General features: G+C 43.7%; 3 protein-coding genes across 5 annotated transcripts; 2 read left to right on the forward strand and 1 right to left on the reverse strand.

The window, feature by feature from the left end:
• The first annotated feature begins 17,888 nt into the window (after positions 1-17,888).
• Positions 17,889-34,438, forward strand: UBE2L3 (ubiquitin conjugating enzyme E2 L3). The gene is made up of 4 exons (XM_082774078.1): positions 17,889-17,955; positions 26,213-26,308; positions 30,043-30,229; positions 33,619-34,438. Exons 1-4 carry the CDS (start codon positions 17,929-17,931, stop codon positions 33,771-33,773), a joined length of 465 nt encoding a protein of 154 aa, XP_082630204.1. The 5' UTR covers positions 17,889-17,928; the 3' UTR covers positions 33,774-34,438.
• Positions 21,078-52,789, reverse strand: YDJC (YdjC chitooligosaccharide deacetylase homolog). Of its 3 annotated transcripts, none has more exons than XM_082774077.1 (6): positions 52,635-52,789; positions 52,100-52,272; positions 42,817-42,976; positions 42,160-42,259; positions 41,201-41,378; positions 21,078-21,634 (listed from the first exon to the last, which is right to left on the reverse strand). In XM_082774077.1, exons 2-6 carry the CDS (start codon positions 52,255-52,257, stop codon positions 21,445-21,447), a joined length of 786 nt encoding a protein of 261 aa, XP_082630203.1. In that variant the 5' UTR covers positions 52,258-52,272; positions 52,635-52,789; the 3' UTR covers positions 21,078-21,444. The 3 variants fall into 3 exon arrangements, with proteins under 3 accessions (XP_082630203.1, XP_082630201.1, XP_082630202.1); XM_082774075.1 differs by lacking the exon at positions 21,078-21,634 and adding an exon at positions 34,338-39,051; XM_082774076.1 differs by lacking the exons at positions 21,078-21,634; positions 52,635-52,789 and adding exons at positions 34,338-39,051; positions 52,404-52,479.
• A 6,164-nt stretch (positions 52,790-58,953) lies between these two features.
• Positions 58,954-62,777, forward strand: SDF2L1 (stromal cell derived factor 2 like 1). Its single transcript, XM_082774107.1, has 3 exons — positions 58,954-59,150; positions 59,972-60,168; positions 62,100-62,777. Exons 1-3 carry the CDS (start codon positions 58,982-58,984, stop codon positions 62,376-62,378), a joined length of 645 nt encoding a protein of 214 aa, XP_082630233.1. The 5' UTR covers positions 58,954-58,981; the 3' UTR covers positions 62,379-62,777.
• The last annotated feature ends 7,524 nt before the right edge of the window (positions 62,778-70,301 follow it).

Raw genomic sequence — 70,301 nt, forward strand, 5'->3', positions numbered from 1 at the left:
TAATAAACTTCTAAGCAGTTTAAGCACAAAACTCCAGATCATGGCTTTAGAGGCTTAAATGAATTAAGGGTCTTGGATTCCTGTCGGCATCATGAGGGGCCTTGATACCTTTGTATATCAGGCCTAAGGTGGCAGCCCACAAATAAGCCCCAAGTGAGATTCTAAGCCTCGTACCCTGACGCATTCCCTGTTGGAAATGAAGACCCAGGCGGCAGGATCCTGTCTGTCACATGAAGCCCCAAGTAAGAGATCTCTGCTCGGAGACAAATCGACTGTTAGAAGTGACTGCTGTAGCAGAAAAAAGCAATTTTTGTTCTTCTCTATTTCTGTTTAATTACAGCGAAGACAATTGGGTTGAGACGTTGGAAGCAGTACTGACAGCTCTGCTTTCTCCTCTAGGTCCTGCAGAGGCGGTGTGAGCCGCTCCCTCGCTGCGGCTCAGCAGGAGCTGGGCAGCTGAGCAGGCTGAAATCTGTCAGCCTCTGCACCGCGAGGCCTCGCTGATCTGCCAGGCTCTCTTCCCCTGACAGAGTGAGCAGGTTTTAATAAGGGGACATCTCCTTTCTGTCGAGAGGAATACTTCTTCCTCTTTAGCACCACTGAACTGAAACAAAAACACACATTAGCAGCAACACTGAAATCACTGAGCGTTGGAGGTGAACTCAGAACTCACTCTGCGACTGATCCCTCTAAAAGGTTAACATCCTCTTTCTCAGTTTGTTAAAATCTTGTGCCTCCTTCCCCAAAGGAAAGAAATGTCAATACATGAAAGGGGAAGATAAGTTAATGCAACATTCAGGTTGCAGAGCTGGAGATTTTGGAAATGCTGAGGTAAGATGCCTCTCAGCGCCAGCTCAGCCACATTCCACACAGACAGCACAGCAGCCTTGTTTCACTGGTCACATGCAGAGATTAATGTAATTACCTTTATTAATTGATATCCCAAAGTATTGCTTGTTGCTAATCTGTCAAATTCTAGATGTGGTCAGTGATTGTACCATGGTGGCATCTATAAGCAGTGTGTAGCACAGTGCCTGGGACTGTTCTCTGCAGTCATGGGACCGATAGATTCACTCTCATGCATCTAAACTAGCTGCAGCCCAGTGGCACTTGCTAGATGGCAGAGGAGATTTCAGCTGAGAAAGTGCTTTTATTACTGCAAAAAAATAATGCAAAATGTCATATATTTCACACCCAAGCCGATACTGGCAAAAAGCCAGAAATATTCTGGTTTCGCTTGGGGTGTGAATATATTTGATCATCTGTAATTCAAAAGCTTTTATTTCAAAGGAAAGAGACAGTGTGTTGCAATAGACTTTGTAGTGATAAATATCAACTGTGCCACTTCTCTCCCAAAAGGGGTTTCCCACAGTTCTATAGTAATATACAGTTCAAAAGGCCATCCTGAGATTTATAGAGCTATATATTCAAAAAATGGCATACGAGTCACTTCGCTCAGCTAAAGCGGATTTGACTTGCAGCCTTCACCGTTCTGCAGGACTGAAAAAGCAGCCACAGGTCCAGGCTGCCAGCAGGCCTGAGTGATTAGTGAACATGTGGCAGTTGGGTCACTCAAATTTGTACGTGCAGTTAATCTAGCAAGTCTAGCTGTGTCACTAGATAGTCTGGAAGCTTTCAAAAGTATTTGGCCAGGAGATGTACTCAGTTTGGAGTAAAGGGAGAGAAATTCATTTAAATCAAGACAGTCAGAGCAGTGATGACAGCGGTGAATTTGGCCATCTCCATGCATTTATTATGAAAAACTGCTCTTACGTTGTCCAAAGAGCATCCCAGTTTCCTCTCATTGCAAAGTCTCACCCAAATTCTAACCCACTTGTGTGGCAATAACTTTTGCTTGTGAATTTCAGCTGAATGCCCCAAAATGCTTTCTTTCAAGACAGAAGGCCAATTTCCACTAATTTTATTAGGGACACTCTTAGACTCTTAATGAAGGAAATTCGTACCAAACAACTCATTCTGTGATAGCCTTAACAAGTGTGTTTGTGTTCGAAGACTCTGGATGAAGCCCTCTCTGTAGGCCATGCCCTGAAGTCATTGTCCAGTGTACATTTGTTCAGGATCAGTGGATCTTGCTTGACCGAGCCAGAACTGAGTAAGGACTGCTGGAGCTGGCCTTACGTTGCATTGCTCTAACCTCGTATAGATGCTGCCATGTATTTGAAAATGCAAAACTAATTTTCTCCTCCCCCCCAAAAAAAAATAATTAAAAAAAAAAAGCATAACTTTAATAGCATATGGACGTTAAAAAATATTTCATTAAAATACACTGCTGACCTGAAAGTTATTCTTGCTCCTGTACAGTTTAAAACTTTCGTTTTCTCCTACCAGCCACTACTACTTACAGTGTTGCTTTTTACAGGGCTTTACAAAAACGGAGAAAGTTTAAAAGAAAATTAATTTGAAGACTTACCTTCATTCTCAGCTTCATATAAAGAATCATATACATGTAAAGAATACACATTGATCCATTAGGGTTCTGCCTATCTTCTATCATTTAAAGGTACCCTTACAGGTACACGCCATATGTGTCCATAATTTACAGACTTTCCATCTAATTTTTACTGTGTGCCATGAAGGACCTTGAGGTACAGGAATTTGGGAGCCATGTGGAAATGTTCTATTTTGTTAAATGATATGGAATTACTGGCCGTAATTTTCAATAGCAAATGCGTGAATTTTCAAGCATCTGTAAACAAAAGCATGCATCTTAGATTTTCAGTCTGTAGGTCTTCAGAGATTGGAACAACGTGTAGAAGAGCAGCAGAAATTTTATTATTGAAGAACTTCCCAAGAACTTCCTACAGAAAAGGCAAGACATAAACCAGGCCTGTATAATACCTGACCCGTGAGCTTATGTAGCCTGCCAAGAACTTTCTTTGACCCGTCATAATGCTCCAGTAAACAGACTTCTCTGGACGGCCTTCTTACACTTACAGTAGTGTTCAGCTGGCATGATGCTGAGCTTGCTCAAGGTCAGAACACATGGCGATGTGCTAGCTCTCAGACATTTGCTTAACTTTAAAATCTAGAATGATTTTTCTTCTTGGTTACTTGTGGCAATACTTTAGTTCTCCATGAGATAAATGCACAGGAGTCTAGTGCATAGGGAGCTGGATGGCATGGAGGGTTGTCATCTATCACAGACTGTGTCTACAAAAAGCACATATGGAAAACTTGCTGTGATCGGTTTAGTGCTTGTTAGAGTTCAGCCCAGTTGCTGTTTCTAGTTCTGGACTCTGCAGTTTGAAAAGAGCAAAACTGGGGAGAGAGGAGAGAGGGAGAGATAAAGTGATAAGAGGTTTAAAAAACATGACCCAGGAGGAAAGGTTAAAAGAAATGTCTTTTCTGAGTTTAGAAGAGTGATGGGGGAAACTACAATTCTCCAACAATGTAAATGGTGTTTTAATTTGATGTCTTAAAGTGTCAATCAGTCACTCTTTAGGTTTACTAACATAAAACAAAAAATACTTGGCTAATTTTCAGCAGGTACATTAGGTTAAATGGTAGGGCTTCCTTTCTGAGTTTATGGGCAGCAAAGCAGTGGACCAGGTTATCTAGGGAGGATGTGGAATCCCAGAGGGGGAAAATTTTTAAACTAAACTAGTCACTTGCCAGGTCTGAGCTAATTGTTGTTTTTATTCCCCTGTTTTCCCAACTCTGTTCTGCTGTCTGCTTGTACAGGTAGGTGGGATATGGAAAACCCTTTCTTATGTCTCAAGAATCACCACTGATCATAGCTTAAAGAGAGTTTTCATCTTTGTTTATTTTTAGGTGTTGCCGTCTTTCCACTTCACTTAAGATGGCACCCAACAGAATTCCTGTTGGTTTGGATGTTTTGAAAGGCTTCCTGGTGCTCCAGCGTCCTGTTTTCTAACATTATAAATGGAGCCTGTCATGAAAACTCCAAAGCAATGAGACAGCTGATGTTCAAAATTGTGCTTAGAAAAAGACATTTTAGAGACAACGTGTCACCCTCAAAACCACACTGAGCAGTGCTTTGTCTGCAGTTGGAAGAAAAATGAGATTGTTTAATATGAGTGTCAGTGTTATGCCATTCCATCTCTAGATGCAGTCCCATTTCTATTTCCTTGGCTGACCTGTTTGGATTATGCGCTATCGGAATCATAAAGACACCTTATTTACAACATGTGCATGCCACTACTTGAAAGCATACACACTGATGTGAGGAGTAATGTATAAAATGGTTATTCCCATAAAACTGAGCTTATTCCTACTCCTCAAGAACAAGTGTTATAATAAAACGTGCTTTCAAAAAGTAATCTATCAATCACCTCTACTTTCACAGTAACTCTGAACATTTGAAGTCTGAAATAAGAAATGAAATTTCTTATAAAATCTACTTTACAAAAGAGTTTTGGCATTTTTATCTAGAGTATCTTTGATTTCCAGAGCTATCTATGTTAAAAGCTATTCAGACAAATACCAAAAATCTAACCTTGCAGGATAGGTCATACTGGGCACAGATGAGTGATGTGCAGAGATTAAAACAAATTTGCCACTGTTTCAAGCAACGAGGATGAATCCTAGTCTGACTGAACTCACAAAGTAACAGGCCCCTGGATTTCAATGAGATAATAATTTGATCCATGCGATTGCTTCTGTCTCTTTATTTGATATTCCTGTAATTGCCTCTTCTTCTTTAATCCAAAACAACTGAGACAGAAAGGAAAAACCCATATGTCTTTATAAGAAAAGGGCAATACATAATGTTAAAAAAATGTTTGATTAAAGGTGCAACTATTTAAAGTGTAAAACAGATACTACAGCAGTGACAAATTCAAGTTGTTATTCGGGGTTTTTACATAAGATCTTTCAAGTATTCATTTGCCAGGAATACTTGTTTAAATTTTTTAATGTATTCAGTTAGTCATATTCAGTTCTCTTTTATGTCCACTTCTCATGAATCACTTGACAGATGTACTTCTACAAGCACATCCCTTTGGGGAAAGTAAATTTTAAGTCATAATAAGAACATAAGACCTGCCATAGTGGATCAGAGCAAAGGTCTATCTAGTCCATACCCTGATTTTGGCAGTAGCCAAGAGCAGTATATTAGATTTTAACGGTAATGGCTTTGATCTTTCAGTGAGTATTAAGTTGGTGACTAAGCAGAAAATTAAAAGAAATCCCAAGAGCAAAGTATTCCACAACTCAGAAGAAACAGCAAGTGAATCTCTTTCTCCCTGTGCCTCAGACCTAGCTCAAGGTCTCACAGGAAGTACGAACCATGAGGTGTTACACATGCTTACAGAGAGCACTGGGGTTGCTGAAATATAAATATTGAGTACCAGTGGCACTGATTTGTTGTGTTCTTTTGCCTCAGTAGATACAACTGCTTTGGGGTCCTCCAGCCAGTTTTTCTGCTGCAAAATGGAAGCGCACGATTAAACTCCAGCAACACAGAAGGGAAAGAATTGGCTGGAGAGGAATGCAGCAGCAGCACAGACAACAGCAGGTCAGCCCGAGCATAGTTTGAATGCTCACTGTGGTAAGTAGTTCTACTGACAGGGCTAGTTTCTGTTTAGAAATCTGGATTTGCACAATGTGCAGTAGCAATACCTGAAACCCTTCCTGCTCTCATTTACAGAGCAAGAGCTTCTTTTTTTCCAGTGAAACTGTACTTAAAAGAGGTTTGGATTTATCTTATCTTCTTAATTGCTGCTGTCTCAATTAAATTTCACCTGTGATATCAACAGCCCTCCTGGAGACTGAAAGGAAATTGAACAGGTTGTGAGTAAATTAAATAGCTCTGTAAATTATGAAGTTTGAATCTGCTGGTCACTGCAGAGAAAGCTACATACATAGTACATGCTTTTTGTAACCTTGGTGATTTAGGAAATCTTAGGGGAAAAAAAGAGTTTAGCCTGCCAAAAATCTGCAAGGATCACTGATAATTTGTTGATCAGCATTAGGTTCCTTAAATCCATGCACTTCATTATCTGATTAATTCAGAGGCAGGTTTGTAATCAGTGATGAAATGTTTAAGATTCTTCTGCTCTGGCCTCCGCAACCTCCTGCAGCTCATTAGAAAAGCTAATCAGATTGAATTTTCCACCATGCTGTTTATTGTAGCTCTAATGGAAGACAATCACTTTAAAATTACACACTTGGCAGGTAATTTCTAAAAGCTATAAGCCATGGAAGCAGTGTTTTCTCTAGACTCTATTTTTCTTTACTAGGGTAAAGTAAGTCATGGTGATTTCTATTAGAATTTGGAGGGCTATTTTGCAATACAATATGTAAAGAAATGTTGCTAAAAATACGGATTTCTGCATTTGTCATACTTCTTATCATCTGCCTGCCTTTTTAGAGATGATAAGTAATGTATAAGTTTAATTTAAAATTCAGTCTTCCTACTTTATGATTTGATTTTTCAAACCTTTAAGAATGTTCTTCTTATGGGATGGATAACATTAGTTTTAAAAAAAAAAAAAAAAAAAGCTTTTTGGTCCCCATATTTCATAGATGAGTTGTTATAAACCATATTGTGCTGGAGCTTTCTGAACACTAACAGCATGCTTTTGGTCATGTGGAGGGGAACCAGACAACTAATGTGCTCTGAAGGATGCAGTCCTTGAGGCTGCCACATACTTCATGGATTTGTCTTTACTCACATTCACTCTGTGAGTAAGTGGCGAGTTGCATAATGCCAGCTCTGCTTCCTCCTTTTACATGGATGTGACAGCTTGAGTCACTAGCACCAGTTGTGCTCGGGCCATGAGGATGAAACATGCTGTGCAGGAAAAGGTCAGGGGTAAAAGTCATAGCAAAATATATCCCCTTAAAGTGGATGCCACTCCTACTTTTCATTGCTTAAAATAATATTAGGGTGTTGTTTTGGTTGTTTTGTTAGTTTTTTGTGTTTTGTTTTTGTTTTTTGTTTCTTAAATACTGGAATCTAATAAAACTAGACTTGGCCTTGTGGCATTGTTCCACAGGATCTGTTCCATCAAATGTGTGCAGAAGTAACTGAGCTGAGAAACTAAGAATGTTTAAGCATTTCTTGTGAAGGGTGACTGTTTGTGCACAGCCTGTGTCAGCTTTGCTGTAAAAAAAAAAAAAAAAAAAAAAAAAAAAAAAAGTATTTCTTAGAGGAAATACTTCTGGAGTGATGCATTATGTTTTTGGCTGCATTTTACAGGACTGACATGTGAACCACCCTATGGGCTTGTGTGTGTGTCTGCCAGTGCCACTCATCCACCAGTCATGTTGCATACCTGTGTGCCTGAAGGGCTGAATTTCACCCATGCCTGAGCCCGGGCTCAGAAGCTCACAGCCTGGGCAGCAAAGCAATCTAGTTTTGAGGGCAGAGGTGTAGGCAAAGGCTTGACTTAGGAGTCTGGACCATTACCTCTGATTTTTATTATTTTTGTTGGAGAACATGGTTGCTGAGAGATGACGCCTTCTTTCAAAGCTGATTTATTAAAATATGTGTTCAGCTTCTGGAGGGTGGTTCATTTAAATGTTACCCCTCAATAGCTCTTCAAATTAAACCCTGGATGTGAATGAATATATCTTTAATATTAAATTAGGCATTCATGGCCCTACTTAAACATAGAAATTGGACATTAAAATAATAATCAGTCATATAATGCCATCTCTCTGTGAATGTGCAGTTGTTTTTATAGTATCTTGAGTCCTTTTGAGTAGTCTGTCTTTGTGCATCTCATGGAAATTTCAGTTATTTTAATTAAAACAACACCTCCTAGGGCATAAGACCTGCCAGTCATCCTTTCAGCACCTTCAAGGTCCACAGCCAAATGATACACACACACCACCTTTGTCCTTCAGCTGCCTAATATTTCAGTGAACTTGCAGCTCACATGCAGGTGGTGATATCTCAGACAGCTGTACCTAGTGGTATTCAGGACGCCCCAGGAAAACCCAGTGCTCCACCTATTGCTGCGTTGCTTTCTGCTTCAGCCTGGCTCAGCACCGCTCAGTGTGAGCTCCATCTGAGGACCCAGGCTGTGCCCCCCACGATGGCAGGCAGCCCAGTTCGTAGCTGCTACTCAGCAGCAGTGCCCGGCTGACTTTCCTGCTGGCTGTTGCAAGCTGAGAGCTAACCTGACCTGTGGCTGGGGATCCGTAAGGATATGGCTGATCCAGGCTTTCAGCAGCCGTACAACGTCCTCCCTCCTTCCCAGCAGGAGCCGTCAGACACGCTGCCTCCTGCTACCCCCATGGCTTCCCCACAAATGAGACAGAATCCATCCCCAAACTGTCCTGATCTTGTCCTGCACCCCTGACTTCATCAGGCCCAATCTTCAGGACCCGTGCTTGTTCTAGACCACTGGATTATTCATTTTTCTGTTTTTTTCCCAAACTTGTAGCTATACAACTAGAGAGACAGACTTCTGACAGCACTCTCAATCCTTTCTATGTTGCTTGAGTTCATATCTATCTTTACTAACAGTTACTGTGGTAAAAGATTGTCTCTTTGTCCCTTTTTTCTCCCCATATGACAGTGATATTTAAACATTTTTTGGTCACTATGAAAGTGACGTAATTTAGAGTGACAGGATATGGGAAGAAGTATTAAAGTATTTTAAGGGTTGGAGACAATCTCTCTGCAATTTATTTGATGTAAAAGTGCTTCTTAACTTTTCCTTTAAGTGCCTTGAGTCTTGCAATCTTCTCCATTCCATTATATTCAATTTAGACCTTTCTTTGTAATATTTCATATCTTTTAAAAAAATACATGCTTTTAAGTACAATTACATTTCTGTAATGGAGTATTCCTAAACTTACTTGTGTCAAAGCAATGAATACTAGAAATTCAGATTTGGTTTAAAAATTCATCCTTGTTTTTGAAACGGGCTTTTCCAAAGTGGAGGCAGATATAAGAATGTGCATAAACTTGGGGGATAGGGGAGAAGTCACTTATTTGAAATAGAGATCTGATTACTGATCAAATTATCGCAGCTGTGAGAAATACAAAAAGAAATGTAACTCACAAATGAAGAACAGGCGCTTTGATTAGCATTCTCTGGACTTCTTATTGCAAGTAACAGCAGAGGCACTTAGGAAAGTCATTTAGGACAGAGGTGATAACGCAGACATCCCTGCTGTGTCGCTGTCCATAAGGTACTCGTTTCTTGGGCTCTGCTGCCATCTCATGGCTTTAATCGCTATTTCTGAAGTCAATCATTTTAAATTGCTTTCTGCGTGGCTAATTCTGCTTTAGAAGCAAGTGTTTCTTTCGTTATCAATTGTTTTTCAGTTATAGAATTCTAGGAAATGACTGAATGTTGGAAAGGAATACTGTGGGTTTTTCTTCCCCCCTCCCAGTCACAGGATCCCCTGCTCGTCAAAGAGATTGATTTATCAGTTAGTCATGGAATGAAATACATCAGAAGGGCTAAATAACTTTATTAAAGTTATACTTTTGAAAACACCATTCGGTGAAGGACAAGAGCAAATGCTGAAAAGAGTGTTTTATTGCTATAAAGGCTTACTTAAAAACAAGCCATCTCCAACATCCAAAAACTAAACAAATTTGTATCTTAAAAAGTGAAATATGGGAAGAGACAAACAATACTATTAAAAAAAAATAAAGTAAGCCTTCCACTGGTCTAAATAAATTATCTTTAATATAAAGAATTTTCTTTAAATATATTAACACTTACATATTTAAAATACCCTAAATGTAACATAGCCAGATCCGATCATACTTTTTTCATATAGAAATACTTGCCTTATTTCTAGTGTATTTTTAAACATTAATGAGTAGAATAGTGTAACATTGCAAGCAAACAAGTATCTACAGAGAAAATGCTTTAATCAGTTATGGGGGGAGGGGGGAAACACCTTATATTAAGTGCACAAAAGGTGATTCTGGATGTAACTTGGTGGAGTTGTCAACATGGATGGAGTCATTGTAAAACTGGATACCTGAGTGCTAACTGAGCAGAACCCTGCATTTTGAAATCTGAGCTAAGAATAACTTTTTTCTGAGTATAGGAGAACTTACGATGTTCATAGGTATTTCATTCATGTCCTAGCAGAAGACTGTTTTTGGCAGTCACTCCTCTGTGATGTATCAATTAAGACATATTTCTGGTATAAAAGTCTGTGTTTCTATCTAGAAGTGGACAAGAATTTTAGCATTAACTGTATACTTTGAAAGTCAGTGGAAAAAAACACTCAGTTCAATTGGGACAAGATACGTTCATTTTTTTTGGCTTCTACATACAAAAATAGAGACACTATATACACACCTAGCTGGTGAAGAGACATTTGTGGGTTAACAAACAGGGTAAAGTTGCAGTATTTAAAAATAATAATGGTAAAAAAATATACGTTTCCTAAGTTCACTCCAGATAAAATGAAGTTTAGTGAGAACAGCTGTGTGGGGTTTTCTTCTGCTGGTTGAAGAAAGCAGTGTCTTTCTTCACATTAAGATCTCAGATGAACAGGATTTGTATGAGAATGTCATGAGTCTAAGTCACATGGATTCTGCTATGAAAGGGCTCTGTACTAACTGAAGTGCCTCTGCGGCTTGTCTCCTGCTGCAATATTCTGCTTACTGCTGGTAAGGAGCTGCTCCTTCCATTTTAACAGAACTTGAAATCAGAGGGAGAAGGAACAGGCAACTGAGTGAGTGTTATCTTGCAGAAGACCTGAAAAGCAGTAGAAGTTCATGTCTGTTGCTACAACTTCTACCTGGTGTGGAGGCAACAGCCATTTAGATAGTATGCATATGGCTAATAAGAGATGAAAGAGCTCCTTTTTCCTTTTTTTAAGGACTAGCATTTCTGTCTTTTTCATTAAAAAAAAAAAAAAAAGAGCAAGATTACCTTAATGGTTAAAACTTGAAGTGGAACTGATTTTCATTGTGGTCTCTTCTGCCACATGTAACGGTAGATGTACAGATTGGCTGGAGGCTTTTTATGGATACCAATCATACTAGTTTTTTGTAACAATCACATTTTTAATCTCTGTCTTGTTTTTGCTTTGCTTTTAAGCTGTGTCCCTCTTTGATAGAATTATATTTTTAAAATTACTGTCTTCCTACTTTGAGAAAGCTTTTAGGAAGTCAGAAGGGCCAAGGCCCCTCTGTCCACCTGTGGTGGGCCGGCCACGGCCAGCAGCCAGGCCGCCCCCAGCTGCTTGCTCACCTTCCCCTGGCCCTCAGGCAGCTCTTCCTCAAACCACATTGGGATGTGTTTGAGGACACTTCCAGCTGCAACTGTTTTGGCCTGGTGAGTATGGGTGGCCTGGCTACCACTGGCATCCCAGCAGAGCTTGCTGTGGACATCCTGGAGCTCACCGTGGCGCTCCACAGGTTGCAGTCCCTTCAGGGGTGTGCCTGCTCCACTACGGGGCACCTCATAGTGCTCTGACCGTGTTGTTCTGTCATTCCCACGTTCCCTTCTCCTCAGAATTTTCTGCCTTCTTTTGAATGTGTTTTCACAGAGGTACCACAAGCTCATCCAGCTGTGGTGTGCTGCAGAGCTGGCTGGAACCATGACTGGCACAGGTCACCTCAGACCACCTCGCACAGAGGGCACCCAAGCAGATCCCCACTTCCAAAACCTTGCCATTTATACCCAATATGCCACATAATTCTGCCCCTGTCCTTGCACATGCAGGAGAAATCCATCATCATTCACAGACTCAAATACTTTGAGCTTTACATGGAGGTTTACTTTCCACATGTATTTAATGAGTTCTCTTACATGACACCTTACCTTCAGCTGCCTCAAGATTAGGTGACATAGATATGGGATCACAGTCAAAAAGTGCCACAGATGTACTTAGAGAATTGTTGTTACCTATCTCCCCTGAGAATGGGCTGGAAAGCAAAGATGTCAGGAATTGGCCTATGCTCTCAATGTTGTTCTGATGTAAACATGTTGTGAAGGGAAAGAGAGATTCCTGCAAGGTAGGATTATTGTTATCTCCTGTTTCTATGCTGTTTATTCCCCCAAACACCTGAAGCTAGACCCTCTTCTTCCAAAAAGAAAGACCATAACTATGACTATGATAGTTAGGATGATTGAATTTGCAGTCTCCTGTTCCTGACGTTCAGTGTAGGATGTTCTGTGTAGAAACAACAGATCCTTCCTCTGGAGACAAAGTAATTATGAAAACTCTGAGGTATGTGGAGCACCTGTTAATGGGGCAGAACCACCAGGGTGCTCCCAGTGCTGGAGATGCAACTTCTGTCACTTTATCCATTGATATAAACAGCAGTCTTCATTGGAAGAGCCTCCAGAATTAACTGACGCTGGTACAGCTGAGAAGCCAGGCTACCACCTGAACACCCAGTGGAGCATGCGGTGGTTGTGCAGGTGGAGTAACAAGTCTCAGTGCTGCTGATTCTTCCTCCTGCTTCTTCTGGTTAATGTGCTATTTCATGTCTTTAGGCCACACTCTCACTTTTGCTTCATGCTGTGTGTTGCTTTGCAAGCTTTGGAAAGCAGAGCAGTAGAACCCTGGCTTTGCTGCATCACAGTGCCTTTCATTAAGGTACACAGCATGCAAATAATTGCTGCTGCTTGGCTTCTGAGTGACCTCTGAAGTAGGAATGATACTCCTAAACTTCAAACCTTTTGGAGCTGTCTGGAAGTCTTTCCCTACCAGGATAGTATGCTGCCTCTTATCTGAATTTCATTTCCATTTTATGCTTTGAGCTGAAATTCAGTAGGTCTTATTTCTTTAAATCCGAGCCTTCAGTCGCTGTTTGAGTCTCTGAGCTAAATCTCACATTCTGGCTATATAAACTACATTTGGTATCTACATAAATGTTATAGTTCTGCACCTCCTCCCACGCAGCTAGCACAAGTGGAGGCTCCCAGCCAATAATAATACTTCTTGCAAATTGTTTGATTAGGATGAGATTTCTTGGATAAGGTACTGCTGCATGATGAAGAGGAATCTCTGTCTCCTCGTCTATCAGCCAACACTGACACAGATTCCTTTGTCAAGACTACCCCCTTTTCCTCTAATACTAACACTTTGCTGCAAAAACTCACTTCATGATCTGTGTTCTGCAAGAAATCAGTTGGCTGTGGAGGCAAAATTGTCATCAGATCATCTGAAACTATCAAATTAGAGGGAGCCAGTCCTCTTCTGCCGCCTGTCAGCTTTTCCTCAGAGAAACCAGCCTCATCCATACCTCAAAAGGAATAAACCTTATTCTTTAGCCATTAGAGGAAGCTCTGCTTCAGGCTGCTTTTTAGGATCATCAGAAAGATCACAGCTGTATTCAGCTAAGTTTTCGGTTAAGTTTTGCTGGAGATTGTCTTGGCAACTCTACTATTAAGGAACACTTTTGTTAATGGTTCTCTGTATCCTTTATTGTCCTTCTTTGAAAGAAGGAAAAACCTAGGGCTCTTTTTGTTTTGTACAGAATCTGATTCTGAGGTACTGACGTGGGATGCCAGGGCTCTTCTCAGAAGTGTCAGAGTTATCTTTAATGCTATAAAGAGGTCTGTGCCATGGAAGAACATGCAATGTGGCAGCTCTTAAATTACACATTTGTGTTTTCCCTCTTTTTCAGCTGTTCAAGTTCCTGAAATGGTGACTGATATCATTCTGTTTGATTCTGATGCTGATTCTCCAGTTCTTTCACCTGAGCTTCATCACGTTCCCTTTTTGCTGGCCGGGGTCAGCCCATAGCAGTGGTTATTTCCAGGCCCCATGTGCACCAGGGACAAAAAGGGCACAGAGGAGGAGCAGAGGTGGGATGTGACGGTTGGCTGACAAGTCCAGGTCGTGCTGCCGTGACTCACCAACAAGAGAGGTCAGTCTGATCCGGGAACGGGGAATTCCCAAAGCCTGGTGGCTAGTCTGAGTCACTTGCCTGAAGAAGTCTTGCTTCCTGTCAGTCTTTGTGCACCTGGATGTGAAGTTTAGCCCGCAGTAACTCTAATACTAGAGAATTACTGGATCTGCTGTTGTTCCAATACAGTTCATTGTACTAATGAAACAACATGGATAATTGTACGACTGATTAGTGTTTGTTACTGTACTGTTACTTAGAGAGAAACAATTTATCCCTAAAGCTGTTGGCCATGTGTCTGTTACCCAAACTGTAATGCTGCTGGGCCATCTAAAACCCTTACACTGGGACAGCCCCATTCTCATCCCCCACCCCAAACTGGGACAGGAGAACAACTCCTCGGGAACTAGGACCTGCCCAGCTTTGGAATTCAGAAGAGACATCAAGATATCTGCTGTAATGTACATTTCAATAATCTTCCAAGCAATGGCACACGCATTTACCAGCCATCCTGTCTCCTGAGTTATTCGGAGAGGGATGCACCGCTCACTTCTCAGTTTTTTCAGTGAGAGATCTGTCTTTATCACTGTGATAATGAAGAGTCTCTAGACCTGTGGGACCTCGTCTCTGGTTGAAGGTTATAGATGCTAATGCAACTTGAACAGAAGGCGTGCGTTGCTAGCAGTCTTTCAAGTACTGGGATATTTGCAGTTCATGGTGTAGCTGCTTTGGTAGTTCATACGCTTCCCTCACCATCTGTGTGTCGGTTTCCAGCAGCACACTTAAACAGTTGCTATTGAAACATGGTGTAATTTGGCAATGATTTTATTAAAGCTGTTTTGAAATGTCTTTCTACCACCACCTTGTCAGAACAGTTATGCAGTTATAAGGGAAACCTTCCTCAAACTGTCTCACAGCACTGAAGAACTGAGCTGAGACGCTAGGTGTGAGTGAGGTTTGAGCTGAGCTCCTGCCTGCTGCAAGAGCAGCAACTCGCAGTGCTTTTCTCTACTTCGTGCTCATTTGTGCAGTGCTGACCAGGTCATGGATACAGGCTCTCCCTTTTTTTTTTTTCTGCTGCTATGCTTCATTAGAAAGCAACTTAAAAACATAGTGATATATGTGACTCATTTAAATAAGCCAGTTGAGTTATTTAAATAAGTCAGCTGGGTGTTACGTGATCATGGATGGAAGTGGAAGTAATTCAGAGTTAGAAATTGGTCACAAACTGGTAAATGGTATGTGCAATGCAGTGTTAACTTGATCCAGATTCTGTTAAGTTTACTCTTAGTACACAAGAAATCAACAGAGCTCTTTTTTCCTTTTACCTTGGAGCAAAGGGGACTTAATGTATTCCTTTTTCTGTAAATAGTCAAGGAATCTTGTGTTTAAGAGGAAAGGGTTCCATAAAGGGCAGAATCAATTTAATAATGTACATAAAATACAAAACACAGGAGGAGGAAAATGAGTTTATAATTCTTTACTAGATGCACGATAGTTACCATATATTTGTTCTATCACAATATGTAGTTGATTGCTCTAAAATGCTTATCATTGGAGATCTAAGAGACTGATGGGACAAGAAAACCTGTGTAAAAACTTAAATTTGTTGGCAACTGTACAGGAATATAGGGTAGAGGATTCTCAAAAAAAAAAAAAAGAAAAAAGTCTTTTTAATCCATTTTAACTGTTCCAATTTAGAGCCATATAATGATTTAAGACATTAATTATTTTATGTTTTTATCTTAGTTGCTTCTGAAGGTGAACTTCACCCTTGCAGACCACAGGTAGATCCCTTTATTGTGTTCTGAATTAATTAATTAACTTTTGCATCTGAATTTTGTCTCTGTTCTGCAAATGAGCATATTTCTCATATATTCAAGTTGTGCAGACAGAATTAATACAGCAACAGATTTGTGAAAACTAAAGGGGAATAGCAAAGGGAACAAAGTTCTGTTTGTTTCTTTTGCTTTCTTTCAGACGGTCATTTCCTAATGGAAAATATTCACAGAAATTTTCTTTTCTCTAAAATTTTCAAGGACTGGGCTATGTTGTGGTTCACCTGTTCAAGCTGTTTACACAATTTCTTTTTTTTTATTTCTTCTTTTTGAAGTTGAACGGTTATGTCCCTTATCTAAATAGAAATAGATCATAGAAAATGATCTTAGAAGTGGGCAGGCATAGATGTAACATCTGCCGGTCCCTTGAAGACATCACAAGACAAGTGCTAAAACCTGTCTTTTGGGTACTCTTGTCAATTAAAATGATACAACCTGGAAACAACAACAACAAGTTCAAAAATGCAGAACTGTCTGCAAAAGTCAGTATAAGTAATGACCTGTTCTTGTCACTAGCAGGGAAGTAAGAGGTGTGATTGATGAAATTCTGTCTGAAGGGAAATTCCTGTTATTTCAGTATTGAACAACAGCATTGCATGACTGCCAGTAATTGACATGCCGGAGAGATCCAGCAATATGAACATGGTTGCTCAGCCCTTGCTAATAAACAAGGCATCATTCAACAGTGTTGGCATCACAGCATCTGCTCTGTATACAGTCCAAAACTGGACACTGAAAGGACCCAGGATGCTGGTGGCAGGTATGTGAAATGTGCACAGTTCTGCCTAAACTTCTCAAACACCTTGCTATAATAAAGGATTTCAACATCAAGTGGCAGTTTGTGAGGACAGCTACACTCAGCAATGATTTCTTAAGAACTGGCTGGGCTATTGTTAGTTATACTGTGGGTGGTATTTTTTCTTGTCAAAGGAAATGCGGATTATCATAGTAATTATCCCAGATACTTCTGACACTCTCTTACAAGCTGTAAAAATCATGGATTAAAATTATAGATAGTAAACGCAGATTTCCCTGTGCTGCTTTTAGTATTATCTTTTGTGCATGGAGGCTACGTGTCTCTGTGCAGGTATAGGCAAGGGCCTGAGTAACTCTTCTGAACAAAAAAAATTAAAGAATATTTCAGACGTATGCTGGTCATGGAAAATTAAAGAGTTGAATTAAGATATGAATAGAGTTCAGTCACATAAAGATAATAACTAAAGCAGCTTTTTTGTATTTTTTATTTTATTATTTTTAGAGATCTGTAAAATAATTTGTAAGAACTGTTCTTCCAAGTTACCATGGTATCAGACTTAGGTATTTCTGAACTTCAATAGCATATAATCTGAGGTAGCCCTTTTATCAGACCAGAATTCTTTAATCGATAGCACCAGCACCCCACTTCAGCAGCACATCACTACTCCTTCGAGTCTCTGCATTTCTGTTTCCACGTTGTGTGCACCTGCCTGACACACCTGGAATTTCTCCAGCTGGCCAGCACACTTGCTTGCTTTACATCTGTCCGCTACTTCAGCCAGATCGTCTGCCCCTTTCATTTAGCTTCCTCTGACTCCATTTTCCTTGAGTAAAATGGATGTGGTAATCTTTGAATGTATCACATTCATTAGAGTTATGATCTCATTTTACATTATGATCTTCAAAGATGTTTACAAACTATTTTACAACACCCATATGAAGTGGGGAATACTAAGTTGGTTCCTGTATAGCTTATTTCATTAACAAACATTAAGTGGGTTTTGGAGCAACAAGCACTATATAAATGCAAAATATTTGTTACCAAATAGTTGTTCAGGGAATAATGAGCTTGTTGTTCATTACGATCAACTTTTGTTGCATTTTTGAGTTCTGGAAGCCTCCTCTAATAACTACACCTAATTTTTTGTCTGAGTCTGTAAAGCTGATTTTAAAACTTGGGAGATTTTTTGGGTGATAAAAGTGGCGTTATTGTAGAACAAGTGTCAGATCAGCTGAGGCCACTGGCTGCCGTGAGGGAGAGTGAAGGGGAAACAAGCTCCCAGCCAGGGGCAGGACAGATCCTGGAGCATCTCCTGAGCGCACTGGGGCGAGGGAGAACCCCTCGGGGAGCAACTGAGGTGCCCGGACCCGGAGCTGACAGCGCTAAGGCTGCCCCTCAGGGGCTGCCCCCCGCGGCCTGGCGCTGCCGCTCCTGCCCCGCGCCCAGCCCCGCCCCGCCCCGCCCCGCCCCGCCCCTCCCCGCCCGCCGCCCCAGGAAGCTCCGTCCCGCAGCGCCCTGCCCGCCGCCGCCATGCATTGTGGGGCGGCAGCAGCAGAGCCAAGATGGCGGCCAGCAGGAGGCTGATGAAGGTAACAGCAGCGCCGCGCCGCCGCGGGCCGGGGGGCGCCCGCCCGCCGCCGCCCCCTGCCCCTCAGCGCCCCTCCGGCGGCCGGGGGGCCCCTTCCCAGCCCGGCGGGGCTCCCACCCTGCTCGTCGCCGCTCGCCGGGCCGGGGCGGCCGGGCGGGGAGCAGCCGGCACCTAGGCCGCGGCCGTCAGGGGCCGCCCCGGCTCCCCCGCCCCCCCTCCGCCGCCCGCCGGGCTCTGAGGCGCCGCCGAGGGCCCCGCCGAGAGCCCGGGGCTGGGCGGGGGCGCTGGGCGGGGGCCGGCCGGGTCCCCTCCCGCGGGGGGCTCCCGCGGTGACTAAGCAAAGAGGAAGGGCCGGGGGGGGAGGAAGCGCCGCTGCCGGGACGCCGCGGGGAGAGGCCGAGCCCCGGGGCGCTGCCAGGGGTCGGGGCAGCGCCGGGAGGGAAGGGGAAGGACGGGAGGGGAAGGGAAGGGAAGGGGGCGAGGGGAGGAGAGGAGAGGAGAGGAGAGGCGCCCCGGCCTCCCTGCCCTGCCCCAGCCCTGCCCCGGGCAGCGAGCGGGGCTCCGGGGCCGGGAGGGCTCTGCCCGGGGGGTGCCGTGCTCGGGGGCTGCCGGGGAGGGCTCCGGGCGCCGGCGGCCGGGTGAGGCCGGGGCTTATCGGTGAAGTCTGGACCCGGGTTCAGCACTTTGCTCAGCCCCGCCGGGCGCGGTGATGTTTGCGTCCCCAGCCGGCGGCTCGCGCCCGAGTGCGGTGCTGTTTGCAGCTCGGCTTCGACAAAGGCAGGTTTTAAACGTCGGTTTTAAACCGACGTTTCGTCTGAGGGGCTTGTTTTATCATCGTCTTGTATGAGGGCTGAGATACTTCTTAAAAACAAAAAGATACTCATTGTCCCCAAAAGGTGCAAGCTTCTTCTGTGTGTTGTATGTAATTGCCAATTCATGTCACAAGCTGTTTGCAGTGGAATTTGCCTAGGACACGCGTACTTAGTGGCATAAAATCTGGTCATCTGTAAAATGCCGTGGCAGTACCCTACAGTATCTGCATGCCTGGAACATAAATCAATGAACTTTACAGGTTAGTGCTGTGAAACGTAGGGGAAGGACCCTCAGACCGTCAGGCAGTGCTTTAACCTGATTAGAAACCACCTCCCTGTGGAGTGCAACGTAACCGTGCACTAGGATTTGGCATATATATGGGTGATTCTTTTAAACTTAGCCTTTTAATACAGGACTTAGAAGCATCTGCAAGGATGCAGACCCCCGGTAGGGCTGGGATATGTAGATATTTGAAATTGTATTTCCTTAAGTGTGCAAATGCTTAATTAACCGTTGAAGTTCGGTCACTTTTGAAGAAAACAATAGCTTAGTATTGCTTCCATAAGAGTAGTTTTAACATTTTAATTGTGCTATGTAGACATCACAAATTAAATAGTAAATACATTATGTGCAGAGTCATTCATATATATTGAATCAATAGGAGTAAGCCTTTAATTGTCCTTAAGGATCCCGGTGAGATGACATTCATTTATTTCATTTTTGATAGCACTTGTTCTTGCCACAGCTTTAGAATCATCAATATGCCTGTTCCTTTGTACTCAGATAAGGTTCTTTGTTTCAGATAAACTGAACTGTTGTTAACTATCTTTTTGCAAAGCAGTTTCTATGCTAGTTCTGAAAAATCTGTTAATTGTTCAAAAGAGCATTGCTACTTTCTTGTTAGAGGGGAAAAAGTGTAATTATTTAAAAATAAAAAATAGCACAGGACATAAAAATCCAGGAGGTGAGTAAATTGTCCTTAATATTTACAGTGCCTCTTGCTTTTCAGCCCCCGTTCAGTTTCACTATGCTTCTTAACCATCAGGTAATACTTCAGTTTTCCACTGAAAGCATACCGTAAAAATGACTTTTGATAATGTGATGTTCTTTTCTAGAAAAACAGTGTGGCAATTGCTCTTCAGAGGGAGTGGTTTAGGAAGGAAGGAGGCATTGGTAACTTCCCTCTTACATTTTTACTTTCATTTTTATTGCCTTATATTTATGGACTGTGCGTTGTGTGCTTTTCTATGCGAGTTCAACAGCTGTGAGATGCTTTATTGTGTCAGTGCTGTTAAATAGGCAGCTACCTTTCTGCTTTTTGCAGGGTCCAACATGCTTTGAGTCTTCATTCATCTCGGTAGGAACAAACCAGAGCTCTTGTGCAGATGATGTAATGCGGATCTCTGCAGCATGGTGTTTTGCAGGTCCGATCTCATCTGTATCAACCTGATACCATTGTTTAAGTTCTAAAGTGGAAATTCATAGATCAGCAAATGACTTTTTAAAGTCTTTCACTGTTAAAGTTTTGCAATATTGAAGGGTATGTGGTGTTTATTTCTCAGGGCCATAGAATGATGAGAGATGGTAACTAAAGGAAATAGTTTTTCAGCACATCACTCCATTTCCTAAAATAATTTAGGATAAGCATTAACTGTCTTTCTTTGGGCTAAATATCAAGTTTGTCTTTGGTAGCTGAGAATAAACTTTGAACCTTTTATAGGTCACATAAAATAAAGTAATTCCCATTTCCATAAGTTCTTGCCAGCATTTTGAAGTACTGTAATTTTTTCTGGATGCGTGTCATGCAGCATAGTTACTCACATTAATCACAGTGGCACAAAGACTGGATGTAGTAAGTTTGTAATAACATGCTACCTGCACACAGAAAACTGGCAACAGGAGCCTTGTTGCCACCTTGCAGGTGGAAGTGGATGTCCTTTTCTGATGGTGGAATCTTCAACTCACAAGCCTCCTTGTGAAAGAAGTACTAAAAAAAAATCAAGTCCTAAAAAAGTCAAGTTATAACATGCATAAGATTGTCTTGTTATATCAGGCTTTGTGTGCACAAGTTACATTTCATGGGCCAGAGACCTTATTTATGGCTTCCTGTAGCTTTATGCCATTGACTTTATACCATTGACTAGTCTAACTCAAGTGTTCTCTACTGTTTTTTCAAGTCTTTCCAGGAGCACACCTAGGTTAGTAAAAATGTGAAATATTCATAGCTAATGAATCACGTTCCACCAACATTTGAGGTGGAGTTTTGATCTATGAGCCACCATTACACCTCTTCAAAGAGCCACAGCTGTCAGATATCAGCTCCTCATGAAATGTGAGAGGTGGGAATAAGGCAGTCTTCAACAAGGGTTTGTTGTTTTGGATCATCTCTCGAGGGGGGGGAAAAAAAAAAACGGCAAATACAGAGTAATTAGATTTAGTAAAGCAGCATAGCTTTCTCTTTCAAGGGAGCTGCTTTGCTTCAAGACCCTTTCTCGTAAAAATCAAATTGTCTCCAAACACTTCTGATGGGGAACACAGATCTCCAGGAGACGTGCCAGAGATTTCACTCGAGTGCTTTTCACAGTTGCCACCCACTGATGTAAAACAAGCCGCTTTCCATTGGAGATCTGGAGCTAAATGATATGTGGAGAGGTAGTGGGTAGTTGCAAAGGGAAGGCTATTTCAGGGCTGGATAGTCATAGTACTTGGGGTTTGAGTAGCGTGTGGTACCGACATGGGCCTTCAACTGGTATTTTTCAGCAACATCTGAGGAGGCTGGCTGGTCCCGGGCTTGGAGCTGCTTCTTTGTGTTCATCTGCAATATGAGCAAGCCAAGGTTTCTGTAGGATCCATGCTTTTGTTCCTGGCTTTTAGATATCAAAAGTATTTTTAGCGTTAAGAACTGAAAATAGATTTAAATAATAAGTAACAGGTATTTTCTTCTTGCTGTTCTCACTCTGCTGCCATGATTGCATAGGCAAACATTTATGCAACTATTGAACTTCATGATAAAACAGAAAAACAAAGCCACACCCATGTACCTGCTGTAGATGGCCTGCAATCTGCAGTATGCTGTGGTCTTGTAAACAGTATAACCATTCCAAATAAAGGTGTTTTGACCAACTTCGCTATTGAAAAACTACTCTACGTGGATCCAGACATTGGTCCTCAGTAACAAGGGAAGTCTGGCTTTGAGCAGCTATGGTTGTCCCTATGGAAAAGTGAGAATACTGATTTACTTTCCTATTTGGAAACTGAAGAGTGGCAAAAGGATTTATAATCAACATCTTAAGAAAACATTTCTGAATAAAGATCAGATGGAAAATATTCTGCTAAAAAGTAGAATTAATAAATAAAAAGCATGGTGTGTATACAGGCTGTAATGTCACAGTGGAAACTTAATAATAGCTCCTATAAGAGCTAGAATCTGTTTTGTTTTGTTTTCTGTTATACTTGGTTTTAATGTGTGTTTTTGTTTTTTGACCTTTCTCAGCAGTATACAAGATTCAGAGAGTAAAATTGGCCAGCGCCTTATCGGTGCTTTGGAGCCTTGTTTAACTTTGTCACACTTCTCTTAGAGATTCTATTTATGACCAGGTAAACAGAAATTGTAAACACAAGACAAATGAGGTTTGGAGTTGTTTCAGTAAACTCATTTTTCTCTGTGAATTTAATAGCATTTTGGGCTTGATGCAGAACTTGGTGAAGTCAGGATAAGCCCTTACCCCCTACCCCCATATCTTGGATTAAACTCTTACTGGTGTTAAGTCTTCGCTGTGTTTTCATACTAGGTTTGTTTCTTTTTAGACAAGACCCCAAACTTCAGAGATGCACAGGCAAAGCAGTTGCAGGCCTGTGTTCAGAACCATTTTTTCCTAGTCCTGGATGGAATTTAGAGGAACTGGGAATTCTAAAAATTATTAGAACGAGAATATATGGATTTAGGTGTATACTTAATATTTGAACCTTCTTTTTAAGAGTTGAGTATGTTTTAAGCAGATGCCACTTAATTTTCTTCTTCATTTCAAACATTTTATTTTCAATAGCACGTAATCATTTGTGCTGTTCAAAGCTAAAATTAAAATTTTAACAATTTATTGATTGATTATATACGAGAAGGGTAGTGCATACTTGTAGGACTGCCTTCAGACCAGTTATTGCCTCTAAAACAACATTTTCCCCTTTTCACGCACTGTGTGTAACACTTTCTCTGAACATCTCCAAACTACAAACATCCTGTCCCAAGGGAGCCCCCTGAAATAAGAAGACGTTTCTGTTTTATAAACGGGCAAACCAGTGCAGGCAGGCCACGTGCAAGGTTGATAACAGAGTAATGAAAGATGACTTAAATTCTTACTGCAGTGTTCTAACCTCTAGTTACACTCCTTCTGTGCGCCTTTAATTATGTTACTTGACAAAATTAAGGGGTAGAGAATGGGAATAGGAATTAATCCATTCACTGTCTGCCTAAACTCCTAAGGGTTATTTTAAAGTAAATATTTGAACTATATCCTTTAACATCATCAAGTAATTTTTGTCTCTTTGGACTTACTCAAGCTCATGCTAAATACAGTATGAACTTTTAATCTGTGCTGTTTGATGGTATTTAGTAGCTCATTCACTCCTAACTGTATGTGTATGCTTTAGTTGTGTCTGCCTCTGTAATTCGGAGGTAATTTAGATCTTTATTAGGGGTTTTGTCAGTTGCCAGGAAAAAAAAAAAAAAACACAAACACCCCCTGTGCCCTTTTAATCCCAAGTACTGAATCTCTATCACTCCTGATGAATTACACACAAAAAAGAACCTAAAAATATGAATTGCAAATATAGTATTACACTGTAAATACACTTCTAGGATAAATTAGAACTCGTCTTAAGCAAATAATTCATGCAAGTCATATCTGTGTGAGGAGAGGAATTGCTGAGTTTATACTCCTCTGCTTCCTTTTTCAGTTATTAGTTACTACCTCAAGACCCAAGGCAGCAGCAGAAGCACAGAATGTAGTCCCAATGCACTGCAGTAATTTACCACTTCTTTGATTATGAAAGGGAACTCCTGCATAGGCTTAGCAAGTCATTTTAAAAGAGGAAGGTGCCCTGAACACAGTTTCTGCTTGCTCTTTGCCCTTGTGTCTTCCAGGCTATTTAATTCCCTCTCCCGTGTGGTGGACTTGAGGGAAAACAGGGAATAATTTTTGCATATTTGATTTTTTCTTCCTTTCATGCGACTTTTCCAAACCTGTGATGATAATTTGCACATGGAAGCTGCACCCTCACTGGGATGTTTTGGGGATTTCTGTAGGTTTCCATATACGTGTAACATTTTAAATATATTGACTAGAAAATATCCAAACCCGTTTTTCTTCCCGTGATTTAGAGGCAAACTACTTGTGTTGCCTGTTTATTCATGCTTGAATGCCTTATGGTTAATCTGGCTTGTTTTGGTCCTGGTGTTTGGTGCGTTACATCTGGTGTAGAAGGGGGTTTATCCCTATTACACCCTGTGGAGGGGTTGTTTGCAGGCCTTCACAGTTCTGTAAGTGTAGACAGCAAGCGGCTTAGAGCAGTGTTGTGAGTTAGTTCCTTTCCTGAACCAGCCAGGATGAGCAGTGTTGGTCAGGTCATTCCTGAGCTGATGCTTTGTGCAGTGAGCATTCAAAGCCAGCTGTAAAGCAGCGTGCAGATTTGCAGTTTCAGAGGTCAAAAATGATCTCTCATACCTGTGATAATAAAGGTTATTTTCATCTGGGTACTTTGGCTTGCTCTGGATCCCTCTAAATGTGCTTCATGGAATTATTTTTTTTCCGTATGTTTTCCTGCATTAAGGAAATAAGATAATCCTCTTATCCTTTAAAAAAAAGCAAAATAACAACAACAAAAATGTCTGTGATATTGCACAAATCTAACAGCAGTGGAATTTGGGGATTAATCCAGAGATCCAGACTAAGCAGCTGGTTTTAGTGTCATGAAGATTGTGTTGGGCATCAGTTCAATATCCGAGACACCAAGGTTAAACTGTTGTGTTCTGAGTGTGCTCCTGCTTTCAGTGGGTGGAAGTGGAAATGTTCATCTTCTAGTGTGTAGCTGTCATGATTTTTTTTATTTTCTTTGTGCATTTGGAAATCTTGTTCCCCCTTTGTGTTTGTGTTTTATCATGTTGCTAAGTTTATGGAAGAGATCACTGCAAGTATTAAATCTCCGCCAGGCAGATGCAGAAAAGGTTGTTCTATGATGAAATACTAATATTTTAGCCAAAAAAAAAAAAAGAAACCCATTTACTGTGAAACCTGACTTTTTTTTTTTTTCCGGCATATAGTGTTTTTGGAGTTTATAGTTGGAGTTCCTATCATAACATACAGCTTAGTTTCACGAATGTGGTTGCACTCAGCAAAGAATTGTGTGCTGGCAGAGTGCACAGAAGCAACATTTTTCCTAATGTGTGTGGCCATACAGGCATGTGCTTCAGTCTTGAAATCATCGGGAAGATTTTACGTTTCACTGGGGATGACTTGAATTTGAATTCACTTAAATTCTCATTAAAGGTCAAGCTCTTTAATTCAACAGCAAAGGCCTATCACTACCGGGTTTAAAAATAATAATTAAAAAAAAAAAAAAAAAAGTGGAGCCTTGAGGTGTTTTTTTCTGGTCTTAAAGCTTCAAGATGAAATACTCTGGAAAACAGTTGCTACAGTAGGGCTTATAGGTGACTTTAAATATGAAAATAGCTAAAAATATTTGTTTTGGTGATAGATCACTAACCAATCGAAAATAATTTGACAGGTGATTGATGGGTGCAGAAAGATGCTTTGTTCAAGAGTGATGTAGTTATAAAGAGTGGCATCTTAATAAATGCTGCTAACTCAGAGGTATGAACCAAAGATGAAGAAGCATCTTCTTGAGTTATTGATCTAAATAAGTCTACCTTGGGTTGGATACTGGATTTGCATCAGTTTAAGTTGATCTAGCAGGAATCTGTTAGTTTTTGGTTGAAATAATGGGTCTGTCTAGCGACTTAAGTGTTTAAAGCTGTTATGAAGTAATTCTTCCGAATCAATAGTTCTCATTCAGAAAAGAACTCAGTTGCACTTGATTTTTGTTCTTTGCTGTTATCAAAGGCACTGATTTGCATTTGAGATGTAAAAACAGTTAAAAATATACTTTTTCTTATACTGCTACTTCATTGTATGTATAGTGGTGTTATTAACAAAGCATTTTTTGTATCTGTGACCTACCAAAAAACAACTATTTTTAAATACCCTGTCTCAGAAAATTTTACTTCCCACAGGGGCAAAATTTTCTGTTTTATGTGGGTTGCCACCACTGAAATCTCAATATTCTTTAGTATTAAAGAACCCACATTGACCTGCAAGCATTCTGAAATGTTGATATGAGCATCTTGTCTGATGTTACTATTAACTTTCGCTTACACTCTGCTTGTTTTCCAGGAGCTTGAAGAAATCCGCAAATGTGGAATGAAAAACTTCCGTAATATCCAGGTTGATGAAGCTAATTTATTGACCTGGCAAGGGCTTATTGTTCCTGTGAGTATAGATGGTTCCTTATTCTAATGAGCTTTAAAATAAAGCAACGATCATTTGTATCACAAATGCACAGGTTAGCACTGCTGTTAGTGACTGTTAGTGCTGTTAGTTTTGCACCCTCACAAGACTATTTCTTACTGCTGTAAGAACTGGCTTTTGGAGTTCTGGTTTTCTGGGCATTTAATGTAGCCCTAGACTTAATTCTTGGTTCTCTTTAGACTTCTCTGATCTTAGGCAAATACTGTGACCTTCCTGTCTCATTTTACTTGAATGTCTTGTGTGGTTTTATTCTATCCATGTCTGATTACGTTAGTCGGTGTTTCTCATAACTCCTGTGAAGAAAAATCCATACGTAATTGAAAGAGATTCTAGACCTCTCTGATCGATACCTGGCTGGATGCTGCGCAGCTGTAGGCCTGGTCCAACAGACAGCTGCAACTGGCAAGGGCTGGGGCTCAGTGATGGCACTGGGTTACTACGGAAAGGTTTTGTAAAAGAGAGGCAGGTTCATTTTGTGGTTTGTTACGTTAATCTGAAAGTACAAAATCTACATCATAGGATAAAGTCTGAATTGTGAATACTTCGTTTACTTCTCAATAGCTTTTGGTGTGTGTTTCGGTTTTCAGTTGTTTTTCGTTTTTTTTTGGTTGGTTGGATTGTTTTGTTTGTAACTGACTGTATTTCTAGAACAAAATTTAGTATTGGAAAAAGTTTGATGCAAGGAAAAGGTTTGGATTCCCAGAACTGAACTCTTTAAATTGAAGTCATGTGGATTTTCACCTCCTTTATTTTCCACAGCCATGGCTCACGCTTACTTAGTTACATGAGCTACTCGAATGTCTGCAGCAATAGAAGCTGTGCCAGTAGAGCATCAGTTCTGCTTTTCCTTTAGTACTACCTAAAAGGTCTCCTGACCAGCGTAAATCTTTTTAAAACACTTTGAAACAGTCTGGCAGTGCCTGTGCTGTGTTAGCTGAAGGGCATTCCCGAACTTGGATCATGCAGTCTCTGCTGAGATAATTGCGAGGCTTTTGAACTTGAGGTACTGTAAAACAGATTTAGTTTACTCTTTACATGCATTTCTGCAAATAATTCTAGTGGTTGAGGTTATTCTCGCAAATAAAGAATGCAGGATTTGACACTAGGATTTGGCATAACTGAGGAATGGTGTGCTTTGTAAGCCACTCTGCTATTTGTGGTTCATGTATAACAGGATAGTGTTCTGATAATACGCTAATGTGGCTAATAAGGCAAAACACCAGAAAGTTTATTCCTGTTAATATTTGCAGTACATGGTGTACTATTTCTATTTCTAATACTTTCTGCTCACCAGGGTATGAGCATGAACTTTGTTTTCTTTGCAGAGATTCACATTGCAAGTGTTCGAGCATCATTGCAATGAGCCACACTTTATGCTTGCCTTTTGCTTTATACTGTGCCCTGTTGCAAGGGCACATAAATAAATTCATTACTGGTATAGTTAAGAGGGAATTTTGTCACGAAATCTACGTTTATTATAGTAATTAATAATTATGTGTTGTAAGTGTTGAAAGAGTAGTATGGATGACTATTCAGAGGAAATACTAAAAACAATGCTTTCTATGAAGCATAATTTTTTAGCTATTGCATTCTTGGGGTTGGTGGCTTAAAAATGTCAAATACAAACTGGTTGCAAGTATAGGTGGTTTGTTTTGTTTCTTTTCCTGAGTTGTTGCTTTTGAAGTTTTACTTGCTGTTTCCATTTTTGTGCATGGTAAGGGTTTAATGACATACTACTCATATTTTAGTAGGACTAACTGGTTACTGATTATTAAACTCTAACTAGGCATTATTTTGGTCAATTTCTTAATGAAAGTGTTAAAAGATATGAAGGTTAGTATGTTAGTTCTGCATGTTCATGCAGAATTACTGTGAAAAATACTGCTCTAAAAACCTTTATATATCATATTTTGCTCTTTGGAACAACTGTTAGTTTTCCAGAGTGTTCAACTGAGACAGCTTGTCAATGTGTTTTCCTGTTCTAAATCCTAGAATAGGGCACCTTATGTACCCTATGTTGGGAAGGTACACTGTTGGTTTCAAACATCAGTACAAAACTTCAGGCTCCTTGCCCTTTTAAGAGGGACTGTTGGTGTACCATGAATTTCATTTTACTCTGTCCATAGCAAGCAGTTTTGATAAACTTTTGCAGAGCAAAATACTCCAGGTGAATGTAAGTCAACTGCTTGATCTGTGTTTCACTATAATTCTGATTCTCTCCCTTGTCAGTATCAGAATAAATGTAACAAACTATTGGAAATCAGTTGCTGGAATAGTTTGTGTTTTGTCCATTGAAAAGATGAGCAACCCTTTTACATACATTTTTAGTTAAATTTATTGGTGAGTTATAGTGAAGAACTGTTCTGACTGAAAGAGATCCAAGCAGAAAATGGATGTTTCTAAGCCAGGTCAGTTCCTGTATCAGTTCATTGAACATCTTCACAAATTCTAGCATGTGGTGGAGGTAAGAACAAGTGAACAGGGTGGGGGGAAAGGGCATTAAATACTGAAATGGTCGCTATGACCAGAAAGTTACCTGTTAAATTTACCAGGTTTTTATGATTGCTTTGATAAAGTGATTTTAAGGCACTTTACTTACCTCTGGCCTTGACTCAAAAGGTTGTGCTTTATTTCTTAGAAATGCACAGCCAGCCTTCCCCACGTGGATGAAACTAAAATAAAACTTCAAAATGCTCCTTACCCCCAAATATTGGTAAAGCTTTTTTTAACTCGTGGGTGAGTTTGATTGAAAGAAATTATCTGATGGGTCTTGAAGGATCTGCGTGATTATACTTAACACAACCTGGAAACATTCAGTCTTCAACTGTTTTTCTTCAAGTATCTGGAAAGGCTTCATGACAGTTCTAGTTTTCATTGCAGAATGGCATTTTTATCAGCTTGAAATGTAGCAATAACTTATTTTTCTTCTGCCTTTCTTCTTCAGTTAGTATTTGAAACAATATCAATAGTCTAACAGGTTTTCTAAATGAGGTTCTAGGCATTGTTTTTTTCTGTTACAGCAGGAAGATCTGCTTTGCCTCCTTCACAGTTCTTTCATCGTACTCCTTCAAACATGATCTGATAACAGTGGGTGCTAAAACTGCATACGAATTCAGAATGTTCTCATCAGCAGACGCAGTGAATATCTATCTTTAGTACAAATGAATGCTCAGCAGATTTTTATGTAGTCAGCACAAAAAGGTTCTCAGAATGTATAGGGAAATCTGACAAATCAAACTGCCTTGCTGTTCGAACCACCATGTTGTGAGACACACAAAATAACTAGGTTTAGAGAAACCAATTTCCTTGCCAGATTTCCTGTTAGTGTCTCAGAAAGGGTTTACAATGCTTTTTTTTTTTGAAATACAAAGGTGTGGGAATAAAAGTACTTACTAGATAGATCTCTGATCATGGAGTTAATGGTATTGGGTGCTTTCCTACCAGTAGAAATGTCAGCCTGCTTCAGAACAGTGATAATTCTCCTTTTCCAGGGTGAATACAAAGATAGAGGTTGTATTGCTTCTTTCTTACCAAATTGGTTCTGATGTTCTGACACATGGACGTGTCAGTGTGTTTGGGGAAAAAAAGTGCTTTAAAACGAGGTCATTTGATAGATTGAAGCCTGGAGCTTGCTTTTTCTTAAATTTTGTTTGTTAGAATATGCTACATTCTTGATTTTTGTTACCTTGTTGCAGGACAATCCTCCATATGACAAAGGAGCCTTCAGAATCGAAATCAACTTTCCAGCAGAATATCCATTCAAACCTCCTAAGATTACATTTAAAACGAAGATCTATCACCCTAACATCGATGAAAAGGGTCAGGTTTGTCTGCCAGTAATTAGTGCTGAAAACTGGAAGCCAGCAACCAAAACTGACCAAGGTAGGAGTCCATGGGGGAAAAAAACAGATATTAAGAGACTTTGCACTGTGTGTTTGAAGCTAGTAGCGTTTCACCTTGTCAGGCAGTGACTGCTTTCCTGATGTATCTGTTTCCATAAGCTCTGCATCATGAATCACATGATGTGAGCACAGTGTGCAACTCTTTTGGAATCTCATTTTGTTATTAGAACATAAGGTAATGACACTGACTTGTGGCATTTCCACCTCCAGGAAACCACGAAACTTAATGACTGATGAGTTTATTAAGGTGGTAGCTCATGGTATTTTTTTTTTTTTTAAAGTCATTTCTCTTGGTAGTCAGGAGAGAATGGTGAGGGTATTACTTCGTGTTTCATTTTAAACAGTGACTTTATAATCCAGATGTGTCGTTTGCCTTGTTTGGTTAAGCAAAAACTAAATTATAACACAACTCTTAGCTCTTAAAAGATCACTGCTATGAGGTTTAGTGTGTAGAATGTCTTTGGATAAGAATTTAAATATTTTAAGGTAAAAGTTTCATTGGGTCCTTGGCCAGACTGAGAGTATGATATGAATAGGCTTTGTCTGTTGTTGTTCCTGTTGGGGTGAGAATTTCACTTTTTTTTCTGGCAGGGAACGAGAAATTTGATATTAAGTGATTACTACTGTACACTTTAAAAAAAAAAAAAAAAAAAAAAGGCAAGCATTCTTGCAATAACTGCTTGTTTTTAACAAGTTGAATGCAAATCTGTAGCAGTTTAATCCAGTGCAAGAACTTCAATGGCACTGATATGTCTTGGTCTGTAGGAAAAGGTATTTCCATCTTCCAGACTCTTTAGGATTATTTTCATGTGAACCTTGTTCCTGATAGTAAACAATGCTCTAGTTAAGATTTTTTCTGTATATTTTTCTATGCTAATAAAACTACTTAGTTTGCACCATCTTACCCCAATGACAAAATAAATATATATCTGTGTGTGTGTGTGTATACACACACACACACACACACACACATATATATATACACACATATAAATGTATTTTGGAAAAGAATGAGCAGTTGAATGTTGGGGGGAAGTGGGGACAGAAGCAAAAAGAACCTGTTAAGTAGATAGTGAAAATCTTGCAATTTGTTCTGGATTTTTCTTACATTATGTAGGACAAAGATCCTTTGGAGAAATGAAGTTGAAGCAATGTGTAGAAGGTTTCTGTGAACAACTTAGTAGTTGTCTTAACTAGAGAAAGCTAATTAAGTTGAAGAAAAGGAATGACTTACTGGCTCCACCTGGCTAGAAGTGTGAGTTGGTGTCAGCTGGAACTATTGAGGAAATCATTTGTGTGTGGAAAATAGAGTTTCCTGAAGAAGTAGTAAAATCCTCTTTTTCTGAGAAAAGCAATACAAAGTACCTTACAATTAGAATTTGGAACAGATCTTGGGTACCAAAATATTTCAAATTTCTCATTCTGCGGTTTTATGGTCTTTTGTGCATCTTTTTTCCTCTTTAAAAAGTCGTTTTAGTGTCAATGTCTGATGTTAATTCATCCTTATATGAGCCTGCAACAATATCATTACAGCCCTGCTTAAGTGTCTGTCCCCTCTTCTGTAGGACTGTTCTGCACAGAAAAATAAACTTCAGGTTGTTTGCTGTGTAGGCCTTTTTCTGGAAATAAGGCAATGTTATTACTATGGGTATCAAAATAATTGGTTTTGATCAGTCAAGTGTCAGAGGATAGAGAAATGAGGTTTATCATAGATCATCAACTCATCTTTTGTATAGTGTTTACAGTTGAACTTTATTAATTTAGCTTAATACTAAGACTATGGTGACAGTATGGTATTAAAATGCTGTGGCTGTTGAGACAACTACTGGTTTTAGGAATTTAGGGAATTAGGAAAAATGCTATTTTTTCCTGGTTTGTGGGTTAACTTCCTATAAAGTGTTACTAGATTGTTACAGTGCTTTATGTTTTACTGAGTGAAAAGGGTTACGTACAGTATTGATCCTAGTCTCGTAAGTAAATACTAGCAATATGATGACATTTTTCAGAAGTACAGGACAGGCAAGTTGCTGTGAAGTAAGCTAGTACCAGTTCTGCGTTCCTTAGAAAGTTTGTTACAGTTTAAACTCTGATTTATGTTAAGAAAGGTTCCTGCTTGGCAATATACTGACAACCTTACTTCTTGGGAGTTTGTTTTGAGAGGTGTGTCCCTCCTTTGTGTCAGGTAAGGGTAGAAAAGAGTACGAGTGTGAGGAGATTTGTGCTCTGAAAGCAGCTGTTCTAGAATCTACCAGAGTGATAGGTACTGTAAGAACTGACATTGCCAAACCAGGGAGAATGCAGTTAAACTGGTAGGCAGCAGTTTCAGAACAAACAATAGCACCTGACTTTCCATACAACGTGTAGCTCTGTTGTGGAGCTCCCTGCCACTGGATGTTGTGGCTCTCAGAATTTGATGTGAGTTCAGAAGGAGGCTGGCTGTGGTGTGTAATGTATGCAGTTAACAGGTGTGGTACGCTTACTTTAAAATATCTTGGTACTGCTTTGTGTTGCTCTGGATAGCCCAAACTTACTTCAAGTGGAATGTTGTTGCTATTCTTGTACAGAGAAATGCGTTTTTCTGTGTCCTGTCTGTAGGCTTGCCCTGTTATGTACCTCCCTCTCAGTGGATGGGTATCAGATCTCAGGATTGTTGTAACCAATTTAGCTTTAAATGGTCATGAGAATGTATATGAGGAAAATGTAGCAATAAATGACATCGTAGTATGTGAGGTTCATTGTGTAAATGTGAAGTGCGATGTAGTTATTGTAAGAATGACTTCCTTTGACAGTGATGAGGAGTGCTGATGAAATAGTTGTCAACAGTAAGGTAAAAAGCATCTTACAGTTCTTACCCATTTGTTTTCCGCAGTATCTCTCTACTAGGAGATATATTTGGCAGTTCAGAATAATGACAAGACTTGTCTGGTGTTTGTAGGGGAGGTAAGAGTCATAGAAAGATATAAAGCTGAAGAAATGGTTTCCCGAAGCAGACCCAATTACAACTGAATCGTGTAACTCATTGTGACAGGTGTCAGGAAAAAATGCTTCACAATGGAGATCCCAGTGTTCACTTCATCCAGTCCATTTTAGATGAGCTTGTCTGTGAAACTTCGTTTCCTCCTTAGCTGTGTGAAAAGTATTTCACAGATAGGATGCTAATTACATGGGAAATAACTTGAAGTGCATTTTGATCTATGCTGAAGTAGTTGATCTTGCTTACAGATAGGATTTTTTGGTACCCGTTCACTGTATCAAACTCAGTCTTGGCATACTGCTAAAGTTATTTTCTTATTGGGGAATTTTGCTTACATTTTGATATTAAAAATGAACCATCTTAGTATCTGACAATATTTATACTTCTTTTGACAGTAATCCAGTCCCTCATAGCACTGGTGAATGATCCACAGCCCGAGCACCCCCTTCGGGCTGACCTAGCTGAAGAATACTCTAAGGACCGTAAAAAATTCTGTAAGAACGCTGAAGAGTTTACAAAGAAATATGGTGAAAAGCGACCAGTGGACTAAAATCTGACACAGTTGATGTCAGCAACGTATGATAGAAGATCGGAGCAGTGCATTTGAGACACCCCGTAAAGCAGGACTCTATGGAAAATTGACAAGTGCCACCTTTCGGTGTTAACTTGTGGCTGTTACTAACTTTCTACAGTTTTCTTAATCAAAAGTGGGCTAGGTAACCTGTAAAGAAAGGATTAAAAATTTAAGATGTTCTAGTTCTGCTTTCTTTGTTTAAAAATCACTGCTTCAATATACTTTAAAGTATGCTGTTTTCTTTTTCTTGTCAGAATTTATCAAAAATATCTTAGACTTATATTCTGCCCTTAAATTGAAAAGGTTGTGGCTGTCATTTCTTTTTTTTTTCCTTGCAGTTCCCACTATCCTGAGTTCACTTAATTCTTCATTGAATTTTCTCTCCTTCCCCAAACTGATGTCTTAGAAAAAAATATCCCAGTTCTGGCAGAAAATGATTGAGTGTTTGGCAGTTTTGTTTACTTTTCTCTTTGAACATTGCACTGTGCTTTTATGGGACTTGCTGCAAGTTCCCTTTAACTTCAGTTTGTAACATAATAAACAAAAAACAAACCCCACAAATACAATCAGAAATAATGTCCAGGTCTTATGTAAATCTGGCTGGTGTTACCACAAAATGTTTATTAAACGGGGAAACCCAAGTTTCTGTGTGCGTGATTGAATTAAAATATGGCTTATGTCCTGCTTTTGGAAAACTATGGAAAAAACTAATCTGTAGCAAACAAGTAGTGGAACGTGATTACAAACTCCTTTCACTTCTATTCTTTATGCCTATGCAGAGTAGCTAGGAAAACATGCACAGAACATTGCTACCAGTTCCAGAAACTGAGGACCAAGAGGTACCAAAGTAATAAACTGTTCTTGAGTCAAAAGTCAGTATTTTAGAAATAATTTTGATTTTAGAAATTATTTTGAATCCAAATACTAAATCTGTCAGCACTGCTAGTTATCTGAGTGTGTTTTCTCATCAGAATGCATATGGAACATCTGTGCTTTAGGGGTGGCACTCATGCTGCTTCCCTGCCCAGTTGCTGTACAGTTCTTACTTAAAATAGTATGAGAATAGGATTAAGCAATAAACTGTAATAGAGTACACTTCACTACTGCTGTTCCTATGTTTTAGAAATACACATTAGATGGTTTAATGACTACTTCAAGTATTGTTCTATCACCCTAACTTAATCAGGCAGAGCTCTTTTCCCTTTGCTCCAGGGCACGCCCATGCTGAAGGCTGCCCTTTCTGCTCAAAACTGAGCACCCTCTACTCCATGTATTGCTTTTCTTCTGCCTGCCTGTCCTAAATCTGAAGTGTGATCATAGCTCCACAGTCAAACTGCCATACAATCAAACTGCCTTCTCTTCCCCACCTGTGGAATTGGGGTATGTTAATGAGCAAACATGTTTCCAGAAATCCATAGGTATCTGGGAGTACATATCACGCTGATGTGCAGGAAGTTGAACTAGAAAATCCCTCACACCCAGATGGTTGTTTTTACTCCTAAATTCAGTTTTAATACAGCCTCTGCAACCTTTCAGAACTAGTGTGTCAAGCGGTAGGTCTCTTTTTTTGGTTTTTAATGTATTGTATATTTGCTATTTCTTCATTCACTCTTCTCATCCAGCCAGCTTTTATTTCAGACTTAGTGTAAACAATGACAGCCCAGTACCTCACCTCTGTTGAAAGTAAATTTTTTTATAAGTTAGGGAGCTAAGAAATTTTATGTTTAAGTGTTCTTAGACAGATTCTTTGGCAGGTAAATAAAGTTAAACCACATTCACCTTATTTACGGAAACTTGCATTTCCTAAGTGTTTTCAGGCTTGTGAGAGCACTGTCTATTACCAAATTTTCACATCTTTGTGTCTTCATTTGCAGAAAGTTGGTACTGATTTTGTTTCATTCATGCTCACTCGGATTCATAATAAAATAATGCCAAATTATCTGTCAAACTGAAGTGTGTGTAACTTCTGCATCAGATGAGTCACTGTACCTTTCGATCATGTCTGCTGGCATAGAAACTTTCCATTCTTTAAATTTGCTTTTTTATCATTATTATTTAAAACAATTCTGGCACTAGTTTGCTGCCATTGTTACTACTAAACAATATACTTTCTGGTTGTAAGCCTCTCAGGTTAAAGACTGCATTTCTTTGAATCAGTGTGACGTGGATGCCATTGAAAGGGAACTGGAAGGGCTGTGTAATTCAAGGAGCTGCAGCTGATTCATACAGGCCTCTAGCAGTGCTATACACCGGCTACTCGAATTCATCTGTAAAGATCATGTAGAAGACAGGTGTTGCTATCAGTTCTCGTTGTGTGTTCTTCATAGCTCAATTTCTAAACTATGAGGTGTGTAACATACTTAATGGCTTTTGTCTGTAGGTGGCCCTCGGAAAGAAAGATGAGACATCAAATACTGTACTGTATGGTTGAAGTGGGGGGGGCAGGGGAGAAGTCAAATCCTTTGTTAACTCAGGAAATCAAGCTCTTGTGCTCTTTGGTTCCCTAAGCCATGCTGAATTCTAAACATGCAGTTTAAAATCCAAAATAAAAACAACGTACTGGTGAAACTACACCCAGGAGCACTGGTATAGGCTTTCTGCAATTCCATACTGCTACCCTAATAAAAATTGCTCTCAAAGGTGGTGTGGCATGGTTTTGTTTTCAGACTTCTTTTTAAGTATCTTGATCCAGCGTCATTCATACGTAGTGGTCTGAATGCATTTTTAATTTGAACTCAGTGTTGTTTTTTAAAGCTTTCATAGAATTGCTGAGAAAACTTCACCCTGTGCATTTTATGCATTTGAAAGGTTTCTTATTTAGAAGTCCTTTAGTAGTTCTTTATTCATTTTTCAATTTAAAACTCATTTGAATTTAAAAGAAAATTTGTGTTTTGATGCTGTTCACTTAAATACGGTATTTATAGTATGTTTTTCTTAACGATACAGAGCCAACTCAGGTTAAGATTGCTGTCATCACGTTAATTTCTGTGTTGAGCTAGCAGAAAATGCACACAAGTCAACATGTTGTAACCCATTGATTGTGATCAGAGCAAATTGATCAATCAGGATATGGTGCAATTTAAAAGTTAAAAATAAGGTTAAAAATTACATGTCAAAATATGGTCCCATTACATTAAAAGCAGAGAACTATTATTAGCTAAGCTGCATGGGTGTGGGGCATATTCCTGTACGTAAGATACCATCAGTCACTAGGTGGCACTCACACGTCTAACTGCGCTCAGGATCTTCAGTCACCTTCCACAGGTTTACCATCTTTTTTTTTTTATATGTTGTATTGACAACAGAAACAAAAACTTTACCATCAAACACCAATGTGACAAGCTTCAGAAGTTGTCATTCCACATGCTAGCTACTACTGTAACCTGAAACTGCTTTGTATAGCACTTGCACGGTGTGGCAGATGTTTCTTTAAAAAAAAAAAAAAAAAAAAAAGTAAAATTAACTCTGTGATAGTAATCTAGGAAATAGCCTGAAAAAATATTCATAAAATGTCCCTGGCGATGTTTTTCTTTTTTGTATTTGTACAGAACAAAAACTCCCTCAGATGTCCAAAAGGAAGGAAAGGTGAACTGGTTCCCATTAATGGTACAAAAGGATGTTCTTTTGGCATTCTGCAGGTGATCACAGTTAGAGTGGATACTTGAGCGTTTTTTAGCTAAAAGTAAAAATGAAAGTCTCTTGAAGCATTACAATAGAAAAAGGCCTGAGTTTATTCTTCATTTAAAAGAATGATGGTCATATTGAAATTTTTAATATTTTAAAAACAGTTAAAAGTAATGCTAAGTAGAGTGCTTTTGTGCAGAAAATTAGTGTAAACAATATTTTTTCCCCACATGAAAGTTACGAGCAAGTGACAGGGCCACAGTTAAAAATGCAGTTAAACATGGGATTAACTAGGGCTTGTTGGAGTTCAAATGCTTTCATGATTGGAATAAAAATGAACAAAGGTACAAGAACTTTGTCCCCTTGAAAACTTGCTGCTAGCTGGTGGATGGCCATCCCGTGCATTTTTCATGGCAGGCAGCGGGCAGCGCAGTAACGGGTGCTGGTGAGCTCTTACATGCAGCAGCTACTGAAACAGCAGCTGGGTCAACAGTTGCTGTTCCTGTAAAGTCATCCCCCCCAAAAAAAAAAAAAAGTATGAAAGGGCTGTCACTGATGGTTACTCTCCTGTGATGGCTCAACGCTGAGGCAACAAAAATAGAAAGAGCTTTAAGTGGTGCTGGCCGGGGACATCCATGGAGCATGGCTGCGCTCACCGTCAGGCTAAAACCACGCTCCGACTGCTCTGACCGGGGAAATGCTCCGAAGCAGCGAGCCCTTGGCACCGTGGGCAGGCACGAGCAGCAGGTGAGGGTCCATGCAGCAAGACCATGCGTTAAAAAAATGAAATGTTGCAGGTTTCTAGTTCCCCTGTAGCCAGCCTGCAACAATGGGTTGTTCCAAAGCATTTGCTACCCAGCGTGTGGGTTTGGTTTTTGTTTTGGCAATAAGTCCAGAAATGAAAAATGTTGCTGAAACAGAAACGATCGTGCCTGTCAGGGTGCTAGCAGGCTCCTGGGTCTCCCAGCAAATGTCTTCGTGCCGTTTACCATCACATCAGCCAGAACTGACCTCTGGTAGTGTGAGCTGACCTTTGCTGCCACGCTGGTGCCACAGAATGGTGTGCGAGTGGGCTACACTGCAAAGAGCTGCAACATTCAAAGCAGCTGCTGTGACCTAAAAACTGGGCTTTGGGGTACTGTCACTGCTCACAGGGTGTTGCACCCTCCATGAAAGGCCTAACGCCATTCCCAGGCCATCCCCGGCTCCTGTCAGGGAGGTAGCACGAACACAGCAGCGGGCTGGCTTCTGCACACCCCCAAAATACAAACGTAGGTGTGTGTGTGTATGTTTGCTTCCTTAGAGATCTTTGAATGAACAGAGCTGGATGTTCCTGCTTTTGTAATGGCTCTGCAGCTCTGGCTTAATTAATGTCTGGAGTTCGTGCAGGCGCTCCCAGGACTGTGAGAAATCGTCTGGTCCTTCCCCACAGCCACCGATGGGCGGGATGCTCGGGTACCCTGGATGCACCATCAGTTCAATCGTTACGGTCCTGCTCCGTGGCATCGGGTGTGTGGGCGACGGCGCCTTGGATGTGAACTCCACAACGGCAGCGTCGATGGCACTGCAGATGGTGCTCACGGACATGTTCTTGCCCATGGTACTCAAACCTATGTAAATGTCTGGCCACCTGCAGCCAGAGGTGGGAACACAGATATTAATGCTAACAAGGCAATTAGACAGGAGTGTGTCACGTCCAGTGGCTTAGGAATCACAGTTTCTTTCCTGATCAAAATCAAGCCACTATTTAGCGCAGCAGTTCTGCAGTCTGGCAGAAAGGCACAGCAGAGCCCCGACACCAGCGGTTCTGTTATTACTCTGGTAACGCACACTGCATCGCAGCACTGGCCTTGTGTGGCATCTGAGAGCTTACAGGTGCACGTCATTGGCACAGAAGGGAAGAATGAAGCTAAACTGAGAAATGCCACTTGATTAAAATAACTATTTATAGGCCAATTAAAACCTGTATAATAACCACCTCCAGATAATAACCTTCAGCTATGTAGGGAAAAGAAGTGACTGAAATAAAATGGAAACAACCTTGGTTAACAAATCATTCTCCTAGTATATGTCAAAGAGCCACAAGAACTCAAAGGACAAGATGAAGCACCGGGCAAAATGTTGTTACTACTAAGGACCATACACAGCTAAGAGGACACCAGCTGAAGGCTGCTTCTTATGTAGCTTCAGCACAATTCTTTGTTCATGTCTGGCTGCAAACTGCAGTTCTAGCTTGGTGCATAAAAGCCCAGGAAGGATGTACAAGTGTATCTGAGGGCAGAATGAGCAGGCTTTTGGAAGAAACAAGCTAGATGCTCTACCCATGTGCTCAAGGATGAGCCCAGCTGAATGCCCTCATCAGATCTGAGTTTGCAGCACTTGGGGAAAGAAAAAAGTTAACATTTTTTTTTAACTGTAAACTGATCAAACTTGCTCAAAGGACAGCCTTGTTACGCAGTAAGCACAGTCTTGCCCTCTACAGTGTCATTAAGTGTACTCAGAGGGCTCGGTGTGGTACCTCCTTGCACAGATGCAGAAATTGAATTGCAGCTTGTTCTCCTGTGACTTCAGCTGACCACCTTCCCCACATTTTCCTGCGTTTTTTCACATTACTTGTTTCTTTGGTAGCAGTCCATTCCTCCTCACTCTCCCTGGCACCTGGAGAAAGAGGAGGAGCCTGGCCCACTGCAGTGTTTCTGGGCAGGAGGCAGCTGCAGATGCCCACTTATTGGGGCAGTGCCACAGCGGGTATAAAGATGCAGCTCCCATAGCAGCCCTTTCTCTGAGGACCAGCAGGGTGGGTGCTGCAACAGGGGCTTCTTGGAGGTCCTGTGATATAGCACAGAGAGCCCTGGAGCATGCAGGATTTCTGCTAAGCTCCCCTCCATTATTCCTGGTGCGAAGCTGCCCTAAAAGGTAGGTTAATCTCTCCTGATTTCCCACTCTGAGTTACCATGCCCTTCTCCTCAGAAATTGGCTGTTTTAGGAGAGTCTGTGTGCTCTGCCTGGGAAAAGCACAGTGAAATGCTGGTGCTCTGTTGGTGTTGAGAATAACTGATACCCTAAATAAATTGTGTAAAAGCCAAGAAAACAACTTCCTCAGCAGACTGAGAAAGTAATGAAATGTGCCACAAAGGACAGGTGACTGCAAGGATCTCAGCTAAAGAACTTTTCACCTGTAAAAGCTAGTTTAAGCTTGTAAAAGAAGTATGTTACTGGTGGAAGGGCTGAGCTTTTGAGGTGCGGGACTGAGGTGCAGGTGCTGCGTTTTGAGATACAGGACACTGAAAAGACTGCTTAAAGCAGTGATCACTTGCTGTGGCACTGCAAGCTCTCTGACCTTGTCTCCCCATAACTGCAGATACTTGTTTTTAATTAGTCTCTTTCCTGCTACTTAAAACCCTTTCTCCACTATTCCAAGGAAATGAGAAGTTATCTTTTGAAACCTTCCCCGTGATCTTACTTACAAAGTTTCGGTCTTGAAGTAGCACTTCAGTCTCCTACTGTCCCAGAGGCCAGACTAATCTACTTGATTGGAAAGGCTGAGAAGCAAACCCTGAAAAGAACAATCCCTTTCAGGTGAGAAGTGAGTTATCCCTGTTCAAAAAAAACTGCGTGCTACCCTTAGTGTCTCCACTGCTTTAGTACTGCTGCTGAATCCCCTTGGAAACTCCAAATTGAAGAGAGCAAGGTCTTGTTCCATCCCTGAAAAGATCCTATCAGGAACTGACAAGATCTTAAAGCTTTACCACAAAAAGGATGAGTAAAGCCTGTCTTACCTTATTCCATGACTTGTAAACACATCCACTGTGTTAAGAGAATCTTCTTCTACTCCCAGATAGAAGTCCATCAGGGATGGTGTGATCCAGTCACACTTATGAAGGCCTGGCTCTATTGGGACACGTGTGTATTTGATCCCATATTCTTCTAACACCTCTGCAAATACATTCCTGACCTCTGTAAGTAAAAACAGAGTTACTTTAGTCAGGAATCAAAACACGTCCCCTGCAACCTGTTAGCAGAGAGACATCTTTTCCTCTCTGCATTTAAAAAAAAAAAAAAAAAAATCTCATTTGGCTTCTCTTCTGCTGAAATGGTTTTGTTCATCTTGATGGGAGTCCCCTTCTAAACTGGGAATATCTGGGAACATTACTCCCTCAACACCTGCTACAAGTGCCTCATCTTCCCCTCAGCTCTAAGCATTTAGTCCCCCAACTTCTCCTAAATTAGCCTAGTAGTAGAGTGCAACTGAGGCATCTGCACAGCTGGGAAGAAGTTCTTCACCAAGCCTCTGCACAGATGTATTTGTTGAAAGAGTAAATTACTAAGAGCAGTGTCATCCAGAGACAGCTGTGTTGACATGGGGAAATACTGATTTTTGCTGTTTTCTATCTCTACCACAATGACCTTAGTTGAAAAGCAGGGATACAGGTACTTGCTGCTAGCTGGTGGATGGCCATCCCGTGCATTGCCCACCGATGGAAAGCATGCTGAGACCTGCAACGATTGGTGTGGAAATGCAACTGACAGGATAGAGATCTTGAAGCACTTCAAAGAGCTACCAGCTTCAGTCTCAGTGACTAACTTGACCCAGGTGAGAATGCTCAAACTGCAATTGTAGAGCCTCTTTAAGGTCTTAGAAGGCTTATTGCCTAGGGAGCCATGGCAAGTGGAGTCATCTCTCAGCTGACTGTCTCTCACCTGCTTGGTGCTGGGAAGAAGAGGAGTGCCCTCTTACCTGGGAGGACGTGAACGTGCTGGTGCCCATCCATGTGAGGAGGTAGGTGGCCTGTCAGCTCATGGAACAGCTCCACCTGGGCCTTTAGCTCCTGCTTCACCTGTACAGTAGAAAGGGGTTAAAGAAAGACCTGTCAGTAGGCTGAGGTCAGAAGAGCGCATAGTGCCTCCTGCAGATTTTGCTGTCCCTTTCCCTTTAAAATGAAAGGCAGCTTTAATCCTGTAGGCAGTTTTGATCACCTGAACACATTTATCTTTGTTCATGGGGCAAAACCAGCCACTTCCCTAGAGAACAAAAGGCTCTGACAAGGTGATGCAAAGCCTACTTAACACTTCTCTGACATTTTCCTTTTATTGATTTCTAGGTTCTTAGTAAGTTTCTGTTCCAATGTCTCTTCTGCCCTATCAGATAAGCAGCTAACAGCACATTAGCATGTGTGTCACTGAAGCAGGGAGGAATGGGAGAAATGAGAGGCTGCAGAGGCTGTGGTGAAATTAGGTGTAGGACACAGGCAGTTCCAGATGCCAAAACACAACCTAGATTTGTCTGTAGGTGTACTCCCAGCTGGGACCTGGCAACGACCTTCAACTGTTACATCCTGGGATAAGTGCAGGCTAAGTTTTATCAGTTGCATGCTTGTATGTGGCTTTCTCCTACCTCTGACATGTTCAGGAGACCTTTTGATAGGACTGTTCTGAATCCCATCTTCCCGTGGAAAAATCCATCTTCATTGAGCAGAGAAGAGTTTGTCTTGAGCACCTCACATACAGGGGAGCCCTCGGAGAGGTTGGCATGCAGTCCTATTGGGATGTTGTATCTGTAACAGGATTGAAATATCTGTTAAGCTTTGCACCTCTACCTTCCTTACTGGGTCCAAAGGATGAGATTTCAGACAAAGAGCTACTCTGATCTAAACAGTGTTGTGCTTACACGAGTACATCTTTGGACCTCTGCTCTTCTAGAAAAGAAAGCAGAACACTAGACCAGAGCAGGATATCACCAGATAACAATCCTGTCCAGTTCTGAGACGCCCACAATTCTGTTCTCATCCTAGTTCGAGTGGAGAGCAGCCACAAGGCACTTCAGGCTAAATTTTGTAACTGCACTAAAAGCTCTAACTGTATGGTGCTGAACTCATTGGTGACTGACAGAAATCTGGACCTTGCAACTCCGTTCTAAAGCACTTCATTAGCCCAGGTACTCCCTTGAGTTCACACTACTGAAGATGCTGCGTTTCTGAGACATTAGAGTTTTATCTGACAACCTCTAAAGCTGCCTTTAAGCAGAACCCAGCTATGTATCAGCAGTGCCAAAGACAGCAGTTATGGCAACAGCACAGGCTGCAAGTGTAGATACTGCCAGAGTTTAGGGGTAACCTGGTCCAAGAGGCAGCAGCTGAAATTGCTTGCAGTGGCTAGGTTTCTGTCTACCTGTGCAGATGACAGAGCTGGGTTGTACCAAGTGGCATCTCCAGCACAGAGGAAGAGTTACACAGGAGGTTAGTGGGGTAAGTGTAGGGCCTTGTTAAGGAGATGAAAGGGTCCAAGTTGTTAGAAAGTTGCACTCCACAAATTAAAACAAAAACTAACAGTGTATCTGCAGAGCTCCTGTCAGCCACCAGGCTTTGCACAGTGCTGGTGCTTCCTTCTGTGTGCTGTGGCTTCCCCTAAAATGAGAACAGGACCTGGGAGCACTCAGCCTTGTGCGAGTCTCACTGCTGCTCCCAAAATCCTCTCAGGGTGACCAAAATGATGCCTTGAGACTTCTCCCAAGACACCCTCTAGCTGGAGTGCAGTGCCCCTTCTGTGCTGTCCAGCCTGAGTCACGGTGCCAAGTGAACTTCAAGGCAACAAGTCTATGGTTTAAATCTTTCCTGGAACTTCTGCACAGAGCTGCTAAAACAGGGCCTGGTCTGCGCCCGTTGCAATGCTTGTACTACAAGGAGGAGACCAAAAGCAACATCCATTTAGGAAAACTCAAGTTCTCTGGCCAACCAACTTCCCTTCTATCCCTGCTGTCTTGAGAGAGAGGGTGGTTCCAGATGAAGCTGAAACAGATGCATTTCAGAGAATGCTCGTGTTTGGACAAGAAGTTTTAATGAGAAAATTTCTTATCCAGTCTAGGAGCTAATTTTCCCTTGTGTTGATGTAAGTGCTGATTTAAGTTTTTCCACACACAGAGGCATTCATGGAAGAGGGACCTTTCTGGTTCAGGGTTTTAAGACTCATCAGACTGTGGCAGACTGCATCAAGCCCGTGGCTCAAAGGATATCTGCAAAACAGAACAGTTCCAACAGGAGATGTGGATCATCACAAACTCCTTCCCAAGACACAAATGACAAGCAAGGCAGGAGAGTTAACGCCCAGCTTACAAGTAACTGACCTTCCCCCAGAGCTATTCCAAGTCAGATATCTCTTTCATCTCTATGTGGAAATGCCTGTTAAAGTTTTATGGGATCAGAAAACTGTCCTGTCCAGCTCTAGCTCCACGTTCTGTTATCATAAATTGGTTCCTGTTTAGACACGTTCTCAGGGTCCTCTGAGGAGCTCTGCAATAATTCCAAATGCCTATGGGAGGACAGATCTCTGGTGGCAGTGGTTGCTTCCAGTCCTGTTTTTGGAACAGATTTCTCTGGAAGAGTAATGGAAACAGGATGGCTGAAGGGTGCTAAATTTTGGAGTGATTTCATTGAAACACTCCATGATGTTCTGGTTGCAAAGGAGAATGTGAAAACCTACAGAGGTGCCCCAGGATAGATTGACTGCCATGAACTTTGTCCAAGACAAGCAAAGGGCTGGTGGAAAACCAGATCTCCCCTTCTGTCTGCTGCCCTGAGGCTGGTTAGTGAAGTACCAAGTTACAGGGGGCAGAGGGACTGTGGATGGATTAGACTGGATCAGAACTATTTAGCTCCTCCAGGTTTTAAGGTTTTAGTCCTTGAAGGACTGAAATTTTCTTCCTGGCTCCTCCATGTCTTGTGCTCCAGGTGGATGGTGTAGTCTGTTGCTAGGTACTCCTCCTCCTGGCAGACAGAAGTGTTAAGCTGTATGGACAGCTCTGTGAAACAAAACGAGTCCATGTCTCTGCAGTTTGAATGTCTGCTTCATGGAGCAAAACAGCTTGTGGAGGGAGGAAAAGGTCCTCAGACTCCTCTGATCTGGTGATTCTGCAGCAGGACCTGGTTGTATAATTGACCATCTGGTTTTCACACCAGGGGCCTGAGCACATGGAAGGAGTTAGCGTGGTCGTGTCCAAGTTATCGCTGGAAGATGCTGCCACTGGGAGCGGGGGCCCTGAGGCATTCTGCTGAGCTCACAGGCAGCTGGTGGCAGGGCAGGAGGCAGCTACGGTGCAGAAGAGGAGCTGTGGCAGAGGGCATCCCTTCCCTCCTGTCACCTGATGCATACCTTGCATGAGCCCAAAGGCAGAGGGGGAGCTTGTTCTTCTGGAAACCCACTGCAGATTGGTTACCGTGTCTCTGGGAAGCTCTGACTACGTCAGCTGACAGCACTACTTGCATCACAGCCACTGCTGTCAACAAGAAAAGGATTCATGTGCTACCATGAATCAGCAGATGGATGACTTCTCTTGTGGAGCACTTGCCTTCTCATGTGTTGCAGGAGAGCCAGAAATGAACAGCTGGGCTTCCCAGGGGCATCAGATGAACTGCCTCCAATTGTGCGATGCCTCAAATGCTGTGAGTGAAGCGATCCCCAGGAAAAGGCAAGCCCCTCTGACAGGTGTGGGACACCGAGGAGCCAAGCACTGCACTGCAGAACACTGGAGCCGCTCCTCTGCCTGAGCTGAAGCCAGCCCCGGAGCTGGGGAATGCGCAGAATGTGGAAGTGCAGAGAGCTGGCCTTGTTCTTGCTGTAAGGAGAGCCTCTCTCCGTAACTTTAGAGCGTGTTTCAGAGCTTGGGCTAACACCAGCTGAGTATCTTAATAGTTTTCTCCTGGAGTTAGTCTTGGCTGGTCTGGTCTGACAGACTGTCCACACTGAGGCATCTAAAGAGGAACTGTTAGCATTTAATAGCTCTGGGATAAAGGTACTGAAACCAGAACTCGAAACACAGCACACAAGAAACTTCTTTGTGAGTATCTGTCTGTGGGAGATGCATAGAAGCAAGCATGCCAGGAGCTCTAAGGACGTGTGAAGGTGGACACCGCAGTGGGCTCAGCAGCATTCTGCTGCTAGCTAGCATTTTCCTGTACCCAGGCCAGTGCATGTCCTCTACAAGAAATGAGCCAGGTGCTGCTCCTAATCAGCACCAAACGCCCTGCAGCTGAGTGTCCCTAACAGTCTGACACTGCACAAGTATCTGAAGCCCAAAGTGACAGGATGAAAACATGAGCAAAACTTCATTATGGTAACTGCTGGGCTGTGCCCCAGGAAACTGGGCTCCAGTAATGCTCTGTCCTGACTGGAGGCTTGGCCTTTAAGACTGATTCCACAGGCTTTTCTCTACTCCTGTGAGCACTGGACTAACTCTCTCAACTGCCTCTCACCAGTGAAATGTAGCTGCTGCAACCAAAGGGCAATGCCAAGGCACGTGGCACTGGAAGAAAGCCATGGTGCAAAGTGAAGTTAGAGGAACGCCCTGGAAGGGCCCTTTTTCAGCAGCGGGCAGGTAACTGCTTCCTCTACACCAATGTGCTTGATAGTTGCTGAGATCTTTCCAAAGGCACTAACTGAGATATTGAAGCTAACAGAATATTGGAGCAGATACCAAGAGCCCAAGCTGCTTGGCACATGATGCCATACTGGGACCAGAGCTCAGCTGTTGTGGGTTTGCCCTCAGGCTTCCCTTATAGATGGGACAGGATGAGCCCTGCTGGTCCTTACCAGCCAAATCTAACTGCTCAACCCAAGATCTGATCCAAAACAATTGGCACCAAGGTTTGAGCACCGGTCTCTGCAATAAAAGAGCTGCAGTTAACAGCTACTACTGCCAAAACACGATGCTGAGGCTTGGTCTCTTTTAACTCCTGTTGGTGGCTCTTTAAGGCAGCAATGACCCTTACACCCCCCTCTTCGGAGGGGTGCATGTCTAGGTGTTTGCACTCCCACTGCCCTGGAGAATGCACGGATGTGAAGTGAATTTCGCACAAGGGTTTAATTCCATCCTGATGAACCCAAAGGACAATGCCTACAAATGCATGTTCCTGCTTCTACATCAGGAGTGTTGGGCTGGGGTCTGTGATCTTGCTGAGAGGAGTTTAAGCCAGCAGCTTCTGCAGCCACTAAGGCGAGCTGCTTCCACTGAGAGCAATTTGGCTGTTGAAGGGAGCCCAGCTCTGCAGCTCACTGCTCTGCATCCCCTGTAGAGGGGGGGGAAGAAAGAAGATACCCTTGCAACAAATGCTCCAAGAGGCAACATGGAATTAAGTCTGGAAAGCTTTCTCAGTCAACATGCCCAGCCCAACTATCAAATAGAGGAAATACAATCGGCTAAACTGCTTCCTTTTCAAGTAGTTGCTTGTTTTGCCACACGAGTGCTCTGAACAAATGGCCCAGCTGAGGCAATGGGCTTTTGTGCAGTTGCAATCCCTGCTCATTCATGTCCTTAGCAGTAAAGGGTCCCCAGGGACCGTGTCACTGTACTGAGGCACTCCTTATGATGCTGCCAGCATTGCTGCACGTTTCTGAGCTCGGTGGATGACTACAGTGCCCTGCCTGGCCACAGAGAGGACTCTGTGCAGTCCCTGCGAGCAGCTGCAATAGCTGTGGAAATTGTGTGATTTCCCCAGGCCCAGACCTTGCCAATTGTTTCACTCAAGGCTGCATACTCTGGGATAAGCGTGGCACTTACTCGTTTCCTTGCTGGGTAAATAGATCCCACCTTCAACATCCTGGTTGTATCCTTATCTGGGAAGTTACTGGCTCACCGGGTTTCAGCCCATGTGATGCAATTAAGAGCCCCATGTAAATATCTTTATGCAGACATCCTGCTTCAGTAAATGTCCAGTCAAAGCAAGGCTGTGCTCTGCGCAAAGAAGGGCACATCTCAGTTTCTTCAGGTGGATGTTTGCACACTTTTTTCCCCCACTTTCACTCTACAGCAAAATGTGTTTATCTAACTGTATCTTGCTCTATTACTGCTAAGGATTTATTCTCGGTGGGAGGAGCACTCCAAAGCCTCTGTTGTATTAAGAACCAGTACTATAACAGTGCTTAGAACTGACTTTCTTTTCAGTTACATCTTTATTGGCTTTAGGTTTAACATCCATAACCTTACATCAGCAAAAAGTGCTGTTTCCAGTGGAGTTAATTTGATCTAGGTCTCTAGTTTAACGTCTCAGCATGCTAACCCTAATCCAAACACAGTTGGGCTGTCTGCTGTGTGATTAACAGTCAGATAAAAGGATGATGAGAAAGCATGAGAGACTTCTAGATTAGTCAGATGTCAACTGGGAGGGTCAGAATTAAGTCACAATTTACACACACATTTTGCAATTAGTGTTGATGGGAAAGGAAGTGAAAACATAGACAGCAATTAAATGTGGTTTTGTTAGATTCTTCTGTTAAATGTACCCAGATGTGGGGGCTTCAGCTTTTGTGTAGTTGATGTTCAGCATTTAACAGAAAGGAAGAAGAAGATAACTGAGGTTGTGTTCTAAAATATGCCACTCTTTATTAAGTGTTTGGATATAATCATCTAGAAAATGGGCCTAAAAGTCACAACTGAGCTGAGTGATAAAAAGGGGGGGAAGTAAGGCAGCAAACACTCACAGGTCTCTGTATTTCTGCTATCTCCATATTTGTTTCTAAGGAAAAATGAAGAGACCTGTTCAGTTAACAAAATAATTCTTCTCATCTCTGGGAAAGGCTCTAGAAGCACCAAGATGACTGCCAGAATTCAAGGTGGGGCTTGATAAAATACACAATTAAGATTACCTTTTTGGATAACCAGGATATCACGTTGCCTTGTGCCTCATAAAGAGAAAACTTTTGAGTTACTGGAAAAAAAACAATAGAAATCTGTTCTCCCTTCTGCTGCTCTGGTTACACACTGCTCTAGCAATTGCTGTCAATAGTTTTGTCATCTGAGGATGAATCAGACCTCTGCTGAAACTACTCTCTTGCCTGAAGTGAGTGGGCCCTTTCTTTTAGCCCAGTTGTGAAAGTGAGTGTGAAAAACCCCAAATCCAGAGCCTGAATGTGATGGAAGGTATATTATTTACTGCTTGGTTCTGCTGCTTTGCAATTAGTTTGTGTTAGAGCTGGTACAAACAGCTGCTGACTACAGTTACATTTCTGCCAGCTCTTCTAATGAAAGCACAGGACAACAGATGGCATACCCAGAAGCCTACAGAGTTATTGTGAAAATGAAGGGAAGAATGAAATTCCAGAACTGTGTTTTTGAAGGATGGTGAGTCCTAACATTGCAGGACAGCATAAGGTGCTTACAAAAGACTATCCTGCAAGAAAAGCCTTTTTGTTACTAATTAGCTTTGCATGCATGCAATTAACTGCAGACCAGGTGAGGAGAGCTCAAGACCTTCAGTGACAAGCAACCAGGACATAGTTAACCAAGAAGCACACAGATGATTTCCACAAGTCACAAACGCCAGCAGTCTGACAATCCTGGCACTGAGTGCAGAAGTTCAAATCCCACAGCACTGGGATGCACCCCAAGAAAGCAGAAGCTGCTTGCTTCAAGCCTTTTTTCAACTGGTGACAGATCCAGCCTCTCGGCTTACACCTCTGTGTAGTTGCAGGCTGAAAGCACTCCTGGGGAGTTGAGCATGTGTGTATATATGTGTGTGTGTGTGCTTGGTACTTGCTTAGCAGGGTGGCTGTAGGGGAAAACGAACATGGGATAGGAAAACAGGGCAGATTTTCATCCCCTAAAACATAAAATGCTGCAAGGTATCATCATTCACAGTGGGATAGGAGACAACATCAAGCAGGGGGAAGTGGCAATACAGTGGCAAGGCAGCAAAGCAACAGTGATACTTTCCCACTCCCATTTGCCTTTCATCATGGCACCACAAGATGAGGATTCAATGATGTTTTTAGTAAGTCCAACCTATTAGACATCTGCGTCCACAAAACTTTGTGCAAATCTCTGCATGATGGGAACATATGAGGGATGACACGAGTTTGTTTACATGTTCAGATGCCAATTTAGTACATGTATATTCAGCACCTGAATTGAGGTTTTGCATTAGACAAATCCTGTGTCCTACACCTGCAAATATTTCTCCAGTGCAGGGGTAGGCCTGAATACAGCTGCAGTGAGTTACTCAGTAATGAGGAATTGTAGAATGTGGGTTGCTGATGCTAACAGATGTTCCTGAAGTCACCCAGATTATATTCTCAGAAATAGATTTTTAATCCATTTTGTTCACACATACAATTCAAAACCGCCCCTAAAAAAGGAAAATTGCAGCAGCAGGTTGAGCAGCTTCTGCTGTCACCAGCCCTCCAACCTGGCTTTTCATACCCTTATCAGCTGTCAGCACAAGTGTCATGACCTGGATTCAAAGATGCTTTTTAAACCTCTGACTGCACAGCCTACTTTCGGGCTATGGAAATGAGGCCAGGTGGATTCTATATTTAAAAGCCTGCTAAAGACCACAGCTGAAATAGCAGACAACATTACCGCAGCTTTTGGGCTTAAAGGGTTTCATGGTGCCTGCAAGTCTGAGAGAAGTGCTGCCTCTACCTCTTCATTTTACATTTCATTTGTTTTACTAACAGGCTTTTAGACACCTCAGCAGTGTTGTGCCTACCCTGCTGCCTTTCCCCTTATCAGCCCAGAGGTGGTTCCCTCCCAGTGTTTGTGTCATTTCTAGCCCTTTTAACAGAAGACCAGTTTGCCACTAACACCGCACCCTGACTTTCCTGCACTACACAAGACTCATTTTCACTAGGGAAGCTGCAGGCAATTTCTAAGTACCTCCAAAAGTACAATTAAATCAGGGAGAAGTGTTCCAGGAGAACAAGGACAGCATGACTCCCATCAAACTGTCCCTTGCAGGAGCCATATACGTAAGGCATAAGGTCTCCGTTTATCTAGTCCCATTACAGTTTGTTTCCTCCCTTTTTTCAGCCCTGCTCTTCTTCTTTTCAGGATGTGCTCCAGCTCCAAAGTGCCTCCCCTCCGGAACTATAGTATTAGCTGGGTTTTACCTTCTAAACTGAAGTAATGCTTCCTGTTAAAGGATTTGCTTGGCTAGTCCAACAGAATGATGCATGCCATTTGATTTGCTACAGAGCAAACCGTGCCAGAAACCTCTGAAAGGTTCATGAAGGAGCAAAAGTGATAGGTACAAGACAGGTATAAGGTATCATCTCTTGTTATGCTTGAAGGTTTTTTGTTTGTTTGTTTTACGAATGGATTTATCAAGTCTAGAATAAATAGAAATACTGATGTGTTTTTAAAAATTTTTTTTGTTGTTGAAAAAGTTGCGTTTTCCACTGCCCAGCTTTATAGGTGAGCCTTTGCAGAACAATCCTGCTTCCAGATTCCAAAAACAATCTGGTTAATTCCATGTTCAGTCTGGCTGAAATTAATCAGATTAGGTTTAAAAATTAGTGCTTTTATGCCTCAATAGTTTTAGGGGTGGCAGTTTAGTCTGGCAGGATAGTGTGGACTTTCATTCTGATGGCACATCTTTTAGAAGTGTGGGGAAAGAAAATCCACCAACCCAAACCGTACCAGTCAAATTGTGTAACTGGCCTTCTATCACCGTAACAAAATGAGCGGTGTAGGAGCTAACACCAGAGGAAAAGCCACTTTGGGTATGACTTGTAGGTTGGTGTTTTTGATATGAGGAGTTAGTTAAGATGCCTATAATCCAGTTTTCTTATACCAATCCAGGTTATGATACAGTGTTTATACTAGGGCTACACTATTCTACAGTTCACAGGCTCGGCTTCCCTCGGGTAGCCTGAGGAGGCTGTCCACAAAGGAGCTAAAGAAAGCAGCTTACCTCCTTGCCAGCTTGGCTGCATCTGCTGCAGCACTTCCGTTGACGAGCAGGGACACGTTAGACACCGCTCCAGCCAGGAAACAGTCCACAATGCCTTGGTTTCTCCGAGGACAATAGCCGAAGTCATCTCCCGTGACTATGAGCTTCACCTGAACCATCCTTAGAGGTCATCCCTGGCGGAAAAAAAAAAGGAAAGGAGGCACAATCAGCACGGCCGGCAGCTCGGGGGCGAGCAGGAGCAGGCGCTGCTCGGCGGGGGCAGCCCCGTCGTGACTCAGCTCGTGGCCAACCCCTCCTGCCTCACCTCCGCCGGCAGCTGCGTGCTCGGGCCGTGCTCGCTCCCTACCTGGCTGCCCGAACGCCCCAGGGGGCAAATTCCCTTCCCTCCCGGCCTGCAGGGCCCGAGGGCAAAGCTCCCGGGGCGCCGCCTCGCCGGTGCCCGGGGGACAAGAGGCGAGGCGCGGCCCCCGAGCTCGGGCCCTTCCCGGGGTCCGCGGGTCCCGGCCGCCCCCCGGCGCTGCGGGGCGCCGCTCACCTCCCCTCCTGCCCGCTGCCGAGCCCGGGGCCGCCGCCAGGTGCGGGTCCCGCTCGCCTCCGCTGCCGTCCCGGGGGGCCGCTGGCTCCGGCGGCGGAGCTCGGGCCGCGCCGCCCCGCCGCGCATCCCCTCACAGCCCCGGCACCGCCGGGCAGCCCCCGTGGGGAGCCGGCCGCTACCGCCGGGCCCCCCCTCGGCCGGCAGCACCGCCACACCGGCGGCCCCTGGCGGCCGCGGGCTGCAGCGCGGCCTCCCCCGGCCCCGCTGAGGTGAGGCGAGGCTGCCCGGCCCGGCCCGGCCCTGCCCCGTGTGAGGGGACCCGGCCGCGCTGCCTCAGGCTCCTGAGAGGAAAACGAGGCCTGGGGCTGCGGGAGGCCTGAACCAGGGGTTCCCTCACAGCCCCCCGGGGTCCCCAGGAGCTGGTCTCGGGCTGCCGGGGTGGAAGTGAAAGCGCTGAGCGCCTCAGGAATTGGGTGGGGGAGATGCCAGCCTGCGGGTTTGCCTGGGGAAGGAGAACTTGAAGTGCCACCAAAGCAGAGCGCATCCCTTCTCAGGCTGTAATGTTAGCCCCAGGTACCTGGCCACTGCTGCTGGCACAGATGGAGACAGCCTTCTGCCCCCTTAGTGGCTCTTTTTTCTCATCAAAAAATTACACGGAATTAAATTAAAACCAAACCAAACAGAAACATGCTAAAATGCATTAGAGAAGTTGTTAAATCTCTGTTCTGGCTATACCTGTGAGTATTTCCATGATTTCACATTGTATGTTTCTGTTACAGACAAGTTTTTGATGCTCTGTAAGGGCTTCCAGTGCCCTTGGCATTTCAGAGCGGATATTTGTGCAACTGCTGCTTGCTTCCTCTTCTGGGACGTGAACCTCACATTCCCTCAAGGCTTCATCTACCGATGAAGGCTATTACTATAACAGATTAAGTCAGCATGGCTCTGAAGTAATGTCATGAATGAAAAACAAGTACATCCTGCCTTTGCCAATGCAAACCACTTGGGTTTTGGTTTGCCTCTTTCTAGTACCGACAGTGCTGCTTGCCTCTGCACAGGTGAGAGGTGCTACATAAGAATCTTAGACAAAGCTTGGCTTCTCAGCCTTCTTAATCTTAGTGTGTGTTTAATGCTATTAACAGTAACATCCTTCTTAAATATTGCATGCAATTCCTGGAGGCTTTTATTTTTTTGATTTTATTCCTGTTTATCTAGCTCTCCTTCCTGTAACTGGAAGCAAACACAGCAAGCAAATTTTGCCACAGTGCCACATCTCCCTGAGACCCCAGAACCATGTTTCCTCTGCAGCCTGCACACCCTTGCAGGCTGCCAAAATAGCCTTTGCATCCCACCCTCTGTGTAGTCTGGAGGAAAGCCGCTTACAAAATCAACCTAGAGCTGAAAGGCAAGGCAGGTTTTATCTGGCTACTCTCTCCTCTTCATTAAGGTCACAAAAGAGAATATTGGCCAGCATTTCTGGATGAACTGCATGAGCCAGGGCACGTACAAAGCACAAGCTGCATCTTCCAGCTTTCTGAAAAAAAAAAAAAAAAAAAAAAAAAAAAAAAAAAAAACATAGCCCAACCAACCTTATCCTAGTCACAGAAGCCAGCAAGAACTTTCTCCATCCTCAAGTTACAGGGCTTCACCGGTTTTCAGCTTGCATTTCTTTCCTGAACTTCCAGTTATTCAGTAGCAGATTTAGAGGTTTCCTGTATTTCACAAAAGCATTTCCTAAAAGCAAATGCTTCCAATAAACTGGCTGTTGACATAGAAAATGTATGCTGCTTTTCTTGTTCCCTCAGCTGCAGTGAGTTAGTTCATTTGGGATTACAATGGTAGCACAGTAGGACTTCATTTGTCTTTTCCTTGAGCATGAAATTTTGTTGAAAGTATGAATTGTAAAAGACAAGGTGTTTGAATGAGATGAAGTAAAATCCACTCTTTAAATGAAAGAATGTTAACTTTTTTTTTTTTCTCTTCCCCCGTCTTGAATATTTACAAAATCTTGTAACTCAGTGAATTAATTTTTAAATTAAAGCCTTTTCATCCCTCTAAGGAGATCTGTTTTCAGAGGAAAAAAAGATGCAGAAGGGGAAAGAGGTGGTGTGGGCTCTCAGAAAGGCTGAGGTATGGGGCACGCAGGAGTGTTTGTAGGGCCGTGTGTTCGTTAGCTGTAACTCGCAATATCTGTGCTGAGTACACCTGACCAGGAGCAAAGGGACATAGTGCTGAGGAGAGCTGGACTCCAGGTCAGGCTTCATAGAATTCACAGCGCTGGGTGAGACAGCAAAGCACCTCTCCCCGCTCCTTGAGGACATCTCTGCGCCCTGGGGTCCTCGCGCCCCGCCGCCAGCCCCGCTGCTGGGAGGCCCCTCCCGCCTCACTGTGGCGCCCTCCCGCACTACAACTCCCGGCGTGCTCCGCGGCGGGGCGGCCGCTACGCTTGCGCAGTGCCTCGGTCCGGCAGCGAGGAGACGCGGCCCGGGCACGTGGGCGCCATTTTGTGGCCAGGGGCCGGGGCTGTGGGGGGGGAGCGGGCACGGCGGGGCGAGGAGCGGCTGCTGAGGAGCCCTCGGGCTGAGGGGGCTGAGGGCTCGGCCTCAGCGTGCTGCAGGACCAAGCAGGGTCGCTTCTGCTCCAGTTCGTGCTCTGCCAACCCCCCCCCCCAACCAGTGGGAGGAGCAGTGCGCAGCCACCCCTCCGCTGGGAAAACCCCTGGGGGTTCTGCATCAAAAGGGGCGAAATCCCCAAGTTCTAGGGTACGTCTGCTACGAGCTCAGAGATCTCCCTACACTATAACACGTGGCGTATCAGTCACTTTCCCTTCTGAAATCCTCTGAATTTACAGACATACAAACTTCAGTCAATGCCTCAACGTGCAGAGTTTTAGCATGGGGGCACAAAGTGAAAGGCGAGGTTTGACCCACGACCTTATTATTAACTTTACATTTGCATTAAATTATCGGGTACTGCTCAAGTGCCAATCTCAAATCCTCTGTGACCCAGACAGGAGGTTTTTGGTACTCATTTGGTACCATGTTGAGGTGTAGGGAGACACTTCCCATTTATTTCAGAGGGTTATTTTCTCTCTGTTGCTGATTTTCCTTCAGCGTGTCCAATGTGGGGTAGAAATTAATATTTGAGTGTGACCTAAGCTACAGCATCTGTGATTTCTGACTGAGTTTGAGATAATGTAAAGTCAGCCCATTCATTCCTGCTTCTCAGTAACATTACTACACATGGAATTGAATCCGTCAGATCACTTAGAGCAAGCGTTGTCATCTCTCAGCATCACTGAAAGCATCCTGGAAAATCTCAGCTGATTGAATGGGCACATAAAATAATTCCCTTGGAGTTATGAGGAGAAATCCCATCTTCTTGAAGCACAAGCATTGTTCTGAAGAGTAGATGAAAGATGCTGACTGTTGCCACACACAGATTGCCAGGACTCTGCAGAACTTTTAAGGAAGTCCTCAATTCTTCACAGTCTAGAAGCAGAAGATGGCAGTCAAAAAACTCCCCCAGATGAAAAATGCTTCACTTTAAATATCTGTATATTTTGCCAAATATCTTCTGCTTACTTATTTTGCTTACTCCTCCATTCTGTTTATTCTTATATTCTACTTTTATCTTCTGATGCAAAATTCTGGATATCTGATTTTGGGTTTCTAATCCTTTAAACAGTATGGGCTAAATGATAAACTGTAATTATGTAATTTTTTTGCAAGCCATATATTTTTATTATTATTATTATTATTTTTATTTTATTTTTTTTTTGCCATTTTGGTTTCTCCCTGGGTGACAGCATTTTGTTGTTATTACTACTTCTTACTATTTAGGTCATGCTTAGAGGTCACAGTTAGAAGAACTCTGTTGTAAGGCATGCCAATGGATATAAATACTAGATCTGAAGTAAGGTTATAATTGTCAGTTCATCAGCATGGGGTGAAAGGAGACAGAAAGAACCACAGAATGATTACAGGCCTAATTCCCCAGTGTTACTCCCTGAATTCAGTACAATATGTCCTTACTGACATCAGTGAAAGGACTAGATGCAGAGAAAAGTCGATGGAAAAGCTCACACATTTATTTTTGCATCAGGTCTTAAGAAGGTCAGAACTGTGCCCTATATATTTTGTCTTAGATTAGTGACAGTCTGTGGAAGAGAATCCAGGCAATATTATTGCAAGGTTCTTCATAAATTGGGGGCTGTCTCTATCCAAAGATACACCAGCGCTTTTTCAGTTGTAGATCAAGCTCAGGAGATGCCTGCTATGCTACCTTAGTTGTCGGTCACTGCTTTTGTCATGCAAAATAAATAGAAACCAAAAGCATGTTTAACAGAGGTCAATGTAAAAAGAAGGAATGTCCTTTTCTGTAACGTGCTTCTCTGAGTTTGCCAGTTTTCATGTGCCTCAGGTCTCCTGTTCATGTGCACTGAAAGCGTTTGGCCCTGCCAAATCCACTAAAACTTGCCTATCAGGGAGGGGCAGGTCACACTTTGAAGCACACCTGAGTGGGGATAGTAGGTGCATTCAGTCCTTGAGAACCAAATGTGAAAAATGACTGCAGGGTTAAGTGACTGAAGGCAGAAGGCATCCTTGTTACATACTGCATTCTCCCCTTTTACAGTGTTGTTCAATTATTTTGTGTGCATAAAAAAAGAGTCATGATGAGATTCCTATTAAAATAAATAAATAAATAGCTGTCGTTTCCATTACCAACCTGCACCATCGCTTAATTTCAACAAAAAATTTACCTGCAGCTTGCAGCAGCCTGCTAGAAACAATAGTGGGCTTTGTCACAGTGAGGTGGCTGTTAATTGCCATGGGTGTTTGGCATTGATGGGGTTCTTTGTTGGCAACCGTTCTAACCCAATTATGTTTCTAAAGTACAACTGAAAAGCATTGTAGGGAGCACCATGTAAATGGCACTAAATGCACAGAGACTGAGTGACCTCCCAGAAAGATAGACAGGTGCCAGCTAAAGCCCCATATTATTGATTTTCCACGGCTAAAATGGCAACTACAGACATCTGTTTTTGCCCTGTTTATAACAAGGGCAGCAAATGTGAGCTCTTGTCTTAGTTTTAGGAACAAGGTTTCTTAGAATGACAAAGAAATACGGCGTTTGACTATCGAATCTGTGGGGTTTGTGTTTGTTTCTGTGAGCAAATAAAAACATTTCTGGGGCCACGAACTTTTAGTCCTCAGAAAAACACACTGGGCCTGTGTGTATGCGTGTGCACATGTACGCCTGTGTGACTAGGTTCAGGAGCCACGTTTGTTTAATGCAGGCCTGACATTTAAGTCAGAGATTCTTCAGAGATACAGATACAAAAACCAGGCCAGAGCCAGCATGAAGACTAACCATTCAAGGGGGCGGCATCACATGGGTAGGAAAAAGCCTCACAGATCGGTGTAGGTGATAAGGAGTCAGCTGCGCATCGCATGATGTTTCCCCTAGCCAGGGACATATGTGCACTTTCTAAACCATCCTGTAATGGTGCAGTGCTGCAGTTCTGTGCTGTTCTCACACATAATCCAGTTGTTACAAAGAGTGAAGTCCCAAGGCAGGTGCCTGCCTAAGTGTTTCCATGCTGTTAAGATAAAAATCCTGATAAAGTATAAATTTGTTGTACTCTTGGGAGTGTTACCTGAGGCTGACACCAGGCCGCCCGTGATGCGATACACGGGGCAACCCAACGAGCGATTTCTGAGGCAAAACTAACGGGCTGCGTGCCCTTTGCCAACCTGCAGCCTCCAAACCAGTGAGGGTCGTGTGTTAACCTGTGCGGTGACCCTTTTGTACAGGACAGCTCCTGACAACCTGTGTAAGTCTTTCAGAGACACAGCCGCGGCAGGTGCAACCCTAGGAAATCACCACACGCTAAGTGTCTCCATTAGCTCCTCGGGCAGCGCGTACCGCCCGGCGCTGACCAGACCCGGCTTCGTTTTTCCCGGGCTGAGGCGCTGAGGGCCCGGGGCCGCCACCCAGCGCCCGCCCCGCCCGCTCCCGTCAGCGCTGCCCAGCAGCCAGGGAACCCCCGCGCCCGCCCGCCCGCGGCGCCGCAGTCCTCCTCCGCGTCCTCCCCTGGGAGGCGCCACGCCGCTCGCTCTGATTGGCCGCCTCTCCCCCTCGGCCCAATCAGCTCCCCGTGCCGGGGGTCCCCGGGCTTTGAGATCGCCGCGGCGCTGCCCAATGAGAGAGCGAAGCCGAGCGGAGGGCGGGCGGCGATTGGGCGGCCGCGGAGCTGGCGGGAGGCGATTGGCCGAGGCGGCGGCGGAGGGGGGAGGGAGGTGCGGAAGCGCTGTGGGCAGCGGGGCCGGGCGGGCTGAGGCGCGATGCGGGGCGGCCGCCGCCTCCTCCCGCTGCTGCTGCTGGCGCTGCTGCGCGGGCCGTGCCGCGGCAGGGAGCCGGCGCCGGGCGCTGTTACCTGCGGCTCGGTGCTGAAGCTGCTCAACACCCGGCACAGCGTGAGGCTGCACTCGCACGAGGTCAAGTACGGCTCCGGTGAGCGGCGGGGGGGGGGGCGCTGAGGGGAAGGAGAAAGGGAAGGGGGGGGGGATGGGGGGGGGGGGGGGGGAATCCTGAGGGGAATGGGGATGGGGGAGGCCCTGAGGGGAAGGGAGGTGAGGGGGGGTCCTGAGGGGACAGGAAAGTGGCAGGGAGGGGGGGATTTGGGGTCAGGGAAATGGTGGGGGCATCCTGAGGGGGGGCTGAGGGGAAATGAGATGGCCGGGGGGGTCCTGAGGGGACAGGGAGGTTGCAGGGGGAGCAGGGAGGGAAGTTGGGGGTCTCTGAGGTGATTGTCGCTGGGGCAGAGGGGGCAGCAGGCCGGAGGTGGGGCTGTGGGGTGGGCTGGAGGCCTGGCAGCCCAGCAGGGAGAGGGGGACAATGAGGCCTGGGTGCAGGAAGGCGTTGGAGGTGAACCCCATGGGCCCTGGGGTGCTGATGTGCTGCCTGGTCCTTGAGGAGAGCCCTGGTCTGGGTCTGGGGCCTCAGCAGCACCTTCTGGGGAGCACCTGCTCTGGCGAAACTGAGGCTGCTGAGTGCCTTGTTGAAGAACTTTTTAGTAATTTTGTCATGAGTCAGAACTTCACTGTGAGCTCTGGCAATTTGCATGTGCTAACATGTAGCGTGTTGAAGTGCCTCAATGTGCAGTATTGTATGGTACCTGCATTCCCACCGGAGTAAGTGAACAGACTGTGGGAGCTAAGCATTTGTTAAATATGAGGGCATGAGAACATTAAAGCAGATTTCTCTAATTCTTTCAGGACTTTCTGAACTGGAGAAGTGGGTTAAGTCTCTTGCCATTAATTCTATTCCAACAGGAAGCGGGCAGCAGTCAGTGACAGGAGTTGAAGCTTCAGATGATGCTAACAGTTACTGGCGGATTCGGGGGAAGAGTGATGGCAGTTGCCAACGTGGAACACCAGTGAAATGTGGGCAAGCAATACGACTTACCCATGTGAACACAGGAAAAAATTTACACACTCATCACTTCCCATCACCGCTCTCCAATAACCAGGTAAGTTGTTCTAGATCTTAAGCTTTTGCGTAAACAGTGCATGGCTGATTTTTGACACTAACTCTCTTCAAAAACAAGAAAAATGGAGAATCAGGCATGTGTACTGCCAGAAAGTGTATCACTGGATATGCTGAGTCCAGATGGATTCTTCTCTGCATCTTTGTCTCTGTCAAGAACTTTAATACGTTATTCTAAGAGAAATATTTACCAGTACTTGTTTGCCAGAATAGTTTTAACAAACCTGTATTTGTTTCTCTATTCTGCACCACTGATACTGGGAAAGCTGTTCTGAAGTATTCAGGACTTTTACAGTCCAGGAGATTGGGCACCTTCCTGAGCATTATAAAGACTGGTCTAGAACCAGACAGCAAATCTGGTGTTAGGACACTAGGCTGTTCTGCATCCAGGTTTCTTGGAGTTCCAATCCATTAGTCTCAATCATCTCCCTGTCCCTGTTTTAGTTCTCTATTCTTATTTATTTGTCTACTTTGCCAGAAAAAAAAATCATCTCACAATCACATTTATTTGTCATTTTATAATTTTCTAGAACACTGTTTCTCACTATATAAAAATAAAAATCCAAATTTATTGGTTATTGGCAGTCATTTTAGTTTTCCTTTAGGCCAAGTTGTTAGGCCATTCGATTCTAAGTTGAAAGACCAGACTCTGTTTGAAACAGATTTGTCTGAAGGTGGCTGAAAAAATAAGGTCTAGTTTTGTTTAGAACATCTAGTTTACATATTTATCAAAACAAAAGAAGTGATGGAAAAATAACATATCAGAAGAATTATTCAAAGAACAGATGGACTTTTTAAAACTTCCACCATTTGTCAATTTAGACAATTAATTTAACAATTTAACACTGTCATTAATGTAAAAAATATTCAGCAACTGTCTTTTTTTTTTTTCCCTTTGCATTAGCTATGTGCTTGCATAATTTCTAAGCAAAAGGAGATTTTGCATGGCTTCCCTGAGATTGATAGTACTGTGACTTATTTACTGAAGCATGGTGTGGTTCTGAGCACAAACTTTAATTTCATATTCTTAACAAATAAGTTTGTTTTTCAATTAATAGCTTGCCTTTAACACTGTTTGGACTACATAAACTTGAATAACATGACCCTAAAACATTAACTTGTTAGGTACAAACTATTTCTGTTCTACTTTCAAGTTGTTATTCACTTCTAGTCATCAGATTTTTTAAGAATTAAAATCTGTAGCGAGTCTTAAATGGTTTGAGCTGAGACCTACCGTGTTTCTGCAAACTCTTGGAATATTTTGGGGTGCGTAATGAAATCTGATCTTTAATTTCTGTGTTAGCAGGAATTCATTTGCTTTATCTTTTTTTTATTATTTTTTTTTAAGAGCCCTTCAACTGTCTGTCTGAAGTAAGAGTGCAAACCAAAATAGTTGTTAACCCAGTTGTAATCTTGGTGTCATTAAGTAAAAAAGGAATACAATTACTTAGGCTAAATTGTTGCAATGTTGTGATTAAAAACACATTATGCTGAAAAAAGTCTGTCGCAGTGGGAACTCTGAAAGTGGTCATGCTAAATATTTACAGTTACAAACTTGTTTTAGTGGAGAAAACTTCTATCAGCATTAGTGTTTCTTTTGATTTTTTTTTTTTTTTGTCAGAAGGATTGTTCTGATCTCTGTGCTCAAGTCCTCTTTAATTTCTAATATATGTTGGGGTTTGGTGGCTCTTTGCTCAGATTGTGCATTGGAGTTTGTTGGCATCTTATCTTCAGATTGTAGTGTGAGAAAGTTACTGCTTCAGGATTTGACCGCTGTTGACAAAGCAATTGAACATATTTGTCTTTCCTCTCCATCCCTGCCTTTAAACTCTGCTGGCTCCGTGGCTGATATTTCTGTGTGCGTGTTGAGTGTTTGCTTACATTTTCACTTCAGGAAGTTTGTGTCTCTAACAGGAAGTAAGTGCCTTTGGTGATGATGGTGAAGGCGATGACCTCGATATATGGATTGTACAATGCAGTGGGACACACTGGGAGCGGGAGGATGCGGTGCGCTTCAAGCACGTAGGAACTGAGGTGTTCCTTTCGATAACGGGGGAGCAATATGGCCATCCGATTAGAGGCCAACGGGAAGTTCATGGCATGCCCACCGCTAATCACCACAACTATTGGAAAGCAATGGAAGGAGTCTTCATCAAACCCAGTATGGACCCTGCAAAACACGATGAGCTCTGAATTGACAGAGGATCCAAAATGCTTCATCTTACTCCAGTGTTCGGAGATGCTAACCCTTGGTCTCTTACAAGTCCTGCCTTGCCTAAGTGACTGACTTTCTGTGTTACTGAAGGGCATTAGTTCACTCTAGGAATGCAGCACTTCTGTGGGGAATGACATCTGCTGGGTTCAGACACTGAGATTTATTTAAGAAATCCTTTCTAAATTTTCAAGCTTATTTGGTGAAACTAGTTCATACGTCTGTTAGTTTTCACTATCATTTGTTTTGGTTGTTATTTTTTCTCAAATTCAAAGGAAATGGAAAAAAAAAAAAAGTAATACATTTCTGTAGTCCCAAATACAGCAAAACTTTGTATTTTGTAATCTTTTTCCAATTATCATTAAATATTTGGAAACTTCCTTCTACTTGTTAATGGGGAGAATGTTATTTTGGAGGAGTTGGAGCAAGTCTAGAAAGGGAATATAATGCTTGGAATGTAGGATCTTTTGAACGGTTTGAAGTCAGCTACTCAGCCTTCCAGAAAAATATCACAGCCTGTCTGAAAATTGCTTCCAGTATCTTTCTTGAGTTCTGTTGTATATGTATGAAAGAGTTGAAAATGTTGTATATATTGGCATAAGAAGACAAAAGTTTTTGTTTCCTTTCTCCCAAGAAGTTCGGGTTTTCTGGCAATGGTGATACTGCTAATTATCAAATGGTAAGACTGTCTTGCTCTAAGAACTGGTGCACGAAGCTACTCTCGTTTAATTAATACTATAATTTTATAAACTGATGTGAAGGAATTTGATTTATATTGTACTTGCATGTCACTGCAAGACCAGTATGAGAATCCAGATGAATAAATAGTGGGACTTATACCCACGTGGAGTTCTTTTGTGTGAATCCAGAAAAATAATTAATTTTAGAAATGGTTTGGTTCTAGATTTTTATCAGAGAGGTATGCTATAGAGTGCTGGCAAGGAATCTACAATGAATAAGGCATCAATTTCTGTGTTCCTGTGTTTTATTTTTATAAAAAAATAACTCTTGAGTATGTGCTATACAGTGTTGCTGGAACCACTGATTTAAATTTAAAGTACCATACATTTTCTATTGGTTTTAAACAGGAAAGCTCGCTAAATGAGTGTGAAAAGTCAGAAAACCCAGGTGGTTTTGTTTCCATGTGTAAACAGCTTGCTAATTATGTCTTGAATTAGTCAATCAGTTAAAGAAGCAGGAAAGTGATTTGCTGCTTTTAAATTGTCAGTCATGTGGTGCTGTGTTAGAGAGTTGTGTTGATGAGGTGCAACGCACCAACATGGTTTCATTTAGACTTTAGCTGTACCTACACTTGTATGCTTCTTATCTAGTGCTTTATGCAGTGGTGCTTCACAGGCTAGCTCCAGTTTTTAGTTAAGGGTTTTTGATACTAGGGAAGACCCTTCACATCCTACAAAACAAGACTCCTCTGTAGCTGTCATTCTGCAATGCCTGATTATTCTTCAAATAAGGTAAGATTATTTTGTTTTCTTATGAATCTTAGTTGAATGTTGCTATTTAAGGATTGCAGGTGTTGCATTTACATAAGGAAAAAATAAATTTGGCAATGAGTTCTCTGTCAGTAAGAGTTAAATATGTGTTCGTTGGTGCACTTATGGAATACTGGTTTAGCTGAGAAAGGGTAGGTCTGTGTGGCTCACATCAGTCTGCATGCCAGGTAGCTTTGTTTGTTTTGCTTCTTTTCACTACAGAAGTTATGCTGTTAAACAACTTGAGTTGAAGTACCTCTTAGTTTGGAAAAGCCTATTGGAATGCTGAGATAACTGTTGTCGTTGGTAACGTGCTAAATGCAGACTATAAAAGTCATGAGTTAATGTAGGAAATGCAGAGGTTCGTAGCTGTAAAAAATGATGGCTTGTACAACTGCTAATGTGCTTCCCTTTTTATATAACTCCTAGACTTACAAGACCTCCATTAGTATCTGTTTAATGTTGTATTTTATGCTTTGAACTGCATTACTGAGACTTCAGAATCTCTTTCAAGTGTTTTTATTTACTCTGACTGCTTAGAATTCAAGTTTTCAGTTCATCCTCCACAGCTGAGGACTAGAGACTTCAGAAACTGAAGATTCTTTTATTGGATTTTGGTTTTGCTTGTTTTCCGTGTTATTTATCTGCCTAAAGATGTTGAGACTTTGACTAAAACGTGAAATACTCAGATATAGATATGAAAGCTTGAAACACTGTTTTGCTTCTTTCTCTTTTTTCCCTTTGTTATTTTCTACTGTGGCAATGTAAGTTCTATAGTACCTCCTTCCAAAGCTCTGTGTGCGCTCTAAGGTTAAGTAAAAAAAACACATTTTGGTTGCTGATGCTAGCAGAATGTAGTGCTTTCAAACAACTGGTAGGAGCTCTGCAATTTGTTGCTCGTTGTGCTGTTACAGGAGCTCTGTGAGAAGGTGTGCCAGTGTTACGCTGCCTTTAACAAGCTAGAAAAGCTTTGGGGGGAAAAGCATTAGAGGGATCTGCATAATTGTTCTCAGTGGGAATATTTGCCGAAAGAAATCTGCTTCAAGTTCTCTACTTTGAAAATTCTGACAAATGCTGCATTTATTTCATGTAAATGTGTGTATATAGACTATACCTAATTCAGTGTGGGATGGCGCAGTTGTGGAGGCATGTTCATTTGGGGATAGGGAAACTTGTGACTGCAAACACTCTTACTCTCTTATTTCCTGCATTTTTTTTTTTTTAAAGGTTTGTCTTAACTGCTCAGCATATGGACACTTGCCGCATACTTTGCCTTCTTTGTCAGTATAAATGAGATCTGTTACTGCTTTCACTGCTTTAAATTGCTAGAAGAGACTTACTGCGGGCTGATCCTTAATTCTGAATGACAAAGCTAAAGATAAACCAGCGTTTTTATTTCGTCACGTTTGGGAATGCTAAGTGGGTATATCTGTTCTTATTAAGTTAAACCAGTATTTAAAAAAAAAAAAGTTGAAAGAAGGGGAAAAAAAATGACCAACCCCTGTTCCAGTGATGCTTAATCAGCGGTATTTGATGTTGTTACTTTCCTCCAATACCTTCCACTCGTTCCTGGGTCTGCAGGCACCCCATGGAGACCCGTAGGATCCTTTATACACTTCAGGGTTTGTTCTCGACACCAGAATCCAGGTGACTGCTCCGTCCTGCGTGGGAAACAGCGCTTTAAATTACCTACACCAAACTCGGGGGGCGTGCACGCGAGCAGGGCTCTTGTGCCTGGGGGGGGAAAGAAGGGGTCGGGCAGGTCCTGGGTCTTTTCTCTTACCCCTTTTTAAAGCCCTAAAGCCTTGCGAGAGCCGCAAGAGGCTGCGGGACGCGAGCTGCCGCTAGCGAGCGCTGCTGCCCCGCCGGTGCCGGGCTCTCCGGCTCCGGGCAAAGGCAGCGGGGGCTCGGAGCCCGCACCCCCGGCACGGCCGGGGCCGGGGGGGGCACTGGTGGTCCCTGCCGCCCCCGGGGGTCGCTGCCCTCAGCCGTGCCTGGCTGGCGTGGGAGGGAAGCGAGCGGGGGGCTCAGGCTGGCAGGGGATGGATGCGCCGGGCGTTTCTGGCTGCCCGTGGAGCGCGGCCAAGGCTGAGGTCCGCTTGCTTAAGGTAGAGGTTCAGGGCAGTTAGCTGCGTAATAAAAGGAGGTGCCGGTTTCGGTGTAGGGGGGCTGAAGGGAGGAGAAAAGAGCTCCCTGGGTGCATGCAGCAATCCCGCGGCGTCTTTCCGAGCTTCCGAAAGCAAAAGCCGAAGCCGGAGCGCTCCCGTGCCCGCCCCGGCTCCCGGCAGCAGCGATGCTCTCCCCCCCGGAGCCAGCCCGGTTCTGTGCGGGGCCCGGCGGCGTCTGGAGGGCAGCCGGGGCTCGTTCGCCAGGTGGACGTAGGGTTTTGGTGTGCTTTCCTTTTTTCTTCCCTCTGTGCCTCTCCCTGGCAGCCTTCTCCCAGCATCAGCCACCCGCCGCTATTCCCCAGCACCCAGCGCGAAGCCGCTCTTCAGCGGGAGCCTCCTGCGAGCCCAGGCGGCAGCGCTTGGAGCCAGCCCCGCCACCGCCGTCCTCGGGGGGTGGCCGGAGGTCCCCGTGTCTCCCCCCTCGGCTCCTGCCTGCGGGCAAAGCCCGGCTCCCTCCTCCGCCCCGCCGGTGCCCGCCCGACAGAGCCGGCCGGAGCCCCCGGGGGGGCGCTGCCAGGCGCCCCCAGCGCTCACCTCGCACCTGAAGGGTTCCGCTGCTGCTGGAGGGCTTCAGGGAGAGGGTTTCCAGCCCTGTCCGGCTGCTGGCACTGCGGGGGAGCGCCCCGTAGCGAGCTTCCAGCAGTTCCCAGCTTGTTCCAAACTGGGCTGGGGCGGTTACTGGGTTAGATGCGGAGGACTCGCGGGGTGCCAAGTGGTGAGGCACTCGTGTAACAGCCGACCTGCTCCGCTTGTATCTTCCCCTCCTGCTCAAAGAGGACGGATTCTTGGTTTGTGCCAGCAGCTTTTTGTACACGGCTGCTGCAGCGTCAAACCTGCGCGGCTCGAGCAGAAACTGGGAAGCGCAGAAAGCGAGGCTCCTCCCGAAATTGCTCCCGAGGGAGCACCATCTGCTGTCTCTCCTGCAGAAATCATCCTGCTGCGTGCATTAACTCTGCCCTCCCTGGGTGCGGGTGCGGAGGTGATTCCTGGCGAGCCGGGGGCAATTTTCCCTAAAGCTGCGCAGCAAAACGCCTGTTTGTGGTGCACCGTGTACAAAAGAAGCAGGGTGGGGAGGGGGTCTCCCAGTCGAGCTTCAAATTCAGTCTCTGGGGTAAAATGTTAAAATCTACCTGCCTCCTGCGTGGCCGCGGGTTTCCCTGTGAGATGGGAGGCTGTTCCCTGCGGTTAGCTGAGACCTTGCTTAAAGGTCCCAGCAGTGCCCCGGCACCGGGCTGGGAGCCCCTGGGGGGGGGAAAGCCCCTCGTGTCGGCCCTTGGGGAGCTGCCTTCACCGGGCAGCAGCCCCTGCAGGGCTTCTGGGCAAGGGGGCAAAAGGAGGAAAACCCGACCCTCCCCGAGGCGTGAGGCTTCCCCGTGCGGCTTTTAGGGGTGGAGAACAAGTGTTCCTAACGTACCCCGGGGAGAGAGGCTTTCTGAGCCCGGTGGGGCTCAGCAGGGACCTGGAGGGGGCCGGGCGGGGGGAGCTCCGTGTCCCCAGCCCTTCCCTACCCCCCCCGGCTGAGACCCCGCCGCCGAGCCCCGGCCGCGGAGCTTCCGACGGCTGCGGGCCGGGATGCTGCCCGGCGGCGCTGGGGGGGCTGGTGCTGAGCGGGGTGCTGCGATAAAGGGCGTTTGGGGAGGAAAAATAATGTGTATCGACTGCGCTCCTTCTGGGCTGCTTTCTAGTGCCCTTCTCCCTAGGAAAGTTGCCCGCTCTTGCCAGAAAGGCACCTTGACGCTAGGACGGATTTTCTGCTCTCTGGTGGTCCAGCAGATACGCCCCGCTGGGTTTAGGGTTCAGGAGCGTAGGGGCAGGGAGGGATGTGCGTGGGTTTCGGGGATGTTTGGGGCAGGGATACCTGGAAGCGTGGCAGTGCCTAGCCTCGGCACCGCCTGGCGAGCGGTCTCTCTTCCCCACACCCGTTTTATTGCGTGCCCCCGGGTTATCCAAAAAGGCTCAAGGAGGGGCTTTGGCCGGAGCTCCCCCCGCACCGCCCCGTCCCCGGCCTTGGCCCCCTTCACTTAGGGCAATCCCGCAGGAACCCAGCGCCGGGGCCGGCTGGCAGCGGGCTCCTTTCGAGAGCCACAGGAGCCCCTTTTCTGCGCTCCCCCCGGGGTCTGCGGGGCTCGGCGGCAGCCGGCGGGGATGCTGCGGGGTTTGGCTGCGCCCCACCTGCACGGGGCTCCGGTGCTGCCTCGTACAGGATAATGGAAAGCGGTGCGGGAGCCCCGGTTCGGGATTAACCCGGTTTCCACCCCTACCTGCCTCGTGTCCCGATTTAAAAGCTCTCCTGCTGCTGGTGTGTCTGTAGTGGTTTTTTTTTGGGGGGGTTCTTGTTTGTATTGGTTCGGTTTGTTGTTTTTTTCTTTTCTTTTTTTTTTTTTTTCAAGCGTTCACCTTTCTGTAGGTTAGTGGAGTGGATGTCTGTGTGTGAAGAGGGGAAGGAGTTGATTTTGATCAGAGAATTTGACCAGAGATTCAACAGGGGAACGCCAAAACTGCCCTCTGACTTGCTCCAAACGCTGCCATAAACGCCCTAAATGAATTGCTTGGTGTCGGGGTGTAGGGGGCTGGCAGTGAGGAATCCTTTACTGGTGCTTGGTGTCTCTTAACAGCTTACAGATGAGGTGGCCTCCCCTGCTTCTCCAGGGCTGTTGAGAGATCCCCATTTCCTTCAGGTCTGGAAGTCTTTCATTTTCTGCTTTTCTCAGGGCAGAGTCTGCCTTTTGTTTCTTTCCTTTTTTTTTTTCTTTCTTTTTTTTTTTGTTTTCTTCCTCCCTCTTTAAATTATTTAGATCACGTTAAAGGTGTAACTGCTGTAAAGGGAAAATTAAGCAACAGAATTGCTAGTGGGCTATGTAAAACCGACTGTTGTCAACCCAAACTTATCATGAAACGTGATGGGGATTCACAGAGGAGGGACAAAGCAGAGGTTGTCTTCTAGCGCAGTGTGCCTTTGTACCCAGTGTCACTCCCTACTGGTTGTAACTGGGTAAATTGCTGGTAAAGAAGTAGCAGCTCCTGGCAAAGGTGGTGCTTCTCAGCAGATCAGTTTTTGAGGGAGGTAGAGGTCTGCCATTTGGTGTAGTAGTAGCAGGGTGACTTTTAAGGTAACTGGCTTATTACACCCCTGCAGACTGTTAGGTTTGAGTTTATACCGTGCACAGCAGCTTATTGCCACCACCCGGTCACTGTGTGGCTGAGGAGGTTTACAGGACCAGGCGCACCCACCTCCCAGGTGAGCCAATGAGCAGGATTTGTACTGAGCTGGAGTTTGGTGCTGAGCGCAGGCAGTGTACCTTGTTCTGTGCACCCGCAAAGACTTCAGGTTTGCCCCCGAGGAACTCCCCTTCTCAATTAGCCGCCCACCCGCCGTTCTGCTCGCTCCTTATGGCAGAGATCTCTGCCCGAGGAGGTGCTGGTGACAACACGCTGAAGAGAAGAGCACGGTTTTAAAGCTGTGCTGCTTTGAGACGCTTCTTCCCATCTGTTCGCTTCTGAGCAGAGGGTGCCTCGCAAGGACACGGGGCTGCTAGATCCGGGCCTTGCCCGGGGACGCTTGCTGTTCCCAGGAAGGGCTTAGCTGGAGTCTGAGGAGTTGTGTACAGATTGAGGCAGGCTTCAGCTAATGCCATTGTCAAGCCTCCAGTGGGGCAGTTTGGCCACCTGCTACTCCCTTTGGATGGGAACATGAGCCTACTAGAAGGCTCATCAGGAAGGGAAAATACCTTCAGGTATCCCATGTGAATGGGATTCTCAGGAGGAGTTAACAGTGAATTGTGCTTTTATAATCAGTCGCAGCCAAGAAGGCTCTCAGATATTTATTTTTTATATGCCTTGCCCTCTCGCTTAGCACTTAGTTTGTCAAGATTGCCAGACCATATCCTGCCTTCAGCCCGCGCTGGGATGAATCCTGAGGGCTGGATGTGGAACAGTAGCAGGATATGGCCCTAAAACCAGCAGCCTGTGCTTCCTGCGGGGAAGTGGCTGTCTATGGCAGCCCTTCTAGAGGAGAGCAACACCCTCCACCGCAGCAAAGCACGAGGCTGGGGGGGGAATCTATTGTGTGTTGGTTTTCAGTAAATACACTGTGAGCTACCTAGTGGTATTAAGTCTAATCACAGGAATTTTCCCCCTTAAAGCTGTGGCTGGATTTATGTTGATCACTTTAAAACAAATCTCACAGATATATTTAGTAGAAGAATGTGTAAAACCCCAACCCCCAAATGGTATTATGTAACCAATA

The sequence above is a fragment of the Aythya marila genome (assembly GCF_965140915.1).
Source record: "Aythya marila genome assembly, chromosome: 17".
NCBI lineage: Eukaryota > Metazoa > Chordata > Aves > Anseriformes > Anatidae > Aythya > Aythya marila.

Coding starts and splice junctions, on each gene's coding strand:
- UBE2L3 (XM_082774078.1), top strand. CDS start 17,929: ATGGCGGCCAGCAGGAGGCTGATGAAG. Junction 17,956..26,212: donor CCAGCAGGAGGCTGATGAAG/GTAACAGCAGCG, acceptor CTTGTTTTCCAG/GAGCTTGAAGAAATCCGCAA. Junction 26,309..30,042: donor GGCAAGGGCTTATTGTTCCT/GTGAGTATAGAT, acceptor ACCTTGTTGCAG/GACAATCCTCCATATGACAA.
- SDF2L1 (XM_082774107.1), top strand. CDS start 58,982: ATGCGGGGCGGCCGCCGCCTCCTCCCGCTGCTGCTGCTGGCGCTGCTG. Junction 59,151..59,971: donor CGAGGTCAAGTACGGCTCCG/GTGAGCGGCGGG, acceptor CTATTCCAACAG/GAAGCGGGCAGCAGTCAGTG. Junction 60,169..62,099: donor CACCGCTCTCCAATAACCAG/GTAAGTTGTTCT, acceptor TGTCTCTAACAG/GAAGTAAGTGCCTTTGGTGA.
- YDJC (XM_082774075.1), bottom strand. CDS start 52,257: ATGGTTCAGGTGAAGCTCATAGTCACGGGAGATGACTTCGGCTATTGT. Junction 42,260..42,816: donor GTCTCCTGAACATGTCAGAG/GTAGGAGAAAGC, acceptor TCTACTGTACAG/GTGAAGCAGGAGCTAAAGGC. Junction 39,052..41,200: donor TTTACAAGTCATGGAATAAG/GTAAGACAGGCT, acceptor CTCTGGCTGCAG/GTGGCCAGACATTTACATAG.